Source organism: Pelodiscus sinensis, chromosome 3 (genome assembly GCF_049634645.1).
Source record: "Pelodiscus sinensis isolate JC-2024 chromosome 3, ASM4963464v1, whole genome shotgun sequence".
In the NCBI taxonomy this organism is placed as follows: Eukaryota; Metazoa; Chordata; order Testudines; family Trionychidae; genus Pelodiscus; species Pelodiscus sinensis.
Genome location: NC_134713.1, coordinates 178,561,344 through 178,633,432, shown reverse-complemented (window position 1 = coordinate 178,633,432; position 72,089 = coordinate 178,561,344). Strand labels below are relative to the sequence as shown.

Genomic DNA, 72,089 nt, shown 5'->3' with positions numbered 1-72,089 from the left:
GAGGTAGGCACCGGGCCCAGCTCCATCCAAGCCCCATGTCCCCCTTTCTCAGCCTTCCACCTCCTGCCTCCTCCCCCTCCTGGGTTCTCTTCCCAGTCCCTCCCCAGTTATATTTATCCCCAATTTAAAAATAGAGATTTTATTGTTCCAAATCAAAAAGTCTTGTTTATTTTATCATCATGGCAGGGGGAGAGGGATGAAGGAGGGAAGGGAGGGCAGGAGAAGAGAGGGGTGGGGGAGGAAAGGCACACTGGGGACTGCAGAGGCCCCTTGTGGGGAGGGCTGGGGAAGAGTCTCACAGGTGTCCTTGTCTGAAACTCTCCCTCAGGACCTCTTGATGCACACAGCCCCCTGATGGGCCTGACGGATGGCAGCAGTGCGTGGCTGTTGAAGTCCCTTGTGAGCTATTTGGCCTCTGCCCTCCAACCTGGCAGGAACGTGTCTCCCTTATTTTCACAAATATTGTTGAGGACACTGCAGGCCACCGCCACTTGGGGGACGTTCCACTCGCCAGGGTCCAGGTGGGTGACGAGAGAGCAGAATATCCCTTTCAGACAGCCGAAGGCACCCTCCACAACAATGCGGGCCCTGCTGAGCCTGCCGTTGAAACATTCCTTGCTTTGGTCAAGGTCTCCTGTGCAGGACTTCATCAGCCATAGGAGCAAAGGGTAGGCTGCGTCCCCCGTGATGCACATGGGCGTGACCACATCCCTGATCTGATGGTGCAGTGAGTGGAAAAAAGTAATGGTGTGCATCTTCCCCTGGAGGCTGGAGTTGCAGAATGTGCAGGTGTCATGCGCCTTCCCCGACCACCCGACACTGATGCCGGTGAAGCAGCCTCAGTGGTCCACAAGGGCCTGCAGCACAATTGAAAAGTACTCCTCCTGGTTGATATAATCGGAGGCCCAGTGATCAGGGACCCAGATAGGGATGTGGGTGCTGGCAATGCTCCACGCACACAGTTGGGGAAGGCTATGGTGGCAAAGCCGGTGACAATGGGGTCCATGTCGCCCAGGATGACAACCCTGCTCAGCAGGTTGATGTTGATGGTCCTCACCATCTGTAGAAGGAGACAAATAGAGAATCACAGGGTTGCCAGAACCCTTGTGAGGTCCCCAAACCCAAGCCCCATTCCCCCCCACACCAGGACCAACCCCTATTTTCCCCATCCCCTGATAGGGCTTTGTGAAGGTGGGACTGCAAAACCTTCCAGGGTGGGGAACTTCCACCACCACCACCCTCCGTAGGCAACCCTATTCCAGCAGTTCACCACCCTCTTTGGACAATAGTAAGAAAGTCATACCTGCATGAGCACGGCCCCGACAGTTGATCTCCCCATGCCAAACTGGTTCCTGATGGAGTGGTAGCAGTCTGGCGTGGTGAGCTTCCAAAGTGCAATTGTGATATGCTTCTGGAGGGGGGATGACGGGTCTCACGTGAGTGTTCTGTTGGCTGAGGGCAGGGGTAAGCCACTCACAGAGTTCCAGGAAGGTGGCCATCCGCATGCAGAAATTCTGGAGCCACTGCTAGTCGTCCCACCACTCCATGCCGATCCAATGTCCTGGTGGCAGAAGTGGCAATGCACGGTGTGCAGGGGAAAGTGGGAGCACTGTGCTGCATGAGCAGCACATGGAGAGAGGAGAGGAGGTGCCCTGCAGGGAGCTGTAGGTCCTATTCCTACAGAGTCATGAGGGCAGCCTGCAGTAACTGCACCAGGAGGTGTGGCAGCAGGTCCAAGAGCTGGTGACTGCTTTCCAGCAGGTCTGGCTCCATGACTGGAGTGTTGTGGTGTCTGCAAGGGCAACCAGAGCACTCAGTCAGATGAGTTTGCTGTCCCTCAAGGAAGCAGGCAAAGGGGGAAAGCCTGAGACACTGCTGAACGGGGTGGGGATCCCTTTAAGCATGAACTTCAGATAGCCTTCGGCATCAGTTACAGGAAGTGACTGCTGTCCTGATGCCCTCCCCGTCATACTTCCAGGACAGGGGGGCACTTAAATGCAATTTAGGCTCCAATCAGTGTGGATGCTCTATTTTGAAATAGCTCAGCACTATTTCAATGGGCATTTGTAGTGTGGGCTTGCTATTTCAAAATAAGCATTCTACTCTATTTGAAGAAAGATGAAGGTTATGTTGTGAAGCCTACTTCTCCCTGCACAGAGATGGACCAATACAAGGAGACCCAGACAGGATCTGCACTGCAAATGTATTTGCTGTCATACAATAGCAACAAGTGCTTATTGCCCAAATGGTCAGATGAGTGAACAGTTCAGGATTTTTTGACATCATGGCTTAACATTATATAGTTCCTCCCATTTTAAAATGTCACCAACCAACCTGTCCTAAGGCATGTGAGCGGTTTGTCACCCTGTTCAAAGATCCCCTGTATGTTAAAATCCTTGGGTAGAAGTCTGAAATCCTACCTAGCCACATAAATGCTATGTTTGAGAAGTGACAAGAGCATAACATTTTAAATAACTAGCCATTAATGTCAAAAAAATCAGGGTTTACCATACATTTTTGGCATTAATCTTACAAGTGCCACAGAAGAAGCTTTTTACCAGGTAGTTTTGGGTATATAATTTCTTCCACAAAAAGAACAATTTCTGAATAGTTTAACAGTGGCAAGGTAAGCAAGCATAAAAATATCATCTCTGTAAAATGCATACTAAATGATGGAAATAATAACCGGAATATGTGTAATTTGAGTAACAGCCTGAAAACAATAGGCAAAGTAGTGCAAAAATATGTAAGACTGCAAAGTAGCCAGCCTATGAGATATGTATGGAGAGGGAGGTATGCAGATTTTTGTCATTTTTCAGTTGAGAACACACAGATCTGTGAACACAAATACTTTTAAGTATTTTCTACCTAAAAACCAAAAAACCTGGAACAAATTTTATATTCTAAACAATTCCATCAACCTTCTGCAAGTAAACAAGTAGATTTTATGGATATTTAATATTATAATCTTACTGCTTATCCTAGACAGAAGAGCATGTGTTGTCATATGTGTGAAATACAAACTGTACATGAACGCTGGTGGAATGACTGCTCTTACAAGCTAGGCAGTGGTGTGCATCCATGTATCTTAGATTGGGGCAAAGCCCTGTAATTTTCAAAGTGGAACAATACAATGTTATTTAGCACAGGTGTTTCTGTAATTGTGATAAACATTCAATGGCCCACAAATTCACCCTTCAACCTGTAAAATGTGGCAAGTGGTCTGCAATATAGACAAATGCCTTCAGAGGCTGAATCCAGACAACAAACAGAATTTTAAGCTGCATGAATTTATTGATCTCCTGTGTGAAAAATATTCATTCAAGTAGTGAAATTTCTATTCGGAAAATGAGTTTCCATGAACAGGGAAAGTGATTTCAAATGAAATGATTATATAGTTTTAAATTTCATGCAACATTTACAATGGCCGTACTTTCTTCCCTTTTCCTTATTAGTGCTGATTCGTCAGGGGCTGTCTGTCAAACCCAGAGAAGCTTTCAAACTGAAAGAAGCTTTTTCAATGTGAGTAACCATGAGAAGAAACAGTAACAACTCCAATAGGATCAGGTAGTTCTGCTGATCTCATCTTCTTCAGAGAAGACAGCAAAATACACATGGTCTCCCGCAATGACCCCATGAGTAAGGATCTTCCAAGAAATGGGAAAATAGTCTGCTCCTCTTCTCTTCTCTTCTCTTCTCTTCTCTTCTCTTCTCTTCTCTTCTCTTCTCTTCTCTTATTTTAGTAATGTACATATTTTAAAAATAGGATGTAAATAAACATAAAAGGAACCATACAAATAGTAAGTCTCTTTTATAGAAGGAGCCATATGTGCAAACACCTAACACAATGAACCCACAATCCTGATTCATCTGTCTCAGATTTACTCCAATATTAATATACATAATAATGTCCAATATCTACCCATCTATTATATCTCAAAAGTGTCTGCATCTAGGCATTGGAGCACTGACTTTGCATGGTCAGCTTTAGGGGAGTGCAGATGCAGTGCTGTGAAAGTTGGCATTCTCAGCCTCCAAGAGGTGTCCCACAGTTCCCTGCCGTGACTACTCTGACAAGGACTTTCAACTCTGCTGCTCTCCAGGTGCACAGGAAAAAGCCCAGGAAAAAAACTGAATTTCATTTCCTGTATGGCCAGCCTGGTGAGCAGACCTCAGAGCAGGCAGAACACCCCAGCAACATACCTGACTATGAAGGCCCAAGGTTGCAAATGAGCTCCAGCATAGAGCATGCAGGAGATCCTGGGTGGCATTGCTGTGTGGGGAGAGGAATCAGTTCAGGCAGAATTACAAAGCAGCAAAAGAAACAATGATATCTATGCCAAGATTTCACAGGGCATAGTGGATAAAGGAAACTCCAAGGGCACCCAGCAATGCTGCACGAGAACAAAGGAGCTCAGGCAGGCATACCAGAAGACAAAGGAAGCAAACGGATGGTCTGGATCAGCGCTGCAAACACGTTGCTTCTATGAACAGATGCATGGGATTCAAGGAAGAACACAATCAATTTCCCAAGCCAGTCCATGCATGCCACCCAAGAGATTCCTCTAGCAGCCTCGGGCAGCCTCGTGGAAAACAGTGCGCATAAGGAAAAGGAGGAGACGGAGGATGGTCAGCAGGCAAGTGAAGCATCTGACCTCACTGACAACCAGGGCATTTTTATAAATTTGGAGACAATCCCTGCCTCCTAAACATCTATCTCACTGAGGAGCCCTGATGGCAGGGAGGGCACTTCTGCTGAGTTCACATTTTTAATCATACTACAGCTGGGTTAATGCAATTGAGTGTGATCTGCAACACCCACTATGCCTACACAGAGCGGAGCTCCCCGGAACAATTTGTTAGCATCTCTGGAGACGGAACAGGAATCTCTCTTTTCAGTTGCATCATCCCAGTGTATTGCAGGCTAAAGGTTACACCCTTTATCCAGGGAATTGTGGACAGTGAGTGTGAGGCAGCCATACCGCAGCCTGTTATAGGACAAACCAAATAATTTGAATTATGTGTTGAAGTCAAGGGGGAGACACTGTTTTTTGCAGATCACTGCTGTGATATGTTTATATTGATTTCCATTGCTGAACATTAAAGCAGCTTCAGACTTTTAATGGCAGTTGTGCTGAGCCCCATGTAAAAAGCTGTACCAGTCTACAGTGGAAGAGATAAACATTTGCCTAGGTTCATATCTTGAGAACAGGGCACATACTAAATTGCCAAAATGACACTAGGCTTTGTACTACCAGTAGTGTGAGGCTTCAACCATTGCCATGCTTCAAAGTTTTCCCCCCTTCCTATGAATACAATGTCAGTCTATCTTGGAGTGAGCACAGGGTAACTGATCTTCATCCATCTCTCAAGGCAACTGGATAACTTGGCAATGCAAGAAGCTTTGTCTGCAGGACAGACTTACAGTTGGATTTCATAAGCTTATTAGTGGCTTATAAGTCTTCAGAATCTGTTTCTCAGATCAACTCAGGGATGTCTGAAAAGGGCACCCACAGATTCCACTAACTTTACTTGGAGTTGTCAAGTGCTCAGCACCTCTGAAAGTCAGACATTTTAGGTGTGGCGAATTGTTCACATCCCTTCCCCCCAAAATAAGGCACTTAAAATTAATGGACAATTTTGATAGTTTGAACTTTAAATGTTTTAAATTTTCAACACAGAAGAAGGTTTTAAACATATCTCTCACCTCTACTTCTGAACTATGAGTTTTGTTAATGTTATTTCTACACTCTTTACCATTACACTCCTGTCAAAGCTATCATTAGTAGGATAACAATATATAATCACTGTCTCATTCATAAAGTCTTCCTTTAGTTAAAAGTTATTCAATGAATTGAATATGAAAATCTGTTGAAAACATCTAATGTGTTCAGCCTAGACCAGACCCAAAACTACAAAACCATGCTCACAAAAAATTAGTATTGCTTTTATTTAAAGGAGAAACATAAAAATACCTATTTGAGAAAATGCAGAGCTCTGCCTATATGTGAAAAATATGAAAAGAAAAATGCTCACTTGTGATTTTAAATAATGAATCTTATTGATATTTTTCTGGTTGTGATTTTTTAAAAATAAACATGACAGCATGTTATCCTGTTGAGTTCTGATATTCTTAAATTGTTGAACTGTCCTCTAACAACTACTGATTCCCATTGTCCGGACAATTAAAAGACCAAAATATTGTAATATCATTATCCTGCACAAAGGAAAAGCAAGATGTATATATTGCAGCAAATGTAGAATTTGCTAGAATTAAAAATGAATAAAATAGCATCCTTAGCAAAACTGATCATGCATTTCTTTTTAGATTTAACATGGTTAAATTCAAACAGCAAGCAACTTTATTCTTAATTCATTTCAAACTAGAAACATTCAACATTCAATTTCAACTATCAAATGACCCTTCATAACACTCTTTTTTCAAAATAGATCATTCAGAATTTTCTCAGTAAGTTCCCTGTTAGCATTCCCCATCCCCCGACACCATCACTATTTTCCGGATGTATAAATAGTCTAGAGAGTATGCCCTGAATGAAGGCACCGTTCAGAAAACAACATAATTACAGCCATTTCCAGCAAAGTGAGTGCCAAAAAAGTTACAAATTAATTGAAGGTTAGCACTGAAAATTAAATCCTAGTCAGCTTGAAATCATCTTCCACGCTAGTTTATATAGAATTAAATAGGAAGTTCAGTCTTCCAGTGCTCCATGACTTTAGTGAAGCACTTTAAGGTTCAGCTGAACAAGTGGTGTATAGTATTCTGCCAAGTGAGTGACTACATTCTGCTTTTGGGGGTCTCCTCTGCCTCACAGGTTCTCTAATGTAGAGCCTAACAGTAGCTACATTCCTCTTGGTCTCTCAGGATTCCCCATATAGGTTTGCTCTAGTACTGTCATTACTCTGTGGTCTCCTCAGATTGGGAAAAATGAAGTAAACCACTTCACCAGCCTAAGCCCACCCCTTTGCAACTTTAGTATATACTGTGATGAGTCCTAAAATACTCTCTTTACCTGGCAAAGCTGGTTATCCAGGGTGGGGTAGGTTCTCTTAGGGTATGTCTACACTAGCTCATTAGTTCGAGCTAGGTAGGGTAATGAGGGCAAGCGGAGTTGCAAATGAAGCCCGGGATTTAAATATCCCGGGCTTCATTTGCATGTTCCCGGGCGCCGCCATTTTTAAATCCCCCTTAGTCCGAACTAACTGCCTGCGGCTAGACGCAGCAGTTAAACATTAATTTGAACTAACTCCTTAGTTCAAATTAACTGTTACTGTTACTCATGGAATGAGGAGTAACAGTTAATTTGAACTAAGGAGTTAGTTCAAATTAACATTTAACTGCTGCGTCTAGCCGTGGGCAGTTAGTTTGGACTAAGGGGGATTTAAAAATGGCGGCGCCCGGGAACATACAAATAAAGCCTGGGATATTTAAATCCCGGGCTTCATTTGCAACTCTGGTTGCCCACATTTGCCTATCTAGCTCGAACTAACAAGCTAGTGAAGGCATACCCTTACTGGCTTCATTTACAGAGATTTAACTACTTCTCTACCTGAACAAATGTGGGATCACACCTGGTTGCGCAGAAAGGGCTGTGAGCATAATAGAAAAGGATGTGAAGGTGAACAGAAATAAAATGTAATGTAAAAATACATTACATTTAAAAGCAGACATCATGCAAGGAAGGGTAGATAAGACCTGAGGAACTAAGGCCAGGTCTACATTAGGGGATAGGTTTGAATTAAGATACTCAACTCCAGCTACATTTATTGAGTAGATGGAATTGACGTACCTGAATTCGAACTTTGGCACCATTCCCCACAGCAGGAGGTCAATGGAATATATACTGCTGTCAACTTCCCTTAGTCCTCACAAGGAGGAGGAGTACCAGCATCAATGGGGTGCCCTCAGTATTCGATTTAGCGGGTCCTTAGTAGAGCCACTAAATCGAATTCCAGAAGATTGACCTCCAGAGTCACTCGATATGGGTTTTAATCAAGCTTCAACAGATGTCAGGGACTACCCAGCAGATAATATGTACAATGCAAGCTACATTAAATCATTACCCGGAACTCCACCAGCCCCCTTTTATTTCCATCCAGGTCTCCCAGCCAACCCATGGCTTGGACCTTACCATGCACTGCCCTTGTAGGAGGGTTAAGGTGCATGATGAAAATGGGAGTAAGAGGGCTGGATCCCTGCCATACCAAACAGAGACGTCCTCAAAACTCCTTTCCCCTTTCTGTTCCTTTGTCCGGTACCTTCTTTAAGTCTTTTACCAGGCCATTTATTTGGACCCTCTATACCTTCCCCATGGAGCTGAACATATGCCCATCTTTTGAAATAAGTTGTGACATGTGGCCTACCACCTTTTCTTCATTTCCAAAATGGTTCTCCCTGACCCTTGCTGTGGGGAAGGTGAAGAAACCTCACTCTACCAAAGACAATCTGGAAGTGTAAGAAAAATTTCTTGCCAGCTCCCCTTAAAAAGGGCAGGTCCTAACCCATCGTGATATTCACCTCCTCTAGGGGAGGGAGGGTGAGTGCTGACTTTGCTTGCTACACGTAACGAAGAGACTATCTCCATCCAGTGCTTGTACCTTATACCTCTCAGACCTCACATTCCTGAGGAGGTGAGACAGTGCTGCAAACTGAATGCGGCCTACCTCTTTGAAGCAGTTTCTGACCTCATCTTGCCCACCGCTCTGCAGTCATAAAGCAGAGCTGTCCTTCTCCCATAAGCCCAGACATCCCCTTTCCCACTTAGCTGTGATGCAGTCATTCAGCAAAGCACATGCATGTAGCATGCACTTGCTGAAAAGGAAAGGACTTCGACGTGCTTAAATTCTTCCATGGATTGGGGCCTTGTTGGTTATTTTCATTTATCATGAGAGTGGCCAGCTGGACCTATTCCCCCATAGCCCAGTGCTAATGCAGTCTAACTGTACTCAGCTGGAATTACTTCCCCTGGCAGAACCTGTTCTGTGAAATTTGGTGAGGAAGCATGGCAACCAATAATCGGAAAGTTGCTGTCTTATCTGCTTTGTGAATAAGTAGGTGATAGGGATATTACAATTCAGCTGAACTATTTCTATTGATCCAACTTGCCCTTTTTTGGCCTTTTTAAGACTGAGATTGAAGGTTGTAGCTCAGAGACAAGTGTATGGAATGCTTGAAATGCTGAAAATATTACACACAGTGCCTTCTGACATATTCTCAGCCTTTTTGCTTTCTGCTTTTGATGTTCTTTTTTAGCCATGAAGGGTGTGTAAAGGGCATCTAAAACTTAAGTCAATAGACCCATTATTATGATTGGCTGAAACCCATAAAATGCATCCATCAAGCCATCGAGTTGCATCTTGTGTTAAATTATGGTGATAAATAATCCCATTTTCATGACGTCATTGAGTAATCTATTCAGAAATCTATTCACTGCTGCCATTATGCATCACTCACAATCATGCCAGCTGGTTGAAAAATTCACCACATGACACATCCATGCAAGACTGTGCTTTACTCCACAGAGATAAATATATTCTGCTGTTTTTATGTCATACTGTGAAATAATTGGTTTTTTGGCTCCCAAAATTACCCCAAGCGTGCAGTAATGTTCCTAGTTTACAGCTTTGGGCATTGTAACTCATGTACTTTTAATTGTTTACATCAGAAGTGGATTGAGTCCATTTGTATACAATACTGTTTTATCACTAGTAGGTGTCACATTTTGCCACATTGTTTTGGATCAAAATTAAATCCTATTGATAGGCCTCTAACACAGAGTAACAGTACTCTAATATTTCCTGGAGTTGTATAAGGGATGCATTAAAAATTGTGTTTTGAATTTTGCTCTGATTTTAGACAGCTCATTCTTTTTAAATCATATATTTTAAAATTTTGAATGGCAGTTTACTAAAAACAAAAATAAAATAATCAGGTTGTCTAAAGAGCTAGTTTTAAATTAAGACAAATATCTTTCTTATAAAGATTTAGTTTGTTTTCTTGTCATTGATTATTATGTGTCTATCTTATCTTTCTTTAAAAAACATGATTATTTATTAATCCTATAGTGGGCAATGTAAAGAAGACAGATAAAATGAATAATTAACATAATTCATGGAGCTGACACTGAAAGATTTGGGTCAGGCTTGCTTATTTTTCAGCGCTGGCTGAAGGAAATTAAGGATTGGTTTTGAGGATCACAATAGTGAGGCTTCAGGAATCCATATTGAAGATACAAAAAATAATGAGAGTTTTTTCCTTCTTTTAACATGTATCAAATGGGACAAGTCTGATGTGAGAGATCAGTGCTATACCCAGAAACCAGTTGCCAAATGTTGTTATACTTTATGCTCACACTATCTCCTTTTGTTGTCATTATCAGCAGTGTAACACAAAAACAAAACTACAGAAAGCACACACCACCTCTTCTTACTATAGAATACTCAAAGATCTGCATCACTTAAGGCACAAAAAGCAGCCACATCCCTCCCTCCCCTTCTTTGGTGTTTCCAGCACAACTAAATGTTGAATTAACCCTGAGGGAAGTTGGCTTCAGCTCAAGACATGAACAAAAATCTAACTGATGTAATAATGATTCTTCTTAAAGCTCCTCTGAAGGAGGAATGAACCTACAATCAGACCAAAGAGGGTGTAGGCTCTATCAACTAGACATTTTTCCTAGCTGTATATGAATGCCAAACTTTGTTGTTGTTGCTGTTGAAGCTTCCAGGCACATCTGAAGATGTTCCCACCTTTTAAATAGCCCTTAGTTTTAAAACCATTGAGTGTACTATTTTATATTGATCCGTGCTACAATTTGATGTCTCATGACAAGCGATCTTCCAATTCCAACATTACTGTTTTCTTAAAAAGGAATATCTGAAGGACGCAACAGTTTCTGCCTGCTCCAGAAATCAAGTGTTTAAATTATCTGCTCAGAAAGTGGATAGCACTAAATATAATCATGCCAGGTTCACATTAATGAGAACCGTGGAGTTTTGATTCAATCCCACCTCTTGTGCAGTGTATGCCGACTGCTTAACTGGAAAGACATGATGCCACACAATTAGCAGAGGAAAAGAAGTGACTGCCTCTGGAAACGTATCAAACTTGTTACATACCACATTACCATGAACTATTTAAGCACATTTTGCATATTTTACAACACACCACAAATGCACTTGCCAGCAGTGTCCTGGTTCTTCTCCTTCAGCATGCTCCTATATAGTTCATAAATTATATTGAATTGGTAGAACTAAATTCCTAAATATTTCAATCAAAAGGTTTGAGATAGCAGAATTTATTCTAATCCTAGAACCCATGCAGTCCTCAAAAATCTAAAAAAAAAGTCTAAAGAAGTTTTGGAAAATACAAACCAACAGAACTTTAAAATTCTTTTCAAACTGTGTCCAAAGCTACTACAAGTGGCTAATGTGTAGTATGTGGTGTACCTGGAGCTAGTAATATTTATGGAAATCTTTCTATCCATTGGAAAAAATAAAACCTTCACATGATAAATTGTAAGACAATTTGCAAAACCTTGGGTTTTCCTTGCATAAATACCAACTCAATTGCCCTGTTTAAGACACTGCTGAACACAGCTATCTGTCCTCATGTTAATAGTTTTATTAACTAGAGAAATATATGGGATGGTGGGATGGATAAACTATAGAAGTTCTGATAAAACAAGAATCAATTCATAGCTTTATTTTGACATTTGAAAATTGTCATCTAGTCTTTTCCTAATTTTTTTGAACGTCTTTGGGCTGCAAGCGTAAGGCAAGGACCTCCAGGGCCTGATTTTTCAGAGGTGATGAGCACTTGCAGATTCTATGGATATCAAATAGTATTAAGACTTCTCAGTGCCTCTGAAAACGGGCCATACACTTTAGTATAGTTATACTCTTTTGGACCTTTTCATAATTATATGATCATCAATTACTGAACAGAATAGTCAACTGAATAGGATACTGGATAAGGATTCAAGAGACCTAGGTTCAACTGACTCCAGCACATTCCTGTGTAATCTTGGGCAAGTCACTTAGCTATCCTGTACCTCAGTTCTTTATCTATAAAATGGGGATAGTACTTTTCCACCTCAATGAGACGTTGTGAAAATAAAATCTATTAATGATTGTGAGGAACACAGCCACTCCAAAGATGAGTGCCATAGAAGAGTTTTTATATATTCAAAGTGCTACATAAACATTTACTGAGATTCACCCATCACTAACTACAGACTATATGGAACGTTAAGTAGGGTTACCAACTTTCTAATTGCACAAAACGAAAAACCCAAGGCCCTCCCCCCTTCCCACTCCATACCCCTTCCCTCTGTCACTCACTCTCCACCCAGAGCCAGATTAAGAAAAGAGCTTTAGAGGCTGTCGTCCAGCACCCACTAAAGCCCCTGGGTGCGGGGCCAGCTCTTCCTGGTGGTGGTGGGGAGGGGACAGCCCCACACATTTCCATTCATCACCCCCCCACCCTATCCAAGCTGGAGCTGTCTCACCACAAGCGATGGGAAGCTCTGTCCTCGTGCTGTACTTGCCTGGAGGCTCCACCCCTACAGCTCCCATTGGCTGGGAATCATGGCAGAGGACGGTGCCTGCAGGCAAGTATGGGGCAGCATGGTCTGTGCGGAGTCACTTGTTCCCCACCACCATCGAAAGGGAGCTGCCTCTGCAACAGGTAAGTGCCCCACACTCTGACCCCCTGCCCCTCCCCCCAAATCCCTTCCCACACCCTAACTCCCTCACAGACTCCTTATTCCCACCCCAACCTCCTGCCCTTAGCTTGCTCACATACTCCAAACCCTTTGTGCCCAGCATGGAGCCCCCTTGTGCATCCCAAATGCCTCAGTCAGAACCCATCCTAGAGCCTGCATCTCCCAGTCACAGTTCTCACCCCTTCCCACACTCATCCTCCTGGCTCAACCTGAAGCCCCTTCCCACACACTGAACTCCTTTTTGGTCCCACCCCAGAGCCTATGCGGCCCCACAAAATGTAATAGCCTAGGCTTCCACAAGAGTAAATCTGGACCTATCTCCACCACCTTCATTCACTCTCATTTTCACTGGGCTAGAGCAGGGGATTAGGAAGTGAGGGGGTGAGAGCTTCAGCTGTGGGTACAAGCTTTGGGCTGAGGCAGGGGATTTGGCTGTGGGAGGGGATATGCACTGTGGGCTTGGAGTGCAGATTCTGAGCTAGGACCAGGGCTGAGGAGTTTATGATGCAGAAGGAGACTGCAGTTTAGGGCTGAGGGGTTCAGAACATGGAGGGGGCTCTGGACTGGGGCAGAAGTGCAGGCTATGGTGTGGGACCAGAAATGAAGGATTCAAGGTGCAGGAGGGTGATCTGGGCTGGGACATGGGGGGGGGCGGATTGGAATGAAGGGTGTGTGAGAATACTCTGGCTGGGAGTGTGGACTCTGGTGTGAGCCTGGATATGAGGGGTTTAGGGTGCAGGGGAGACTCTAGGTTGGAGCCAAGGATTTTGGAATGTGGGAGGGGGCTCTGGGTTGGAAGTTCCAAGGTGCAGGAGGACGTTTGGAATGCAGGCTCCAGAGCTTCCATTGGCCATGTCCCTGGACAATGGGAGCTGCAGAGCAGCCCTGTGTCAGGCAAGGAGCTGCTCTAGCCCCTACTGGTTAACCAAAAACCAGTTAACCTTTCACATCTCTAATCAGCATTGCCACCAGAGTCCCTTTTCAATCGGCATTCCAGTCAAAAACTGGACAACTGGCAACCCTAAGCTTAAGTCCAAGATGAATACTTTATTTTTTCACCATATGTACTATATTGTTCTGTAAGATAAAATTTCTTGCCTTAGTCCAGTGTCTTCTTTGAACTGCTCCTGTCAAGGAAGTGAGCAGGATTTAGTCCCATGTCTACTGCCTGTTACATTTGTTAGCTAAATATCTGCATTACCGATTGATAATGTGTTCTTGCTTTTTGAACTGTCTGAAATGCAATGAATTACTGTATTAATTTCTGCTAAGGCTTTGAGGACATCTTTGAAAATGTTTTAAAAGATAGATTAGTGTCTCATCAAGATAGAGATTAACTGAAAGGGCTTTCAAATTTGTCATATGGCATTGTATCTATTAGGTTATTTATTATTTTACAGGTCATGTGTGAGTGATGGATCAAATACACTTTTTAACAGATCTTTTTATACATGAGTGAGTTTTAGTAAATTTAAATACATTGGCCAGCAGATTACACCTTTGCATTTTACCTTTCTAGGACAACCAAGAAATGGTTACTGTTTACAAATACAAGCAATTCCCTGACTGAGACCATTACACAGTATTGCTAGAGAAATCTCATATGGGTGCAAGGCAAAGCTACTTAATATAAGTATTGGGTTTTTGTAATATTTTATAGGGTTTGATTGCATGCATAATTTTTCTTCCAATAAAAGATAACATAAAAACACAATTCTATCCCAGGCCCTCTGTGAAACTACATCTTATTAGCACATGTATGCATGAGCTTCAACAGACACAATGCCATATAAAAGTCTTCAACAGTATATGAACACACTAAAGTTCTCTGTTGATAATATTCAAATGACCCTTTGTTCCCTATCCCCGATATTTCAGGTATAAAACAATTTGGTGGTTTAATTAATCTAAATATGTACATAATTAAGATGACTTAGCTCCCTCCACTATTCCAAAACACTTCAGTCTGCTTCATAATAAGCTTTTGTAACTTTTAACATATTCTACAAAACATTCATTCCATGTACTGCACCAGATTGCCTTCTCCTTTCTTGTAACTAAGTATTAGAGTTTCTTTTCAAGCTTTCCTCCTAAATCCATATATGAATTGGGATAGGGGCAGGAGTAGCAATCATCATAATGCTGTGGCATTTGGACCCTTCTCCTATCCAACAGATAGTAGAAGGGAAGGGAAGGGAAGGGAAGGGAAGGGAAGTGAAAGGGAAGGGAAGAAAACCATCCATGAGGTGGACTGGCTGTTTGGTTTTTTCCCCTTCACACAATGCCTGATTTTATTGGTCACATCAGGTAAACAATGGTAGAGCATACTGACTAAAACACCTGGTTAGAAGAAAAAGTAAGGTGAAGGGCAGTGGCTTGGGGGGGAAAAATGTTAAGGAACTAAGAAGACATGTGCCTTTAACATTGTGCTTCAATGTTTTCTTTTTTCTGTCATAGTATCTATTTAAAGTGTAAATTTCCTGAGCAGGGATTGTCTCTTCATATCATTTGGAAAGCATGAAGCATTTTATGAGTGCAACTGTAATACAAACCATGAAGAAAATATTAATAATCACTATTGTAATTGCTCTCTCACGCCAAATGGTTCATTCCTTGATGAAGTAAAACATTGTAAGTAAAAAGCTTCAAGTTCCTACCATAATCCTTGTGATGGACCCCTATCCGTCTATCTTATTTTGGTGTATGTATCACTCCTTGTGTGTGAAATTAGATACGTGTAGACGGGAATACGTATGATTTTTAAATGTGTCAATGGAAAGCCATCAAGGGTAATTCTACTGCTGGGAGACCTCCATGTCTGGGCAACTATACGCAAATAGCATATCTACTGCTTCTGGTGGTGGGGAAGTGACCTCAGCTTGGTGCCTCCGCTGTGGGAGACCAGCCAAGCTGGCTCAGCAGGACCGAGTGGTAAAAAGCTCCAGGGAGCAGGAAGTAGAGTGCCAGTGGCCATGTCAGCACTCCTGAAAGCCCCCTCCCCAAGGGGTCTTCTGTGACCTCACCCTGTCACAGTGGTGCAGAATTCTGTCCTCCCAAGAAGCAGTACAGACATTGAATCTCTTCAGGTCCAAGGAGTCTCAGTTTAGGGTGCATCTTCCTGCGATACCACTCCACAAATGGGATCAGCCCCCAATGAATTACTTGGGTAAACCCCCTTTAACAATGAAAGGGGGAATGTGCATACTGACTGCTCCCCCGGGTAATAATTGTTTACACAGGGCTTGATAGTAAGTAAAAGTGATTTTATTAAATACAAGCAGTAGGATTTAAGTGGTAATAAGAGAGAACAGGCAGAGCAAAGTAGATTACAAATCAAAACAAAAAATGCTTAGCGAATTCTAACACTAAACTCCTCAGCACAAACATATTACAAACTCACCCTAAGACTGTTTCTGTTCCAGCTGCATCTTCAAACGAGAGTCATCTCCCTTCCACTGGGGTCTCTGGTTCACCCTCCTTGGGTATATCCAGCCAGCCAAAGACAAAAGACTCCTACCTTCCTATTTTTTTTTAAAGAATTCCCCTATTGCATGGGGAGTGACCTGGCTGCTCCCTACCAGCCACTGCTAAGACTTAAGGACAACAGGCTATTTGCATATGACAGCTCAGACATTGAGGCCTCCCAGCAGTAGAATTACCCTTTATGACTTTCCATTTACACATTTATAAATCATACAATATTCCCTACTCCACATGTCTAATTTTATGTAAGTGTGATACATACACCAAAATAAGATAACAGAACCAGCAGATTATGACAAAGATTGATAGCTTGCATGAAATAATTTGCTCAAAGCCCCTTTGAGTTATGTACATGTATGTCCATATGTCCATTTCTCATACTGGTTATGAAAAGTTAATGGAGGCATACTAGTGTAAAAGGTCTATAAGTGAGGTAAAAATCTGCAAGTGGCCCATGCTGAATGTGTTTTTTTTTCTCTTTGGTCTGCTGAGGGAAATAAGCTGCGGACTTTGCTCAGTTAAAGAGGGTGCATACAATTGCTGGACATTTCTATATTAAGAACAGATAAGAAAAGAAGAACAAAACATTTCTACTACCTGAATTTAAAGATACCTTCTCAACACAAAATCCAACAACAAAGAAAGAATGGAATCTCCCACTTTCCTTTCCCATGACCTGGGCCTGGATATAGTTCCTTGTATAGACAGTGGAAAGATGGGAACACATGGCATATAATGTCCAATATCTCTATAACTCCTTGTAAAACCTTATAGAATTATTTGTGTTCTCACCTAGCATCTATTTGCCAACATTCCTTCAAATCCAAACCCTTCACAGGTACTATGCTTAACATACAGGTTATAACACTTTACAATGGTTATGTCTTAGTAGGAGAACACAGTCAGTCGACAAAGATGTGCTTAGAGACTCATGAATACATTCAGTAGTTAGGAAGTGAGGAGCGACAGGAACACAGGAAAATGGATTTAGTGTTTGCACTCATTTCTGGGCATGAAACATTTTTGTCTCATTTAAAGAACAGTGTTTGACTAGTTTGACATGTTGAAGATCCATCTGGAGAGCAGCACCAGATGAGACCATGCTTACCAGCAACAAGAAAATGTTTCCAGTGCATGTTTCCTTGCCAATGGTTTCTAAAAAGTGACAGGATACGTGGGGATCAGCGCATCAGCTGTTTCATTGTGTTCGCTCCACATTCAGATGCTCAATGTGGCACATGCTGATGAACTCGCCCAGTTGCTGAGTAAATCAGAACTTGAGTAGCAATCCAAGGAAAACTTTCACAGGTGGACATGAAAGATAACAATAGAATATTACCACCCTGTAAATAAAGTTCTTGTTACACACGGAGCTTTTAGCCATGCTGTTACATGAGCACTGGAAAGCATTTTGTCTTAGAGAAGCACAGTGACACACAGAGCTTATAAGAACATAAGGGAAGAGCACCCTTATATACACAATGCTTCGGTATGTAAACTACTTGCATACCTAGGATGCATGCACATGGGAATGCAACTATCTGACAATTTCAGACATGGTACTACAATGCAAATGACGCAGTTTCTTGGTTTCCTATATGTTCCTCTTCAGCACTGGAAGTAGTTATTGCATTATTCACATTCCACAGGTAAAATGCGCCATATCCTTTATCTTGTAATATATTTTTAGCTTATAGCCACCACTAGGTTGTCTGATTTTCTTGCAGCATCCACATTATTTTAATTTAGGCTTTCGAAACATTTCCCAGTATAATTAATCAGAAATTTCAACAACAAAAAAAGCCTTTCCCTTCCGCCATGTATATAATTGCTTTATTAAAGAAACATGTATGAGTATAGGTTTAACTACTACCAGCTAAAGAATCTGTGGTGGCAAATTTGAGACTTGGGGCAGAGAAGTGGTATATCCACTATCTATCCCCTCATCATAGTAATAGTTCCCACATGGTATCTTTGTTTCCTGGAATCCTTCTGTCGTTTACTATTGGATCAAACCTCTCAGTTCTTTCTTTTCCTTGACTTTCCTTCAGCCGCAGTGAGCCACTGTCATTCCAGAGTAGATGCCTTTCCAAAGTTCAGTGAGGACTGGTGCTAGTGTGTGAATATGTACATTCATGGAGAGTTCCATCAGGCAATTTAGCAGAGGCTGTTTCCGAATGAGGCAGTTAGCTATAGTGTTAGGCTGGGGAGTGAAGGGAAGAGAGAAAGATTCCTCATCAGTTTTCACAAACTAGCCTGTCTTTTCACCTCTCATTAGTCAGCTTATATATATATCCAGGCCAGAGGATGCCTCCTTCTCCATGTTTAATTGAGAAGGTGTATAAAGTAGCTAGTATCAAGAGACAATAGCTCCTACTACGTGTCTAGCTTCTCTTTGAATAATACTGACTGACACTTATATAGTTACAGGTGTTGTTGCTTTTTCAGTTGTCTTAGGTCAACAGCTGCTCACTGAATTAATGAAAAGCCCCAGCAGATCATAAGGGAGAGGAAGCCCAGGTAACACTTTGTCTCTGGAATGGAGGGTCATATAGAGATTTTTCTGGTTACGGTACATTTTATAGCACATACAAATATATAAGGATGTGACTGGCAGGAAAGTATTTGCTGCTTATGGATTTCAAAGTCTCCTGAAGACAGAAAGATTGATCTTAATAGAAGTGATGGGAGAACAGAAACTATTCCTAAAACAAAGTCAGGATGGAAGATGACCTATCTTCAGTTGTTTGAACTCTGGTGTGGAGGGCTCCTTCAAAAACAATACCAAATTACCAGAGAAATTTGATAAACATTATTGTATTCAAAATATTAGAATATTGATTATTCCATAGTATTTGTGACACACACCTAATGATGCAACTGGTGAAGTGGAAATGGCCTCATGTCCAAATGAGCTTAGTGTTTGGACACAGACTACATGCTGCAACTCACGTGAGTAAGAATAGAATGACATAGTTGGGATAAGCAATGGAAGGGTTAATGAAGATCCAGATCCTCAACTGTTGTAAATCAGCGTAGCTGCATTTGACTTTAATGCATTTTAAACCAGCTGAATACTAAACTTGCACTGTTAAAGGAGTGCAACCTCCACATATAATATAGATGGACAATATAGCTGTATTATTAATTAGATCCTTAGCTACACCTTGATACTCAGATATCTGCTGTCTCCAAGTAGCTCTTCCTCCATTTGCACCTGGAAGGAAGAAGGTAACTGGAGCAGACTGAAAAATGTCAACCCACTTTTATGAAAAATGCAACAGTTGTTTTTGGATTGAAGTGCTATAAAGTAAAAAATTGTTACATACTTTTCATAACTGTTGTTCTTTGAGATGTGTTGCTCATGTCCATTTCAACATATGCATTCCAGTATGTGTGCATGTGCACACCACATGCACGATTGTCGGAAAATTTTCCCTAGTGGTGCCCATCGAGTCAGCTGTATGTTTCCTATAGTGGTGCCTCATGGCCTCATATATATACCCCAGCCGATGTGACACCAGTTGATCCAGTCTAAGCTTGCCTGAGGTGGAATGACTAGCCAAACAAGAGAATCCTGAAAGGTCTGAAACATCGACATCACCCATGCTTGTAGCGGGTGAAGGCAGAGTTAAGCATGATGAAGGACATGGCTGCAAGACACCATGTGACCTGGGAATCTCATGGTTGCTCATTACCAGGGCTTGACAAAGAATACAATCTACTCGCCTATGGCAAGTAAATTTCAGCCGCGCGCCCAGTTCATTCACGGCGCGCGCATGCGGCTCTTGCAGTACGGGGCTGGCGAGCGGTTTTCGCCACCGTTCATCAAGCCCTGCTCATTATGGTGGTCATATTTTGATGAAGCTCAGCAATAATTCCTGCTAACATCTGGAACTGGGCCTCAAGCAGAGAGGTGTTGTTTGAGTAGAATCAAGGAGGGCCCCAATAAACTCAATGCATTGAGTGGGAATGAGGGTGGACTTTGGGTTCTATTGGGAGAATGTGGCCTTGACCAGTTCCATGTGCCTGAGCACCTGGTGCCATGGCCTGCCCTTGATATGCCAATTGTCCAGTTATGGGAAGACTTGCACCCAGCTAAAGCCACGGGAGGAGCCATAGGGCATGCTGCAAATGGTGCCTCAGACCTAAGTATCCATGCCAGAGGCACAACTGTCTATAGCGCCACAGATGTCAGGGTGGAAGAAATAGACAGCGGTGCCAGGGTTAGTCCAGGAGGCAGTGCCACTGGCACCACCAGCAGGGGAATCTGCAACTCAAATGGAGCCAGTGCCATAAACTCAATGAGGTCCCGAGTGGCCTCAAAAGTTCTGGTGTGGGGAGAGAAGGTCCAAGTCCTCTTCTACCATACTGGCTCCAGAAAGACCACTGACACCGGACTCAATGGTCCCAACCAGGGTGCTGGAGTCAATGGTACCTGGGCCAACATGCTTAGCCTAGTCAGGCTGAGCACAGTATGGGCAACCTCCGGGGCATTGCTCAGCCTTCTGGAGGAAGAACGATCCCAATCAGTCCTCTTCTTCTTCTTGAGCCCTGGGGAGTGAGAGAGATGCCACATGGATGAGCCCATCCCATGTAAAGGGGGCCAGTGCTGACAATCCCTCCTTTCAACGTGCCGAGGCCTCCCACACTGAGGCCAGTGAGCTGCACCCCAAGGGAGTGGAAGCCGCATCCTGGGACTGTGGCTGGAGTGCTGATTCCAACAGGAGGAGTTTACCAAACATCATCAGAAATACTTTACTTGAATTTCAGTCCGTATAAACATGGTGAATATTTTCAGTAGTAGACTTCCCAAGAGGAATTCTCAGCTTTGGGATTTGCTCCTTCCTGGTGCATAGTTTAAGGAGGTTAAGGTCTCTCTCCAGGGGTGCTGCAGTCAACCTGATGGGTACTGCTAGGGAAAATCTTCTGACAATTGTGCATGCAGCGCGCATGCACACATATTGGAATGCCCATATTGGAATGTTCTTTTTCAAAAACATTACCAAGAGTACTTTAATATAAAAATATGAAAAATATTGGAAAGAGGTATGGAAATTTGTGCAAAAAATGAAGTTTTTGTATCATGAAATTTTTTTCTGACTAATTTTTCAGAGCAGATTTTGGCCCATGCTTTCATCATCTTAGCTTTGTCCAGCTGTAATGCATTCTCTGGGACTACATATTATAACTACTGGCGGTGTTTTATAAAGCAGAATTCATTGCTGGGGCACATTACATCTGTGATCTTTGTCACTGACAGTCAGCAGGTCTCTGGGTGGAATTCAAAAGATTAGTGGATATAACTAGACAACAAATGATTTGGTATTTTCTTACTGCTGTGACCACCTAATCTCCTGTGCCATACTACCAATATCCATCAGAAATACTTTATGTGAGATTATCTTCATATAAACACAATGCATTTTTGGTAGTAGATTTCCCAAGATGAATTCTCAGCATTGGGATTTCCTTCTTCCTGATACAGATTCCAACTTTCTTAACCTTCGGGCAGCCTGACAAAGGCCTTCTACTTTAATTAGGCATTTCAGGATGAGTGAGCTGAAGTGCACATGGGCTAGGGTGTTGTTTGTCATCTGTGTAGGGGAGCTGTTTTATTATAGTGTCTGCTGATGCACATTAATTTGATAGGATGATCATTATAAAAATATGTAAAGGGGCCCAGAGTGTTGGCTGGGCACCCTTTAAATATTTTATACATCCAAGTAATTATCCATATATTATTTAAATACCAAAACAGGGACTGCCACCTTGCAGGAATAAGACATGATACCTGCCACTCAGAGGAGCATGAAAGGTATCTATTTTTTTGTTTTGTTTATATATTGTTAGTCTCTGTAGCATTTGAGCAACTATCTGAAGAGGCAGATATCACAAATTGCACTGGAAGACCAAAGAGGAAAGTTCTGCCTGAGGGGTAGATCCTACTTCCATTGAAGTGAAGGGGAGTTTTACCACAGTTTTACCACAGAATACAACTGGAATAGGATTGGGCCCTTAGGGCTTGATCCTGCAAGGAGCGGAGCACACTGGCCCTAGTCCAGCAAAGCACTTAAGCACTTGCTTAATTTTAGACATATAGTCTCATTTGGTTCATATGGACTATTCGCGTGATTAATATTAAGCACATACTTAAGTGCTTTCCTGGATTGGGGCCAGAATGCTCATCATTTTGCAGGATCAAGGTCTTCGTACATTTTTATTTACATTTTGATAGCAGAATGGAGTAACAGCATCTTTGTTGAAGCAGTTTAGCTTTTGTGAGTTTCATAGAAGAAATGGGTTGTGTTAGAGGTCACTTGATGTTATCTTGGAATGTTGTTTTACTTGGAAAGTTCCTTTCTCTCTTAATCCATGACCATATATTAAGAGCATTCTTTCCTGAATGGAACTAGTATATTTGGTATATAGAAATGTAGAAATATTGAACAGTTTTACATTCCAGAGAACATAACCAAAAGGTTACATTGCACCATTCACAGACTCACTTTGGTTTCAAAGCATGTTCTCTACCTACAGTCTGGTTTTGCTCTGCAATTAAATGTCTATGGGATGATACTGTGGGGAATAATGACTTTCCTGTCTGTAGTGCCACTGATAGTTTGAGATCAAATCATATGTACTATGCATTAAAGCCATTTAGTGTTCTCATTAACATGACATCCTTTTGTGACCGAATTTAACAAAAGTAGTGGGGTAAAAGGCAGAGAATCTAAACCAGTTGGAAAACATCAATCTCATACACCAGTTACACCATATAACAGAATAACTGACAACTACAGCTAGGGCTTTGATGGGCAGCTAAAGGAGTTGGGCATTCAACTACAATTCCTAACTCTTAGATCCCTATGTTGTCTTATAGGCAAAATGCAGATTCTCTCTGTTTAGTTGGTCACCCATCTAAAAGGGGCTTTTCTGTGGTTTCCACAGTACTCCACAGCATATGTCATCATCACAGAAAAGTCTAGTTATATCATCCAGCAATGCTGTTTTAATGGTGATGGGTGATTATAGAGCCCTATGCAGATACAAAATTGATATCTGCATCTGCATCTGCAAAAATGATCCGCAGATATTTGCAACAGCATCCCGCAGATGTGGGTACCTATCGGTATAAAGTATCCACAAATTTGCTTGGTTCTAGATCCAAAATTTGTATCCTCATCCGCGTCCATATCTGCAAAACTGAGCCATGGATATCCGCAAATTTGCAGGGTTCTAAATATTTGTTCTTCCTAGTAAATGTTCTACTTTCCTCTCAGTTTTCTCTATCCCAACCCACTCTCAGGGCCTTGCCTTACAAGCACTGTTCCCAGAAATATGGACTAGAAAAAATGCCATAGTTCACCAACCTGATCTTGGAATTGGCTGAAGAGGTTATTGCATTTTCCCACCTAGGAGCTGAGAGCATTAACTCTGCAGTACTCCAAACTCTATTGGGAGAGAGAAAACAAGGGAAAATTACCAAGCCAGGATAAACCATTGGCCTTGAAAAACACTCCCAAGGGTGCACCTCAGTGCAGTACATAATGGGTCAGCTCCTCAGCTGATGTAAATCCCAGTAGCTCCACTGTAATAATCAATTTGTAATAAACAAGGATCTGACTCAATGATTCTATAATATCAGAAAGAGCTTTTTAATCACTGTTTTTCTGTAATTGCATTATAGAAATTCCATAGGAAGAAAACATTAAAGAAGCTAATTGATCAAGAAAAAGTCTTTAGGCTAAAACTTGCTAGAGATTTTTAGATAAGCTTTCTGAGGTAGAGAACAAGTCAAGGAATAAAACCCATTGGACATGTCTATCTCAATTATAACACTATGCCTGTGAAGTTTCAGGGTTCTGCAGTACACCATCTACGTGTGCAGTACACCATCTACGTGTGTGTGTGTGTGTGTGTGTGTGTGTGTGTGTGTGTGTGTGTGTGTGTGTGTGTGTGTGTGTGTGAGCACTGTATTTTTAACTCATTTGGGACTTTCTATCATCAACATTATTAATACAAAAGGACTGAAAATACTAGGGGATCTTACAGAGCTAGAAGAAAATCACAAAGATTCATTATGACTACGTCTACACAGTGGAGCTATTTTGGGATATGGGAGGTATCCCGAAATAGCTATTTCACATCTTAAGAGCAAGCCTATTACATCGAAATATAATGGGCTCGCTATTCCGACATCCCTGTAAACCTCATTGCGCAAGGGATAGGGGATGTTTCAGAATAGCACCTTGAAATTTGGCACTGTGTAGAAATAAACTACATGATTTTAATAGCACAAATTGCATAGCTTATTTTGAGATAAGGGTGCTGTGTAGATGCACCTAGGACTCCTCCTATTCCCTTTACAGCTGTCCTTGAAACCACTTTGAGAAAGCTGCTAACTGTCTGTGCCACTGTGTTTATTTACTGGCACCATGGCTAAGGAGCCTTGAAGCTCCCCTTGGCTGCACATGGCAAATCAGAGCCAATGGGAGCCATGAGGCTCCATGTCCGTGTCACTAGTAAATAAACACACTGGCATGACCAGTTATCAACTTTCTCAAAGTGGTTTCGTCGACCGCTTTGAGAACACTGCTTTATTGCAACCACAGAGAATCTCAGGCCCAATACCACTACAGATGAGAAGAACCACTACAGATGAGGAGGCAGGATTTAGGAATCTGCACACCCTTTGTTGAACCCAGATCTACACAGATACCCTGTGTATCTCCACACCACATGGCTTGTGGATACCTTGCTTCAGATATCCACCAGCCATTGACCACATAGGATAGGGCAGGAGTGAGCATACAGTAATTCTGGCTACAAACCAGCTCCATCACAGAATTTCAAGGATTCTTTTGCTCCTGCTCCCATGCTACCTTGCTTCCCCCACTCCACCCTACAGCAGTGTTTCGCACAGGAGTTTGGCACAATTTAGTTCTTTGTCAGTTTTTTTTTGCAGGTGGAAACCTGAGTGCTAAGATAAAGATACATCCCAACAAATCTAATTATCAGAAATAAGAATATGAATGTGAATCTGAGAACCTGTGAGCACCTTACAAATCCTCACAAAACACATGAGCAGTCAGCAGTGTGACTGTCAACTGTAGCTAAACACCAGTGACTACAAGCTCAGTCTGCCCCCATTCACTTCTTGATATTTTCCATTGTTTTTACTGGCTGCTACTCCTTGATTTGCTCATGAGCAGCTAGTGTTCTACCATAATTGATAAATGTAGGCATTTTCCAATCACACCATGTAAATGACCGCCATCCATATTTGAAGAGGTATATATGATGTTTAGCAGAAACCACAACTACTCACCAATAACACGCAGTCATCCTTGCAGAAAAAACAAAGACAAAAATGGCCAAAGATAAGTTCTCTAACCACAACTGTCTTCCAATAGATTAGACACAACATTGTATAAGAAATAAGAATATGGTATTATGGATCCTAGTGTAAGAAGAGATACGCAAAACAGAGTTCAGAATGACAAAAGTGTTTCTTATAATATGCAACATTTTAAAAAAAGTAAATTATAAATCATCAAAGGTCTAATGATAAAATCACGTGTATATTTTTCAAGGCAGATAATAAAGAGTTAATGGTAATTAAAAATAACACGTAACTTCAGTAATTGCTGAATCATTTTCTTTTATTCAGCACTCAGGTTTATAATAGTAGCTTTTTTTAATTTCACAAACACTTTGCTTATTATTAAACATTTGCAAGTAGGTTTACAGGCATAAATTGTGGATTTTTCTTTATACAGCAGTCTATTGTTATGATTTAACCTAAAGAATATGAAATTAAAACTGATTTACTAAATAGGTTAAGGATAGCGTACTTATTTAAGATTTCAACCCTATTTCATGCTTAGACAGGCAGATCTTAATTATACACAAAAGAATACAAATGTTATTAGCATGATAATAATTATTTAGAAGTCGTTGTCTTTTTTAAAAAAATTAAAGCAGTATTGTCATTCGTGCAGCCACATTTTTCAATAGAATGACAGCTACGCTAGTCATAGATATGTTCAAAGAATATATACAATATTCAAAGCTGTGCAGCCGACATGTTATCAGGATAAGCTAGAGTAGGTACTGCCAGAAACACACTGCACACTAATCATTATGTCCTACCCATGGTACTACATGCAAATACAATCCTTTGTGACATTTTGTCAAATATTTTGAGGTTTCTATACTTATCATTTTTTCCCTTTGCGCTCATTAACATACAGCCACCCAGAAACTGTATTCATGTATTGTATGTACAGTTCTTCACAGTGATAATACCATGACAAATTAATGAAAGGAAAATTAAAGATTTAAGTATTTTAAAGTCTAACAGGCAAGTCAAAGGGAAGAAAATTTCAGTTTATATTTGCTACCTAGCTTTCCCAGAACAGCTGGGGAAAAATGCAGTGTTTCATGCTATATTTATGTTGTAAAAGATGTAAACATTACATATAGTATCCAGCATATGACATATTAGATAAATCAATTTAAAGGTCCTGCATTTTCCAAATCTACACTGCAGGTCAATACTTAACTGTCAATGAGCCTATATACTATCAGATTTAGAAAATGTAGAAATGGCTCAGGAATAAACCATTGGCTACCGTACAAACAATGCATTTCTCAACATTGATTTGCCAGAAGTGTTTCTGTTGTCTTATTGCTCTAGGCTGGCATTTTTAATTATTTTTGGAACAAATGGATCATTGATATACAGAGTAGGGCTTCTTGTCAAATTAATAAAATAATAATGAAAGTAGTCATCTCAGACTGCAAAGGGTCAAAATACCTGGGAAGATATATAATAATCTACATGTTTAAACAAACTAAAATGCTTCTCCGTGTTATTTTAAATCTTAAGTGCTATGATATAAAATAGATTGTGTACACAATGACACCTACTGTGACAAAACCGACTATGTTTAATGACCTTTTTAAATCTTAAACCTAGAGTCCATAAAAGCATTGTAATTCAGTTGTAAAACACACTTTAATAATCAAAATGCAGCTGTTAAAATAGCACTGCTCATAATTCTAACTTGAGGCAATTTTTTTTTGTTTTTAATGCAGAAGAGCAGACCACAGTTTAAAATTCCTATGAGGTCACTATTGGCCATTACAGTGTTTTTTTGCAACTTAATAATAGATGTTTTAAAGTTTAAGTGCAGCCTCAGGCACTCATAAGCATTTATTACAAATCGCTGGTTGCCTCCCTTATGCAGAGAGGAATAACATTTACATACAGTAGCATGGATTAATAAGATAAAAAATTTGAAAAAGCCGTCAGTCAGGGAGTGAAACTGGTGCTAATAAAGCCCACTATATTCTTCGGAAATATCAAGCCGTCTGTTCCAATATTTTGCCATTCCCCATGAGGTATACAAATCCAAATCAGATAAGACTCAAGCAATGCCAAAGACATGCTGCTCTGCTCTCCAGTGGCATCCAGCTGAATCTTTTATTTATCTTCAGAGCAATTGTACATTCTAGTGTACTAAAGACTGAAATAAACTGAACATCACTCATCTGAAAGTTTCATAAAATGGGGCCCACTTCTTCCATGTTTGCTAAACCATGATTAGTGACTAAAATGCAGTGCAAAATACATACTGTGGTACGTAGATATAATAGCAGACATGGGACTGCTATAGTAAGGGCTAGTTAAAAAGCCTCAAGTATTGCTGTAGTTTAACATGATGCTCACATGAAACATAACACAGAGGAAATCGCACTGTTTAAGCAAAGGAAATCCAAGTAGCCTTACACTTTTTAGCTTTATATTAAAAAGACAGTTTATAAGCCAGGCTGCCAAAGCCATTAGGCAAGCTAAGTGCAATCCTTGTAAAATAATACACATAATGTGGCATTATGATTAAACGACAAAGGTACTTGTTATAACAAATCACTTTGTAAATCATGGAAACTACAACATAACAAAACTGAACATAAAATCATTTTTGCACCTTGTAAATGCCAATATTTTTCAAAGTTCAACATTTAGAGTAGGAAGGAAGGATGAGGATGTCAGAATTTTTTAAATCAAGATAATTCTCAAAGATAAAATACATTTATTTACATATAATTATTTCTATTACTGCCAGACAGAACAGTGGTGAGAATGGAGGGGAAAAAAAGAGAGAGACTGTTTCCTTCTCATTTTTCTTCAAGAAGTCTGCCATATTAACATTGAATAATTACTAAAAATTGTAATACACTGGTGTAATATTAACTTTTGCCAAATTGCATTAATCAAAAAGTGAGCCCACTGCAATCCTGCAATTAAGTATATAAAAAGGACTGTGCATATTGCATAGCATATTTTCTCAGGATTGTTTTTTATATGGTTGCTTTTTAAACTCCTAGATTTTGCAATTTGTTTTTGTTGCAATGATCCCAAGGAAGAAGGCAAGTAAATGAGTGTAAAATAGTCTATCTGCAGTTGCGCATGGAGAATGCCACAGTAATGGACAAGGAATGAAAGTCACCTCGACGACTCTGCATATATACACAATAAAATAAATCCTGCTTAACCTCTCCAAGAAACTAGACTATTGTTCACCATGCAAAATAGTAAATGTGGCTGCTTAATTACACACAAGCAAACATTCTTATACATAGAGTTGATGCTAGAAAAATGAAGAGCTTCTTGGTATGATGGGTTTCTTTGGAAATTAAAAAAAAAGGTATGCATGACAAATATCATTTCAAGTATACATTAACTGGGCAAATTAGAAACAGCTCATTTGCATAATGTCATAAAACAACTTATAATGCTAATATTAATAAATGCATGTGAAATCTCTTTTACATCCTTTTGTTGCATAAATTTATTTTAGAGGTGGGCAAAGGTTTCTTTCCAGATCAGCATCGTAACTTGTAGAATCATAGGTGCCAAACTAGTATTAATTAGGAACATGCATTTTGTAAGCAGACATGAATTTATTTATTTATTTACTGTAGCTGTGTATGTAAAGTGTAGTTTCTTCCACCAGTCTATCCTAGACTAGCTGTGAATAGTGCCCATTTTGAGATTAGGAGATTAGGTTATTCATCACTTGAGATGCTCCCTGCTGTGCTGCTACTATCAGAGCGCAGCCAAATCAAAACATCTCTGGAAGGCATTTCAGAATAATTGAATGCATCATAATTTCCCTATTAATACATATCTCATATTACAGATTATGCATGAAATGTTCACATTATCTGTTACTTTTTGTTAACGTCTTGCTCCTTGCCAGTAAATTTAATACACAGAGTGAATCAGCATGCCGTGATGAAGGGATAGGTTACTGATAGCTATTTTTTTCAGGATTCAGTAGAAAATTAAAGTAAATCGATCATTTTATAGCCCCACTGGAATGTCTACAAGGGCATGTTGCTAAGCAAATGGTAATTTAAATGTACTGTGTAATTTTTCTAAGCAATTTACTGAAGGCAGATTTTATTTCTCACATACTTAATATCAGATGCTCTTTATCTGTTAGTGCTTGATGTATCAGTTATAGACAAATTACTAATCTATCTTTTAATCAAATGGAGACTGTATAGTGATTTGACAGCTAGTCATATACACACTAACGTGAGTTAATTAATGTGAATTGTAAGAATATTACTGCTATTAATACCAGAAAAGAAAGAACATGTGTTTATTAAATTATATATAGCATGCACCCATGTTCCGAGTGAATCAACATAAATCTTAAAAACATTGCAATACAAGTGTCTATTATATTTCACAATAAATAAGTCATAAATCTAATCTGATGTTAGAATTTGCAAAAAAAGGAACTACTCTTGAGCAACTGAAGATATAGTATACAGCAACTGAAGATATAGTATACAGAGTTATTTAGCAACTGAAGATATAGTATACAGAGTTTTTGGAGCTTTTACTAGTATTTAAAATGAAATTGAAAAATTAAAATCGTGATGGCCTTTATAGTTTAGGGCAATTATCTCCAGTCTAGGTAGAATGCAATAATCATTTTACATATTAAATACACATATACCTTCCTTAAACAAAGAATATTTGACAAATACATAGGATCTGATCTTCCAGCCCTAACTCAGGCAAAATTCCAATGAACTTCAGAGAGAATTTTTGCCTAATCACAGAAGTATTGAGCCCACAACAGTACTTTTATTTTACCAATTAAGCCAAGTATATGAATGTTTTAAAAAACAAACGAGGACACATCATTCTTTTTAAGACCGAAAATGTATTTCAATGACAGCCTTCATTTTTATAAAATTCGTAGAAACCTCCATTTATCCTAAAATAAATGTAGGATCCTCCTACTGCTGATGCACAAAATGTATTATTGTCATTAATGAAAAAGTTAATGGGCCATTTTCTTATATATCAATTTACATTTTACAATTTGAGTATACAAATGATATGTACAGCAGAGAGCTGATTATTTTTGCTCAAGGAAATAGTTTTAATGTGTTTTATGGACATCAAATGTTGTGAATAATGATGCATCCACAGAATGCAAATAGGAGGACAGTTCCTATGCTGTGATCAACAGTGCTTGGATAAAAGGTCTGCAGTGACAATAATGTTCTATGGAGAGTATGAACAGTAAAAAATGGGAAACAAGGAGGATATTATGATATTCAAATTGTACATCAGCAGATAGACCTGCAATTGTTACTAATATTATTAGTTCATAAACACAATACAATGATAATTTACTCTGAGAGCACACTTATTTTTAGTTTCTTACAACAAATGAATCACTTAAAGTGTTTTTTTGGTTTTGGTTTTGGTGGGGTTTTTTGGTTAGCAGGTCCTCAGGTATGATTTTTTTTTGTTTTGTTTTAACAAAATGTATGTATCTATTGCATCTTCTGTACTGCATGTCTTCAGTAAAGATTTATTAGTTGTATCTTACAGCTCTAAGGGACTATTTATCTTCAAGATAAAATTCATTGAGATGGGAGGGTCCAAAGGAAACTCTCTGTGTCACATTCGCCCTGAGGTACCCATCAGAGAGGGATAGAGAGAGTGGCCTTAGTGCAGTGATCATACTAGGCCACACTTGCTGAAGAAGGCTCTGCACTGACCTTACTAGGCTTTCACAAAGGGGACAGTTACTGTCTCTGTGGTGGAAATGGTCTTTACTATAGAAATCTACAATTACACTAAACCAAGTGCAGAGTCACTCCACAAAAGAGCAAGGAGATGACATCAGCCCATTAAGAGTGCGTCTACACAACAGGGCTTAACTGAAGCTAAGCTATGCAAATTGACACAGCACTTATTTTGAAACAGAGCACTCTTCCTCTGACTTCCCTTACTCTTCGTACAATGAGGGTTACAGGAATCAGAGTAAGAAGTCCTCTAGCTTGCCAGTATTTTTACATTATTTCAAAATAACTGCCTGCTGTGTAGACACAGACTAAGTTATCTCGAAATAATGTTAGTTATTTCGAAACAATATTGCTGTGTAGACATACCCTAACTATGCTAAGATCTGCATGTAGATTTTATCTCCCTGTAGCCACATCGGCTTCTTCATGTAAAGCCTGATTATTGGAGCTTCATGTAGGGACAAATAAAATGCTTCCTGGCTATACACATACTCTCTCTCTCTCTCTCTCTCTCTCTCTCTCTCTCACACACACACACACACACACACACACACACACACGGTGGAAAAAGATAGCCTTATGTTAGCACTATGCAATAATGTTTCTATGAGCAGAATCCAAACCACTGCAAGCACCTAGTTCAGTTTTACTATAGCGATTTACCCTAATGGAACAATATATTATCACACTCATTGCAAGACCACCAGAATATCTCGTCAGTAGTCGCTGTACTAAAAGTAGTTATTTTCTCTGGAAATGAATGTTTATCCAAGAGTAATGCATGTTAAAATGCAGCATGCTTTTTGCCAAATCTTGCGGTGGCACAGTAATTATCTTACCAGCACTTCTTGTGTCATTTCAAACTTCATCAAGGTATAGCATTAAGGTTACAGAGACATATGTAAATCCATCTTAACCCAGGCAAAAGAACAAAGTGGCCCAAAAGATATTCGATTCATAAAAATAAAAAATATTAAGCACAGATGTGGTTCGCTTTTTGCTACAATTCTTGGATGCAGCTGCTTCCATAACCACTGACAATGTCAGCCACATGAGAAAGAATATCTAACTAATGGCAGCTGTAAAAAAGGCATTATTTTTAAAAAGTAGAAAGCATAATGGGCACTGTCAACATAGCTAAATCAGCATGATGATCCTCTATAGGTTCAAACGTTGCCAAAAGATGTCTATAGTCAGCATCTTAAAGGCTACATAATAGTGAGTGTAAAGAACAGTGCCAAAATATTTCTTCTTGTCTCCCTAAGCCACTGGATGTTGCACCTGAGCACAGTTATAAGGAAAACAAAATATAGAGTCATTTGAATGTTCACTGCCTGTGTGCCAGGATTAAAATCAAGGTGACAACAAGAGCTGTACGAGATTTGAAATACAGTATATAAACATGAACTGAGTTTGGAAAGCCTCCAGGAAAGCTACAGCATGTATGCTCTTAAGATAACTTCAAGCAGAGCTTCTCTACTTTCCAAAATGTGGTTTTAAGGACAGTAGAAACTCCTGATCTTAGACTAGATATCAGAGGGCTGGATTCACTACTCGGTTACCCCAGTTTTATGTTGATGTGATTCCACTGACAGCTTACTGATGCAACAGAAGTGGAGCCCGGATCAGTGCCACTGAAACATTTCTCCTCAAAACTGAAATGGCCCTAAATCTTTTCTCAGGTATACAAGCATTGCACTTTTTTTACACTGTTCACTTCTGTTTTGCACTGCTATATGGGAGGAGATATTAAAGCCCAATACCTCAATCTTGGTCTATAGTAAGTTAATTACAGAGCTCACCATTAAAAAAACAACAACAGTATTTGTCAACTTTACCTCACAGTCTCCAGTTATTTCCTCTTTTCAGGATTACTGACCACTGAGTGACTAAAGTTTTAAAGTAGCTCAATTCTGTTGACATCAAAGGTGTTACACCAGGACTTTAGACAGACAGTGGCGAATCAGACTGTTCACAGAAAAAGGCTTGACTATCAGGACACCTATTGACAATGATATTTCCTTTACTCTGTGTTGTTGATGTACCAAACTTCTGTGTTTGATTTTTGTTCGTCTTTGTAATAGCTTGAGGCTGGGAAGCTTTTAGCCATCCTTTCAAAAGACCACGTTGCAAAGCTATCATCATATCAAATACCAATTTAACGCCTCTATCAAGTTTCCTAAATAAGTATTTCTTCCATTAAGAGCTTCTAGACAGAGTTTGATGGCCAGTTTCTACAGCAAGAAAACAACCCATAGGTTCTGCTAGAAAAGGGATGAGGGAAGCAGACTCCTTTGAGCCAGAGAAGTTCATTGTAACATAATCCTTTGAGCCTAATCACACATTAGGATCTCTTACCTGGAAACATAATCTGAAGATTCTACATCAGGTATCAAGATTTTATCAGAGTTGCTCTTCCTACAGCACTAATACAATACTGAAAATGGAAGAAAAGAAAAGCATGCATTTTACAATCAAATGAAAAATAGAAAGAATGGCAACATCATATAAAAGTAGCCCAAATCAATAAAGAGAGCAGATATGTCTCCTTTATGTATGGCAGGAACAAACTTCGAGTGTGTGTGTGTGTGTGTGTGTGTGTGTTCAATTCTAAAGTAAATTAGCAAACCATCCTAAAATATAAAGAATATTTTAAAGGATATTGACTACATTTGTAAAAATACAAAACCCCCTCCAGAACATTCACTGAAAAATTCAGATCAATAGCAACATTCACTATATTTTTTAAGGAACTTGTACTAATGTGCATCTTCACTGAATGATACTGATAATTCTCTTCTTACCCTTCTCCTTTTATCAAACACATTGTGATCCTGCTCCTACCATGTCAAAAAGACAGAGGAAACTGAAGAAACAAAGCACATAAAGAAATTGCCTCTTCCAAGCAAAAGAACCCTCTAGATTTAACTTTAAAAGTTATCATTGCTAGGGAACCAAATTCTGCTCTTGGACACAGGTTCATAGATTCCACTGATGTCAGACAAGTGGAATTTGGCCATTACTATGTGTACATATATGTGTGTAATTCAGTTGAAATCAACAGGTCTTAAGGATGTGCTTAACTTTAACCAAGTGGTTAACTATTTTGATAAATAAGAATGGACTCAATGTTATGGTTAGCATAATCAAAAAGTAAATGCTTTCTTCAGTCAAGGTCTAGATTAGATTTCCAAACACAAATAGCATGCATTTGTTTTCATGTAGCTCTGTTTACTTTTTGTTCACTGTTAACATGTTTATTTCCTAGCTAAAGTTACAAGTCCAATAATATAGAAAGTGTGATTTGCATGTCCGCACACCAGTGAAAATAGTTTCAGTGCATGTAAAGAGGGCCTTTTTATATGGATCCCATCACTTTTTTTGCAGACACAAATAATATTTTTGTATGCTCTTTATTTCACTGAACAAGCCAAATGTATACAGTTGCAAAATAAATGCGAAGTAGAAATGCTGGCTTGAGAGAAATTTATGGTGAAGAGCTTCGTTATTAAAAAATAAGCAAGCATGTATTAATTTAAGAATTAACAGTACAGTGTTGTAAATTTCTAAATTTAATCAGCCTTTTTATTCTAATTTTGAGTATTAAGCATGAACAACTTGATTTAAGCATATATCTGCACGTGCTAATCAAAATCCCCAGAGATAACTGATTGATTGATCAGTACTCTGAGAAATAAATGATGGGCATTCAGTTATGCTACATCTCAGGATACTGTATGAATCACGATTAGAATCCTATGTTGAAATTCAACCTATGCTGAAGTCAATGATTTATTTATCATTGACACCAGTGGTTTCTAATACTTGGTCCTTTACCTAATCCAGTACCTCCCAAATAAGTCACTTGACTCAGAGTCCCTACCTATAGAATGGAGATAACCAATTTACTAATAACTTATTTATGTAATTGCTGCTGTGGGTATCCTTTTACAGGTTTTGTTTATTGTAAAACTAATTTACCCCATTTTGAAGGACTAGAAATAAAGCCTCAGAAAGTTTAAATGTCTTATAAAAAACTGAGCATAATCCTTGTTCTGACTCTGGATTGTTGTGATTTCTCTGTGACTTTTCTTCCCTATCTGTAACGTTATTTGCAGACTGTATTTAGTAGGCTAAGTACTCATATAAGTGAAAACTATAACAAAACCAGTGTGTAGTAGATGGAGGAACAAGATGTCCTGGTTTTGTGAGTAACTCTAGAATAAGCTTTCAGCTAGGCCTGGTCTACACTATATGGGAAGGTCAACGTAGGATACACAACTCCAGCTATGTAATTATGTAGCTGGAGTCAATGTATCTTAAATCATATTCCATGCCCTCCAGACAGCGGGTGGCCAACGAGAGCAAATACTCCCATTGTCTTCTGTTCTTCATGAGGAGTAAGAGGAGTACTGGTATCGATGGGGGCACCCTTTGTGTTCAATCTAGTGGGTCTATACCACCCTCACTAAACAGAACCCTGGAAGATTGACCACAGCAGCATCCATCTTCCATGTAGTGTAGAGGATGGGAGGAGAGAGGTATGTAAATGTTTACAGAGCTAAATGCATTTTGACAAATTTTGTAAAATTACTTCACTTTAGCAGAATTTCACTAAAACACCACCAGGTGATTTTTTTGAAGGAGGGAAAAAACAAACAATACAAAATATCATTAAGAATATTTTGGCCAATTCTACTCATCAGTCCTCAGATCAACTTCCACTACATAGAAGAGGAACATATAGGGAAAGGCAAGCACAGGAAAGCAAAGTCAAGGGAATTAAGGACACCATTTTAATTGGGCTGGGAGAAGAAGAGTAAGAGAGGATGACATGGCCTTCAACTCTTTGCTTATGAGAGCCATCATTCTCCCTGCCTCAGATGTAAGTTTGATGCAACTGCCTCAGAATTTCCGAATTTCAGTTATCATGCAAAAAACCACTGACGAGCTAGTTTAAGCAGTATACAAAACCGGAGGAGTATGTATCAACAGAGCCATAATAATTTGAGCCACATAGTATTGACACCAGGGCCTGAAAAAAATGTCTTCATTAGGCTGTGCACTTTCTCTCCCTTCTGATCTCCTAAGTAAAGAATGCCCAGCACTGCAGATGGATCAGCACTGGCATCCACACAGCTATACATATGTGCAACATAGAAGTTTCTGCATGTACTTGCCAACTAGCCAGCAGATTTCTGGATGTTTATTTCACTCAAGAAGAGTTGTCAACTGGTTCTGTTACTAAGAATCTCCCATTACATGTTCAATTACCAGTGTCAGTCTTGTTCAAATTCTATACCCAAATTCCAAGATAATTTGCAATGGAGTACAGGTGATATCATTTGCTGTTTATCCTGTACATCCTTTAGAAAACCCTTGACCTTGGTCTTCCTTTTTCAGGAGGAGGAAGGGAAAGTGAGCCTTCTGCTGCTCTCAATGATACCTGAGAAGTTCTTGCTTTAGCTCTTCCTAGAATGCAGTACCTACATGCCAACAGTCAGTTTGAGGTCTTCCATAGCTTACTTAATAACAGCTGACTCTATTTATATCTGGAAATAATGGTATATAGGAGAGGACAGGTTATCTTCTACACTTTCAGGGTAGACAAGTACCATAGCTCTTTCAAATGGACAATATACTCATAATACGGAAATATACCTATCTCATAGAGCTGGAAGGAACCTTGAAAGGTCATTGAGTCCAGACCCCTGCTTTGACAGCAGGACCAAGTACCATTCCTGACAGATTTGCTCCATCCCTAAATGGCCCCCTCGTGACTTGAGCTCACAACCCTGGGCTTAGCAGGTAAATGCTCAAACCACTGACTCATCTCTCCCCCTTACCATGAAGTTATTCCTCCATCATGCCATGGAGATTCACTCTCACCATTAATCCATTCAATGTTACATTTACCCTTTTAGAGGCATACGCCTTTTCTATAATGTATCTATTCTTATTTAGTGTTTATGATAGATATAAGTTTTTGGCTCTTATGACTGGAGGAACTTCTATGGCTACAGCCCTCTTGATCAGTGGACACCCAAAGTTCTATATGACTTGAATCTCTTAGACAAATTTCTTCTCCTTAAATAGTTTGGCAGAAGAAGAGAAAGAACCATCAAACCACCATTAGTAGCACACAACAAACCAGTTCCATTATGGGTATTTGCTATTATTACCATGTTCCTTCACTGAGCAACAGGCTGTAACCACTGAGTCAAAATCACATGTAGCACAACTCTAATACCTTCCATGTAGAAATGTCAGGAATAAATCTGACCCCGCACATGGACAGAAAAAAGCTTTATGTGAAGATGAAATTCTATAGGGCCTATTCAATGATTTCTCTACAATATTGCTCTACACCCAGAGATCAGCCATCTGTACCACATTGGGCAGACCTGCAACTTCTTTAAATTACTGTAGCTTGATTCACTTAGTGAAGTTTTGATGATTTACACAAATTGACTCCACTGCATGTCATGGAAGAGAAGTATGGAGGGGAACATGTGAGTAGGCCTGGCACAGCCGATTCTGTTACACAAGATGTTGTGGCTAGAATTCATCGGGGAGGGGGCGTTTATGTATTCTGGTTTCTACTGGAGTGAGCAGAGTAAATATTCCACTGATGCACAGAATCCAAGAGATACTTGACAGAACAAAAGAAAAATGTGTCTTTAGCCAATATTTGGTGCTTTAGCTTCAAGATTATTAATTGTCTGTGTTGCATCTAGAGGCATCAATTGAGATTGTGCTTAAAATCATCCTTGCCCCCAAACAGGGACAAGACAGATAAAATGTAGGAGAAAGATGTTAGTATTAGTCCTACTATATTGACACAGCAAGATTAAATGACGCATGATCAAAGTTACACAGAAAGTCTGTGGCGTTGGGAACTAAACCCCAGTCCTAGTCTAGTGCCTTAGTCACCAGACCATCCCTACCTTGCCACAAAATGACAGTGGAGGACACTTTTAGATCTAGTTCTCATTTGCTATGTGACCACTACACTGTCAGCAATGTATAAACCAGCTACACAATTGACACTGGCAGAAGCATGTGAAGAAGTTTGGTGTCTGCATAAGGTGAACACCTTACTCTTCAGCTGAAATCATTACTGCTCTGTAGAGAGGCCATTGCATTAGTTTTAGCTTTAGTTTCAGGTCAGCTATACAGATGACCCATAGGACCAGGGAGATTCATTTCTGAAGTGCTGTCTCGTGTCATTCCTTTTCTCTTTAGTGAGTTTACAATTTTCATTTTATGTCAAGCCAACACCAAGCCTTGAACAGACTAATGGTTCATGGCAGTGGATTAGGGAGATAAGATTTCTCCAAGATCTAGAACAGAAAAAAGAAAATGTGCAAAAAAAATGAAATGACAAGCTGGTATCTTGTTAACTTAGCTCAGATAATTAGTTGTGATGAGTAAAAATAAAACCTGTGTGAAAGGCAGAACTTTAACCACAAAACATTGCTTCTTTACTTTGAGCAGCAACGAGGGCCAAAGCCAGCTACAAGATAAGCAGAGGCAACTATGTGTTGCACTTAATAGAGTTTCACCTAGACCAGAGTTTACTTATTTAGATGGGGCTGATTGGTTATACAATATTTTTCAGAAACAGAATGGAGTTATAATAATGCTTGAGATTACGATCAATTTTGCCCACCTGAAACAATGGTGAATACTTACCAGAGACACTTATTTTAAAAAGGCCAAATTCACTATCATGCAAATCCACACTGGCAAACCATTTCTTACAAAAAAAAAAAAAAAAAAAAAAACCTTTTTCTGCAGAAATTGGCCATTTTTACTCTTCATTTTCTTCATTCCAGGAATATGTGCCAATCATTTGGATCCTGCCAACTCTTGTTTATTAATTGAGCTAACTACTGAGAAATTCTACCAGAGTTCAATAATCTTTTATGACTAAATAATTAGTGTAAAAAAGAGACAGATTTAACTGTTTCTATTGAAACCAGAAAGCTGGGTGCTTTAATATAATGTAATTGTAATTTATATGAAGTATGGGGTAGCTGTAAATACTGTAAAGTACTACTCCGTAGTATACTTGCAGGAAATTTGCATTTTCATTGTTATTTAATTTTATATTATTGTTAGCTATTCATGAGATGAATATCATTTTTACACTTAATCTGTAAAATGTTCAATGCAGATGGTTATGTAAAGTTTTGAGAAGATGACGGATTAGAGAATAGATCTCCTGTTGTGAGACCTTGGGCCTGATCTTCCTCTGGTTTACACTGATGTAAATTAAAAGTAACCTTTCTGAAAACAGTTACAGGTGGAGTTGCAGGTGTAAATGAGACAAGGATATGTACATCTTAGATTTAAAATCCAAATTGAGTTTAGTATATTTCTATTTACATTTTTAAAACTGGGAATGAATGTGATCATCTGAAGGGAACACAATTCAAGACTGTTAATCATACCTACAGGGATTTTAAAAATCAGCTGAATCTATTGAGAAAGTTCCCTTATCAGTCAGCCAAAGGAGGAACAGGTCAAGTTTAGCTGTACTATTTACTGTCTCTGTAAATTAATAATTATTCATCTCACAAAATAATATACCAATCTGCAAGTAATGGAAAAACCAATACAGCCAATATTCTGAACTCTTTTAAAAAAATGGATACATTCTAAGTTTACTATATATTAGCTCTCACTTTATCAAATAAAAATTGGTCAACAAAAACTGGAAAGAAAGAAAGAAAGAAAGAAAGAAAGAAAGAAAGAAAGAAAGAAAGAAAGAAAGAAAGAAAGAAAGAAAGAAAGAAAGAAAGAAAGAAAGAAAGAAAGAAAGAAAGAAAGAAAGAAAGAAAGAAAGAAAGAAAGAAAGAAAGCTCAGTTTCCTGATGCAAGTGAACAATGTGTTAAGTAGCACAGACTAGGCAAATTCACACATGGGAACACTTGAATCAGAACCTGAGTATAAGCCTTATTTGAAAATGTTACTTCTAAGGCAGTTCAATGGCTTCACAGACTAATAGGTTAACTTGGGGAGCCGACTGTACTCAAGAGACTTCTGATGGAATCCCATTGTGATTCGTCAGGTAGGGAATCATAACCTTGGAAGCAGTGAATTTCTAGGCCTTGGCTTGCCAAGCAGGGAGGTAACTCTTTGGAGGAACTCTCTCTCATAAGGAAGAAAACAATCCACCAGGAGAACTCCAAGTAACCTTGCAACATTAAAACTAAAAAAAAACTATGCTCTGAAGTAAGGAAGCCTGCAGCTGCAATGCATCTTCCCTACCAATAATGAATCTGAAAGAGAACAAGAGAGTAGCTTCCTAAAAAAAAAAAAAAAAGAAAAAAAGAGCAATAGCAAAGTTGCTAGAAGGCAAATTTCTGAGTTGCATAGGATTTTTGATGCACAGCTCGGGTTGATCACAGAATAAGAATGCGTGGCTAAACCGTCAGTTTGAAAATGTAGGGACTTGTGTTACAAGATAAATATTCACTGCAATATTTAAAAAGATCCTGTGAATAACATTCATCTCTTATATTTAGAAGACTGCTTAATGATGATCATAAAATTACACAAATGGATGAGATAAAAGCAGCAGTCAGATAAGAAGGAGTCAATGAGGATTCCAGCCGCAACTATTACTTTCCAACAAACATGACATGAGGCCTTTTCTCCTGCATTGTCCTCTCCTGCTTCAGAATTCTTCAAGGACTTCAGTTGTGTCCCATCCCATAAAATGTCAAAAGGTCCAACTTCATTTGTAAAGAAGAGTATGGGTGGGGGAGAGGAAATGTCATAAAAGACTTTCTCAATCAGGCTGCTCTCAGCTCAGAGCCTCACCTTTCTCCTTTAGATGTCCTCTTTCTTCCACATATTGATCTGAGGAAGTGGGTCTGGCCCACGAAAGCTCATCACCTAATAAACCATCTTGTTAGTCTTTAAAGTGCTACAAAGTTCTTTCTTTGGGGGTTGTTTGAACTTGACCCCAAGCTGTCTCCTTGTCCCACTGGCCACATTTTCTTTTCAAAGAACTACTGTCATGAGTGCTTACAGCTTACTCCTGTGTGGGAAACAAAAGCCTTTGAAACGGACTCTATTCTGCAGCACAGTCAGGATAATGAATGTTTAAAAAAAGCTCAGCTCTTGACGGGTATACAGCAGATAGTTATTTCAAAATAACTTAGTCCACATCTACACTGCAGGAAGTTATTTCGAAATTATGTCAAAATACTGTCAAGTTAGAGGACTTCATACTCCAACTCCTGTAACCCTCATTGTACAAGGAGTAAGGGAAGTCAGGGGAAGAGTGCTTGAATTCGAAATAAGTGCTGTGTAGACGCTCCCAATTTTGAAACAAGCTACACAATTTACATAGCTCAATTTGCGTTGCTTATTTCGAGTTAAGCCTTGCTGTGTGGATGCTCCACAGCAGTGCAGTGGGAACTGTGTTAATTTCAAAGGCCCCACACAAGACAGGGGCACTGGATATCTGAAGGGGAAGGGCCCAGGGCTGCAAGCAGCTTGAAAGTGCATTTCCTTAGCTCTGCAACATACCATGACTTTTGTTAAAGATGAAACTGTATTGCTGGGATTTTTTCATAGGGTGCAGCAGCCCATGAAAGACTCAGGACCTGGGTAGGCCTAGAATGTAGCCCATAGTGGGGTAAATAAATAAATAATAATAGAAAAAAAAACAATAATTATGTTTAAAAGTAGGCTATTTATCATTTGGTGCCTCCTCATTTCATCTAATTTCCCAGTGATTTCCCCTGTAATAGCTTTCTTTTTCTAACCTCTTCTCTGCAACCATCTTTGTTGAAGGCTGTCAGGTTTACATCCTAATCTGAATATAGTAAAGATAGAGAAAATGTGTATGTTCTTTGTCAAGGAGTTCCCCCATCCTGCCACGGAGTGCTTTGTTTTTGGTGGTGCTCTCAGTTTTGGATGTAGAGGAGGTGGTTCCTAAAATGACCATGCTTCAGAGTATGTCTACGCTACAGAATTTTGTCTTAAAAATGGCCGTTTTTCTGACAAAACTTGGATTACATCCATGCTGCAATTGCGTTCTTTTGAAAGTAAATCTAAAGAACAGAGGGTGTTTTCTGACAGCGGTAATCCTCTTTCTACAAGGAAGAACACCTTTTCCAAAAGAGCTTGTTCAGAAAAAGGCGTGTGTGGACAGGGAGGAGGGTTTTCTTTCGAAAGAAGAGGCCTCCAGGAAATAACACAGGTGACCTGGTGGACATTCCGTCCATTCTAATCACAACTCTATAGTTCCTGTCTCCTGCCAGTTCTCAAACCCTGGACAAGCCTTGTGGCAGGAAGTCGTCCTGGGAGCAACACCCTGACTGCTGCGCGGCTCTCCCTGCCACAGGCCTTGACACCCATGGTGGAGCCACAACCCCCCCGAGGTCCTCCTGGCCCTCACAGAAAGCAGCCCCAGGGGTCCCAGGATCCACCCATGGGGACCAAGAGGCGAGCACCCTCTCATTAGAGTGCAATGCTCACACTAACCTTTTTCATTTCAAAGGAGAACCACTATGTAAAGAAAGAGGTTCAATGTGAAGCCCACAGCTGCCCACAGCCAAAGTAAGATGCTGTTTGAGACAACAGAGGTGACAAAGCCATGTTCACTAGGGCCAACTCTTTGGTGAGGAAAGACCTGTCGACAGTAGCAGATGGAATGACTTTCAAAGGCTGCATCAGGGAGACTCTCAAAAATGAGCCAAAGTCTGCACACTCATTTGAAGATCTGGTGATGGGTCATTTCAAACGTTTTACTCTTCCTTTATTCATCTGCTTATTAATCCCAGGCACAAAGACATCTCAGTGATAAGAAAGACCACATCAATGAAGAGGCAGACATAATACTGGAGGTAATACTGAAACTAGTGACACAGTCCAATGAATGATCTCATATATAGTATATGTTGAAAAAGGTAAGTGAAAACATTGAACCATGTGGGACTCATAAGTAAGGGGCCTATGACTGAAATTCATGCTTGGGCATGTGGACAATATATAGCTTAAATCGCTTACGTGTGCCTTCAGAAGAACGTAGGCCTTCTGCTAGACCTCTCCATGGGAACAAATTTCCCTTGAAGATGAAGCAGCTGCCTACCATGAGTTTCTGAGGTCCAGATAAATACCGATTAATTTGTTTTCGCTACATTTTCCAAACATAATGTAAGTAAACAAATAAACTGCAGTGATTTAACAAACCAAAGACCTACGCCCCCACATACACCAAATTAAAAAAAAAAGCTTACTTTGATATCACTTTAAAATGGGCTCTCTCAATACACTTTTGTCAGTAATGCTAATTATAATTTTCAGCGGAAATGGACTGTATTTTTGATTTAAAAAATCATTTTATATTTAAATGTGTTTTATGAAAACTGGTAATAAAAACAAATAATATATTGTTAATTATCAACATACTGACTAATTCCACTAATGCTGAATAGCATTTGTAGAAATGATGGATTATCTAAAAATATAATTTTTACTAGCTCTTCTATGTCATTTGTTAGGCTTTTAGTAATAAGTATGTCTGATAAAATATAAAAAAATATTTAGAAAATGAACCATAATTTTAATATAATTTTAATTAATGGGAGTGCAATTGCAGTGGTTTAAATTACATTCCCAGTGGTAAAAAAGCCTTTCAAACCTAATTTGTAAGCCAAGATGGTGGCTTTAATGACTGGCAGCAAAGTTTCTTCAACAGATTTCATGGGGCATGATCCAAAGATAATAGGTTTTCAGCCCAATGACAATCCAATTACAATGCCAATCAAAGCCAACTTCATGCACTCTAATTATCAGATTTAGCTGTCAGTTCAAATACAAACATAACACTTTTATTTAAATAAAAATTTAATTTAGAAAAAAAGACTTCATGTGATTTATTGAGACTACTAGAGCAATCTAACTTATTTCTCCAGTAATATAATAAAATCAGTCTTGTATTAAAAATGTGAAAACTTTTCTCTCTCCTGTATATTCTATGCTGTATTATTCCAGAGTTAATTTAAGCACAAAAAAAAAAAAAAGAGAGAGAGAGAGAGAGAGATAACATAACATGGCAGCAGATATTTGCAGACTAGCAGTAGGTTAAATAGAGTAGCAAGGTTTCAATGATACAAAACTCCAAGTGAATAAATGACAAAACCTAATTAGTTTTTACCAGTAATCACAAGAAGCTATGTTCAGACCACAACTGATTTATATAGCTCTAAAATTTATCTGTATTACATAGACACAGAGAAATAGGGTTAGAGAGTGAAAAATAAACACCAAATCCCTTTGTTCAAGTAATTGTGATGTTCAAAAAACACAGGTAGCCACAACTGAAAGGACCCGATGGTACACCCTTAGTGTTGCTCCCTGTCACAAGGTTATCATTATTTATTAATTAGCAATACCGTAAAAACCTTATACAGGAAAGATAAAGCTTCTCTTTAAGGTTCTTGGAAGAGTTTATAATCTTAGCGGACATCTATAAGCTGCAGTACTTTTATATATTGTAGCATTGTCAGATGTTAATTATGTTTACAGGATTTATCAGTTTGATCTATACTTCCTATAATGACAGACATTTTATAACAGTATATAGAAAATCATATTCTACAAAATAAATAAAAATAAACAACAGGTCACTTTATCGTCCCTTGAAGCAGTGTAACTAACACTGCAGAGTGTCACTGCTAGTGTTGCAGGACACCTGTCCCTAGACAAGCGATTTTCAAACTAAGGTGAGGACTCCAAAGTGGGTTGAGACCCTATTTTAAGGTAGAAGAGGGTCACAGTGCAATGAATTTGAGAACCGCTACCCTAGCTGTTTGGTAGTGAGCTGCGTGTAACAAGCACTTCAACTGACAGGTCCCTGGAAGGTAATTTCACTGTCTGCCAGTAAACACTGACCAAAGAAGGGATGTAAAATCCCATTTAATTGGTTAAGTGGGGGGAGTGGGTGTGGCTTACCGGTTAATCAGCTAACCTTTTAAACTTTCACATCTCTAGACCAAAACTGTCCCACAAGGCTTATCTCCTCCCCCCAGAAGTTGGGTTATGGTATGGAATTTACAACTGAGTTGGAAGGCAAGGCTAGTAGCATAGGTGAAGCAGGATGAAGCTGTTATCTAGTGAGGAAAGGGCCATACTAACTAATTCATCAGTGCAGGCTCATTAAAGCTACTGGGTACCCTAATCCAGAAGGAATAGCAGCTGTCACAGGACAATAGGAGACTGAAAACAATCCCAACCTTCTCTGCCAGAAGCTGTGTAACTGATTAGGGAAAAGTAGGACCCCAGGCTATGTCTATACTCGCGGCTTCTTGCGCAAGTAATATGCAAATTAGGCTAAGCCAAGCCTCATTTGCATATCTAATGAGCCACCATTTTTTTCAGAAGAGGCTCTTGCGCAAGAAGGAGCGTCTACACTGCCTCTTCTTGCACAAGAAAAACCCTCTTGTGCAACGCTGTTCTTCCTGAAAAGTAATAGTGTAACGGCGTTGCACAAGAGGGTTTTTCTTGCACAAGAAGGGGCAGTGTAGACACTCCTTCTTGCGCAAGAGCCTCTTCTGAAAAAAATGGTGGCTCATAAGGTATGCAAATGAGGCTTGGCGATATTCCATGCTTAGCCTCAATTGCATATTACTTGCGCAAGAAGCCGCAAGTGTAGACATAGCCCAAGAGTACTGGGTTTGGCTGTGATATTCCATAACATGAAGCTGTACAGTGGATTCCCTTATCTTACCCTTGTCAGTAAAACATCTAGTACATGTGGGCATTAGCACTATTTCCAGGTTCCTGCTTTGCTGTTAGTGAATAAGGCTGTTTCCTGGCCTGTGCATAAAGGGAGGCAATAGCTTTCTTTGGTGGCCCTTTGTGAAACCAATATTAGGTGGGAGAGTGGCTATCTAGAGCTCCCAGAGGCCCAGCAAAATAGGAAGATATTACCTGGCCCAGAGCAGTGAAGGAGGGTTATCATTTATGAAACATAAAGAAATGAGGTTTTGAGGGCCTGGAAAAAAAGGGACGAGAAGGGTATCTGAGCTATCATCAGGCCAAGTCACCCTTTTCAGTTCCTAGTCCATTTGAACCCTAAACCCATCCTGATTTCAATTTTGAGCTCAAGAAAAAACTGTCAGCCCTTGTATTTGACCAACAATCCAAATTACTTTAGAGCTCAACCAACAAATGGAAGATTACATCAGTAATATTGTATTTTGATACCCTCCTGGGGCCAAGAAACAACATCACCTTCTCCTGGCTGGGGTAAATCTGCATGGCTCCATTATGTTAATGGAGTTATAGACACATAATCCTGCTGAAGATCCGGCTTATAAACTTGTGTCACATTTTCGATCCATGGATTAAATAGCGGTATCCAGCTGCTTTTTAAAAAACATTATTTTACAATGTCAAAAGGAAAGTTTTACTGTGCAAGTGAATCTACCTTTGATAAAAATGTCATATTTTATTTAAAACATGGATGTTTTCTAGACAACAGCTAGAAAAGAAAAATGGTTCCTGGGATACAGTATATTCATAAGAACAGAAAGAAAGTTGGGCAAGTGCATAACACCACAAAGCATAATGTTTCTGAAAATTATTGAACTAACCATTATTAAGAGTCATGCAAATATCTGAACTACAAAATCTTATTCATACATTATCTCCAGTAAGAACTTTGAGTTTGCTAGACTGATGAAACAAATGATTCCAATAGATGTATTATGCCATTCAAATGGAGCTTACATATTTTATTTTCTGAAGCTAAACAAATGCTCATCAACGACTTCATGGAATACTTCATCAGTATTTCACCACTTTGCACTTGGTGGCAAGATTAGTTTGTTATGTATGATACAGTCATTGATCAAATATGCACTAAAGTATTTATTTGCTTAGCTCAGATTGTGAACTATGATATATCTGTGGTAGGGTGCAGTCACAGAAGTCTCCGGTGTGCTGATCATACCATTGACACACACACCTGCTTGCTCTCTGAGGCTCCCCACCACCCCGTCCTGCTAGGCCAGATTCTCAGTCCTCCCTCAGACAAGGCACAGATTTGGGGTAACTGCTCTATCCACACAAAGCAATGCAGGCACTGAACCATTTCAGTTCAGTGATGATTCAGTTCTGGGGCACAGCACAGGAAATCAACCCCCAAATGTAGACCAAAACCCCCCAAATAAATCTGTCTTTCTCTGTGTAAAAGTTTTACACAGTGAAATCTCATCAAAAAGTCTCCTTTATCAACGAAAGGGAGATATGCACAATGACTATTCCCCCCTACCCCAGGCACCAATTATTTACACTGGGCCTGATAGTAAACAAAAGTGTTTTTTTTATAAAGTACAGGTTGGACCTTCCTGGTTCAGCACTCTCGGAAACTGACTGGTCCCGGACGAGAGATTTATCCAGACCAGGGTAGGTTATTTCAGGTCCTCCTGCTGACACCCTTCTCACCCAGGCTTCCTGGCTCCCCCTGCAGCCTATCTGAGCCATGTGCCAGCTCCCCCAGTCAGCTGTGCTGCGCACAAGCTCCCTGACTCCCCGCATACCCCACAGCCCAGCTAAGCCACACACTGGCTCCCTGCCCGCCCTCGCAGTCCAGCTGAGCCTCATGCCAGCTCCCCAGCCCTCACCCACATGCAGCAGGCTTGGACTTTTTGATCCTGGCACATCCGTGGTCATGCTGGACCATGGATGTTGCCGGAACAGAGAATCCCGGATTTTAGAGGTATAACCTGTACAAACAGTAGGAGTTATGTGATTGCAAGTGAAAACAGACAGATCAAAGTAAGTTAAAATGAATAGAAAATGCAGAGCTGGTTCTAATCCACTAAAATTTATTGCAAGCAGATTCCTATTTGAGGCATAATCTTCAAACTCTTTTAACCTGAGTTCGGTCACCAACTCTCTTTGTATCATTTCAGAATTTCCCAGGCCAGCCAAAGGGGTGATAGATTCTCCACTGTGGGGGGGAATCTTTTGTTTTACATCCTCCATTTTCTGTGGAAAATTACCAGGTTCAAAAATGGACCCCAATAGCAGGTAGCATGGTGGTCACATTTTCCTAGGACCAACCACCTTCTGGATTTAAAAGGCAAACAAGGCTATTTACAAGTTGTTAAGTTGATCACCAAGTTGTTATGGCTTCGGTGAGGTAGGTGCACCGATAATGATTCTCATTAGCACATTAAAAACTATAAACAGTCTCATACTTCATATTTCTAACTTCACATACAAGAATTATTCATGTTATCAAAAAGGATATACATATCCAGCAGCTTGTAACATTAAAATTGATAGGTTACATGAGGTATTTTGTCCAAAGCATCTTTGAGTTATGAATATGTATATTCATAAGCCAATTTTCATGAAGCATTGGTGGGGAGAACAGACACAATACCCTACTCCTAAGGGCACATAATAATTAGCTACTGTTGTCCATGCTTATAACTTTCCTGTTACTTAATGCAAACTTCAAAATTACATAGTTCCCAGTAGTTGCTGAGATATTTTGTGCACTCCAAATATTAGTCTTTAAAACTCACAGGTTGCTAAATTCTTTTAAAATCTGTAAGAATCGGTTTTCATCTCTGACTTTTTAGATGTTTGAACTGCAATGTAAAAAATGCCATTGAGCACTCTGCATACCTTTAAAAGGGAAGTATATTTTCCTGCCATTTCAAGGTAATGCTTTGTTGTAGCGAATACAAGGTTGTCTATAAACAGCATGGTTGTATGGTGCTACCATCAGTTATTGCAATAGTAAAATTTATCCCTATTCAATTTCAATATGGATCCAATTCGTCCACTTACTCTCAGGTTCGCAGAATCTGGCTATAAGTTGCTAAAAATAATGAAGAAGTTGAGCCCTGGAAAAGTCTACAATAGGTAGAAACTGTTGCTAGATCTAGACAAGGGTACACTGACAAGACTATGCCCTATTTCACTTCATTAAGAAAATGGGAGTGAGGGTGAGAGGTGCAGAGTGAATAAAAGTGTGCATGCATAAGAGAAACAGCTCAGCAAATATGCTTCTAAAATTAGGTAGATCCTTAGTTCTGTGCTATCTTGCTTGCCCTTCAGGACAAGCAGAGACAATGGAGGTAAACTATCCTTGTTCTAGTAAGTTGTTCTCTATGAAATGCTCAGAGCCATGAATTACTGAGATGGGTTACAACATGGTTACATATTCTGGTTATTTACATCCTTTTCACCAATGCTTTTATCACTGCAGGTGCTTTATGAAGATTGTTTTCTATTTACGATCTCTTTTTACCCAGTTCTTTTTACTAATAAACAACTGAAAAGAGACCAAGGAAAGAGAATATAAGAATTGCCACACTAGGTCAAACCAATGGTCCATCTAGCCCAGTAATCTGTCTTCTGACAGCAGTCAGTGCCAGATGCTTCAGACGGAGTAAATTAACAGGGTAATTTGAATGATCCATTTCCTGTCATCCAATACCAGATTCTAGCTGTCAGAGGTTTAAGATACCTAGGGCATAGAGTTGCATCCCCAATCCCTTTTGCTAATAGCCACTGGTGGACTTATCTAATTCTTTTTTGGACCAAGTTTTACTTTTGTCCTTCCCAACATTTCCTGGCAATGGAGTTTGACTTTGCACTGTATAAAGTACTTCCTTATGTTTGTTTAAAACCTGCTGCCTAGTAATTTTACTAGGTAGCCCCTTGTTTGTGTCGCTTGCAAAACTCTTCCTTATACACTTCCTTCACATCATTTGTGATTTCATAGGCTTCTCTCATATGCCAACTGAGATGCCTCCTTTCCAAGCTTTGGAAAGAAAAGAGAGATTGTAGAAGAGAGCTATGTTTTGCTATCTATGAGGAGTAGAAAGGCAATAAGTCATTAGTCCAGAAAGACAGATCAAAGGAACAGAAAGAACTTTTTTCAAGTTTCTTTGCTGATGTCTTGTGCTTTGTATCTAGGAACTTAAACCACTCACTTAGCATTATGAGATTACAATGATGGGAAAACATACATCACCTCTGTCATATCTCTCTGGCTCAATGAACACACACTAATTCCAATTCATCCCTAAAGTAATTCCATTGACATTATCAGAGTTGCAATAGGGATGAATTTAGTCCAGTAGGCCAACTTGTGATCAGGTTCCTCTATGTTATATGGTAACTTTCTGCATTTTGGAACAGTGCTAGTTTTAAAAGATACGCAATTGATTTAATTACATAGTTGTTTAGAGATACCACATGCAAACAATATGACCAGGTGAGTGTTAGCTGCTCCCAGATAAAAATGTGTAGTTTTCTAAATTGAATTTTACTGATGCTTAATTTGGACATCTGTGTACACCAATTCACAGCAGTTGCCCTGACCAACTAGAGCAAAGGTGATGAAACTATGGCCCATGGCTTGCCTTGATCAGGTCCATGATCAGGGGATGTGGGGGGAGAGAGGAGAGTGGTGCCGTGGCTGGTGTGCCAGCGCTGGCTCCCTGCTGAGGTGGAGGGAGTTCCAAGCCTCATGGGCCCCCAGGCTCTGCCCAGCATGGGGGAGGAAGTGGCTGTGTGAGGCAAGTAAGTGCCTCCTGCAGATCCAGAGCCATGCAAAGGCACCCATGCCCTTCCCAGGAAACTGCACAAGGTAGACACACCAATCCCTTGCCCCTCCTGCCTAGACTCCACCCACTGCCCACTCCCTGGCAGCACCCTTCTGCAGACTGAAACCCTTGGTCACACTCCAGCGCCCTGGGAGCTAGAAGAGTTAATCTGGCCCTGGAGGGCTTGAGACTTCGTGCCTTCAACCCCTCCTTCTCCCCCCACCATGGGGCTGGAACTTGAGGGGAGTGAAAGGAGTGTCTTTTTTTTCCTGCTTCTCAGTTGGGGAACTTCTGTGAGAGTGTTATTTTTCTCCTTTTCACTTGGGGGCCAAGTCAGTGAGGACTGCTTTTTTGTTTGTTTTTTGCCCCTCACTTGTGTGTGGCCTCCCAACTGTGGCTCTCACCCAAAAAGGTTCCCCACCCCTGAACTGGAGGCCTCCTTCATCCCCTGCTTAATTGCAATGTGAGCTTTGTGAGTAAATCAAATCTTTTAGTGTCTTTGAAAGTCTCACCTAGGATGCTGTGCTTCAAAGAGGAGTCAGTCTCCTGTACTGTCAACAAAAGAAAAGATGGTATAGATTCATTACAAGTCTGTTCCTTCAGTAAAACAGAGCTTTCGCCTTAATAAGCCATGGTAGTGTAACACATTGTAAAAAGAGTACCAATAGCAAAAATTATTAAACATTTATCTCTCCCCTGAGTGAACATCTGGCATGTATCAGAATGCTGCCTTGGGGGCTTAGTACCAAAACCTTTAAGGTTTTATGTGACAATGCCTAGAGAGGGCAATAATACAGCATATTCTACATAGGTTTTTTTTAATGCTGGCCTCTTGAAAATATCAAGAGCAGAGGTTGAACCACACATCTCACTTTCTAAGTGAAATGTTAGCTCTTATTTTTGACAAAAGAAAAAAAATCAGCTCTATTTTTCATTAACTAGGAAGAAATTTAAAACAAATGCAATGGGAAAAATCATAGAAAACATGACAACATTTCAGATAGCTTGTGGATGCTGGGTTGCATTTATACCTAATATCAAAGAATAGCAGCTACAGTGAAGCAGTATCCTGCCATTATAACTTTCAGCCTTTTTAATCCTCTTTTTTCTCTATGTCTTTGCAAATCCGCAGGTGGCTACAAATGAAAGCCATCCAAGAAGTCTGAGCCTGTGAAGTCCCAGATGCCTGCCTCCACCTGGGCCAGTCTTTTCATAAATTCACTCACTTGTTATGTATTTATATATTTAGCATATCTATCTATCTATCTATCTATGCCGATATTGCCCAGAAATAGTAGATGGATCAGACAATGATTTACTTGCAAAATTAGATTACTTTTGAGGAGACAAGAAGGTGCTGAGCCAAGAATTAGTAATTTCAGATGATGGTCATGATCTTTGTGTAACTTAGAATATTAAAATAAAAATGAATAAAATAAAACACTTGGGAATTGGTAATTCAAGGGTCTGATTTCTATTTATTCCTCATAAGAGCACAGTGCACAGCATTTGTTCCCTGAAATCTGTCAACTACAAAAGTTTGAAGACATGCTAAAATGTAATAACCTACGGTATATGGTACAATAATTGAGAGTAAATTAACACTACTTGGAGCAAAATATAATCATCTCTGCTGAAATTTGTCCAGAACACCAAGCCTAACACTCCAAGTCTTATAAAAGATGCCATGGGCTCTTCAAAGAGTACAGGTGTTCAGGGATTAGTATTCTGTTTCACATAAAGGACAGCATGCCTTCAACTGCATAATACTGCTCACCCAACTTGGGGTATTGATTTCATACTGAGTCAGAAGGACGTGTGCCATCTACTAAATTACTAACATTACTTAAGACCAAATTCTAGAAGAGAAAAACAAAGACTATGTATTTTCATAAAGACTTAGTACTGCCTTTTCATTTGAATTTCACCAGTAATCAAACACTGGTCCATGGACAGCTAATCGAGAGGGGTTTCTTCCTTGCTTAGAATCATAGAATCATAGAACTGAAAGAGACCTCAGAAGGTCATCAAGTCCAGCCCCCTGCTCTAGGCAGGACCAATTCCAACTAAATCAACCCAGCCAGGGCTTTGTGAAGCCGAGACTTAAACACCTCTAGGGATGGAGACTCCACTACTTCCCTAGGTCACCCATTCCGGTGCTTCACCACCCTCCTAGTGAAATAGTTTTTCCTAATATCCAACCTGGACCTCTCCCACCACAACTTGAGACCATTGCTCCTTGTTCTGCCATCTGTCACTACTGAGAACAGCCTCTCTCCAGCCTCTTTGGAACCTCCCTCTAGGAAGTTGAAGGCTGCTATCAAATCCCCCCTCACTCTTGGCTTCTGCAGACTAAACAGACCCAAGTCCCTCAGCCTCTCCTCATAAGTCATATGCTCCAGCCCCCTAATCATTTTGGTTGCCCTTCGCTGGACCCTCTCCAATGCGTCCACATCCTTTTTGTAGTGGGGGGCCCAGAACTGGACACAATACTCCAGATGCGGCCTCACCAAAGCCAAATAAAGAGGAATGATGACATCTCTGGATCTGCTGGCAATGCTCCTCTTAATGCAACCTAATATGCCATTAGCCTTCTTGACTACAAGGGCACACTGTTGACTCATATCTAGCTTCTTATCCACTGTAACCCCTAGGTCCTTTTTTGCAGAATTACTACTTAACCGATTGGTCCCCAGCTTGTAACTATGCTTGGGATTCTTCCGTCCCAAGTGCAGGACTCTACATTTGTCCTTGTTGAACCTCATCAGATTTCTTGCGGCCCAGTCCTCCAATTTGTCTAAGTCATTCTGTACCCTATGTCTGCCCTTAAGCGTATCTACCTCTCCCCCCAGCTTAGTGTCATCCGCAAACTTGCTGAGGGTGCAATCCATCCCCTCATCCAGATCATTAATAAAGATATTGAACAAAACCGGTCCTAGAACCGAACCTTGGGGCACTCCGCTAGAAACCGACCGCCATCCTGACATCGAGCCATTGATCACTACCTGCTGGGCCCAGCCTTTTAGCCATCTTTCTATCCATCTTACCGTCCATTTATCCAATCCACAATCCCTTAACTTGCTGGCAAGAATATTGTGGGAGACCGTATCAAAAGCCTTGCTAAAGTCAAGGTATATAACATCCACTGACTTCCCCATGTCCACCGAGCCAGTTACCTCATCATAGAAGCTAATCAGATTGGTCAGGCACAACTTGCCCTTTGTGAATCCATGCTGACTATTCCTAATCACTTTCCTCTCATCCAAGTGCCTCAATATGGATTCCTTAAGGATCCCTTCCATGATTTTTCCAGGAACAGAGGTGAGAGTGACCGGCTTATAGTTCCCTGGATCATCCTTCTTCCCTTTTTTGAAGATGGGCACTATATTTGCCTTTTTCCAGTCATCCGGGATTTCTCCCGATCTCCACGATTTTTCAAAGATAATAGCCAAAGGCTCCACAATGACATTTGCCAACTCCCTCAGTACCCTCGGATGCACTAAGTCCCCCCCCCCCCCAGTAACCTAAAAAGGAGAGGGAAGAAAACAAGACCTATCCAAAGGGACCAAAGGGAGCAACTGAAATGGAGTCCCCAGAACCAGCAGGAGTCATTTGGCAGCACAGGTGCCAGAAGCTGCCAGTAGAATGGGTGTGTCACAGGAGTCAAGGAGAGAAAGATCAAGCAGCTGATCAACACAACTAGGGGAATGAGTAGCCAGATAGCACACACAGAGGAAAAAGAAGACCAGATGGCAGTGAAGCATACATTGGAGAGTACAATGGAGAAAGGGGGACAGCATGCGAAGGCAAGAGTGAATAAAAAACAAAAACAAAACACTTTTTTTTGCAGAAAGGAGAATATACTTAGAGATCATGATGAATAAATATTTCCCTAAATTTGTTTTCAGAGTAATGTTTTACTCAGAAATTGAAAAGGTTTAATATCACTACCCTCCACCAAAAAAAGAGATAAACAATGTCCTAGAGAAACAAAGCTTGGGGAAAAGCCCATTTTCTCCCCAGAAATTTAGAATAGAATAGAATAGAATAGAATAGAATAGAATAGAATAGAATAGAATAGAGGAAATAAGGTTGGGGTTTGTGGTGTATGATTACATCAAGCCTTCTTTATACAGACAGGAAAAAGATTTATGTACTGCGGAGAAGGAATGTGTGTAGAGTGAATGATATTGGAAAGCCACAGAGAAAAACCTGATAGGGAAGATTAAAGTGCAAGCCCTCATATGGGTCGAATGTTGGGTCAGGGTACAAATGTGAGGGGAGAATGCAAAGTGGTTCTATTGCGGCTCTCTTTAGCATCACAACTGATGGTAAAACTGTATCTGCCTCACTTGCTCAAATGACGATTTCCTCTCATCCTTAAATTAAATAAATATACAGCATCAGATACCAGTTGATAAAACACAAATTTATAACATGTTGATAAATTAATAAATAAGAAAATTAGCAAGAGTATGTTCCATGATCATAGGATCACCATAACCAATTACCCAAATCTTTTCATGCATCACAGAAGCATTAGTGCTGTACCAAAATCCTACAGTGCTTAAATACTGTGCTTTTTAAGAGCAGCTCTAAGTTATCAATATTGTGTTTTTATGAAGTAAAACAAATAAATGGAGGCACTCTCCATTTATTTCGCCTAACTGCTCTGCGTGTATATGCTTGTGAGTTTGTATTCTGAATAAATCTTTGATTTTCTTTTATAAAAGATCAGGAACAATCTATCCACAGATCCTCAAATATAGGGTTATGAAATGGTTTACTGTGGGAGACACTGCAAACATATCAGACTAAGGAGTTATAGGGTATATTTACACTGCATGGCTATTTCAGGATATCAGAAGTATCCCAAAATAGCTAGCCTGTGTCTACACAATCCGCCTGCTATTTTGAAATATTTTTCAGAATAACAGGTGCGCTATTTCACCATCTCAGTAAACCTCGCTGCACAAGGGTTAAGGGATGGGTCTAAATAGGGCGTTATTTTGAAATTTGACACTACCTACTGTAGATGCACCAAATTTCAAAATAATCTATTTCAAAATACACTCAAAATAAAGTATGTCTACACTGCACGGCTATTTCGAAATAAACTATTCTGGGATAGTTATTCCAAAATATCTGATTTTAAAATAGCACATCTACACTGCAAGGAAGCCTCAACATTAGTCCAAGGCAGGCTTCCCTAATGTACATGTTCTGTCTCAATTTAGAGCCCCTGGAGAAATTGAGGAGGAATAACTTAGAATGGCCCTGGTGAGGGGCTATTTCAAAATGGCAGCCGCATAACATCTACACATGCCTTCTTTTGAAATAGCTATTTCATAATAGGAATTTTTGCTTGTAGAATGAGGTTTACAGATTTTGGAATAAGTCATTCGTTATTTCAAAATTATTTCAAAATAACGGAATGGCTGTGTAGACGCTCGCATAGCTATTTCAAAATAACACTAGTTATCTTGAAATAACAGTGCAAGGTAGACGCACCCTAAGATATGCAATTTGTGTAGTGCAAATTGCATATCTTATTTCAAGTTTAGGGTGCTGTGTAGAGGCACCCATACAGTGCAATTAAGGCAGTGAAGTACTTCCAGAAACTGTTCATGTGTAGCACAGAGTACTGTACTTGCATGTAGATAAATTCAACCAAAATTAATCCTAATCTTAGACTGTTTGTGTAAAGAAGAGGAGGAGCGGGAAGAGTAGAGGACCTTGGAGAGCAAAAAGACACTGCATTGCCTCCACCCCTTTATAGAATAAGAAACAATACCACAGACTAAGGATGTTAACAGGTAACTGGTTAATCAGTACCTGGAGGAGCCCCCCACTCCCACTTGTAGCCCCCCACAGGGCTAAGAGCCATTAGCCCCATCTGGTGCTTCTGGCCCCTCAAAGGACTGCCATCTCCTAGCCCTGTGCAGAGCCAGAAGCAGCTTGGCTGGAGCAGCCCCTACCTGAGGTGGGCAGGTGGAGGGCTGCTCCAGCCTAACACCAACAAGCAGGGAGGCCCCTCTAGCCCTGTAGGGTTGGACCAGCCCTTCACCCAACTCCTGCAGTCTACCCCCATTGAATCAGTTAACTGGTTCAACTTAACATTTAACTGGATAACTAATTAAACCGGAATTTTACATCCCTACACCAGACAGGAAATGGTGTCCAATGCATTATGAAAGTTTTCAGGTTGTAAAGATGGACTATCCTCTTTAGACTGGGGGCATGATTTTGAGAATCAGAATTAACTAAACGTGGGAATCTTATTTTGAAATCTGCGAGGAAACTGAAAGTGATGTACAGTCAGCATATACATTATGGATTGTGTTTAACATCTTAGGCAAAGGATACTGTCTCTAACAGGGCTTTATTAAATAATAGTAGAATATGCTGTCCACGCAAAATAGGAACTCGTGGTCTGGTATGACATTCGAACCCACCTCTTTCTAGTCCATAGACAAGAATGTTGCCATTGACATTGTAGCCGAAGTTTAAAAGGATGTGTGTATCCTGAACTGAAATGATGACACCAAAAAGAAATAAAGGTTGCATATGTTCACTAAATCATTTGCCTCATACTCTATAGCCCTCCTTTTTGTTTGCAGCTGAATAGCTCACTTAAAAATTCTAATAACTCCCTCACTGATCTGGTCTTGAATGATTTGACTGAACATATCTTTTAATATCTAACGCACTGCGATTTTGTTCCACATGTTGTGCAATAGCTGATTCTATCCTATCCTCACAAAACATATTAAGCTTAATAAATATATTTATGAGAATTACTTTGTATAGTCCTTATGCAATCAGCCATGCTGTGTATGATAGCCCAAGACGATGAAAACCCATTGACTTTTTGTAGCAAATTAGTCTACCACCTAATCGGTGAACCCTGCTAAGCTTTTGAATTATGACGAGAACCAGCAGCTCAGTTAGAACACTCAAATGAATTATATCAATTCATAAACTTGTTCATGTCCAGATTTCATTAGCCACACATTAACAGCATTTTATGTTTATTACTGCTCTGACATAATCTATAAATAACTGAAATGCTAATCATAGTGTTCTGCCGGGCATCATCATTTAATCATAAAGAGATACATTATTATAAACTATAATAGATAATAACAAGTCTGGGTCAATGGCCGCATATTAAAAGATCACAATTATATCCTATAAGGGTATGTACCTCATACATTTGGTGACACAAAGGTCCATATCTAATCACTTGCAAATGTTTCCCCTCTGACATACTTACAGCACAAGGTGACACAATTAAGAAAATATGCTTGTAAAACAGGGCAATCTTTGAGCATCAGAGTAAACAGAGAACAATTAATAGTGTGTGGGGGGGGGGGGCGGGACATTATAGCATTTGCCAATGGCAATTCCATTAACTCTTCATCTCTAGGATTTTTTTTTATAAAGGAATTCAAGTTCATAATATTGGAGAAAAACATGCGGTATGTAGAAATACAGATGTATTACTGCAGAAGCTACTAATTATTACTTAATTATGTTATCTATTAGATTAAAACATAGAAAAAAGATTACATTTGCATACTGCCTTTTAAAATCCTATTATTGTTTCATTGGATTCTTCATACAATTTTACCTCGTACAAAAAGTACTGAACTAAAGTATACTCTGTACTTCCCTTTTTACGGACAACTGATTGTCTTCTTTTGAGGCCCATTTTATTGTTATTGTTCCTGTCCACAGAGTACGTCATTACAGCATTTTGACTAACACAAAACAGAGAGACAATTTAGATTAGGTATTTAGAGTATCAGGATAATTGGATCAGTACCTTGCATACCCCATATTAGCTCCTGGTTTTTACTGAAGTAGAATATCCTGGCAAAACATCAGCTACTAAACAAATAATTTCAGTAACAGATTTATCAGCTAAAATAGTTTAAAATAGGAGATGAGTCTGACCCAAGGATCAAGAATTAATTGCAGATTATTAGAATAAAGTATTTTATACTGAGAATTAGCCACTTATTTAAAGCCTTAGTTGAATAGGAAGCAGAGATGTAGTTTGTCATTGCAAGCACTTGCACCTCATAGCTCAGGGTGAACTGAGGAAGATAAAGAAAGGAATGTAAAACACTATGGAAACCAACCTCTGGAGACTTAATATTCTGATCAGCTCACCTCCGAACATCTGGCTCTTAAATGTTCAAGCGCAAAAACAAGAGAGCTAATGAAAGCAGTACATATTATCTCTCCCATCAATGTACCTCACAAACACCTGCTAAAATTAAAACAAATTGAATCTTGATTGCTGATTAAGTACCCCTTCTTTAGCTAGATATTCTGTCATTATTTGCCCTGGCACACAATGTATAAACTGATGAAAAGCTAGTAGTGGGCTGCAGCAGCAAAGGTTGATAAAAGGCAACTGAGAAGTATGTGCATATAAATTGCAGCAGATTAACTTTGGGTACAAGTAACCCTGCAACAGTTACTTTTAGACTCCCCCAAACACCTCTTTTCTTGGGCAAAATTAAAATGATAAAGTTCTATTTAAAATGGAAAGGCAAATAAGTTCATAATTACTCCTAAGTTTTTCCAGAGATGTTCATATCAAATTGACAGATATATAGCAGTTACTTGTTGCCCAGCTACTGAGCTGAAAAATACCTTTCAACAGTATTATTGCACCTTGTATTTTTAAGATATTATCATATATTTGTGAAGACTTTGAAGTATGTGTAGGTATATGCTTGTGAAAGAGAAAATAAACCCTGTTACAGAATGCATGACCTTTACTTATCTCAAATAAATGCTTAGGTGCTGGACATAAAAAGGTTATACAGTTTATTGCCAATAAACTAACAGATTATTCAACTCACACATTTCATTTAGGATAAAATTATCTCTTAGAATTTTCACCATACTTACATAAATACACTCCTACATGAACAAAGATGACAGATGTGTGGCTAATCTACCATATTAGCGTCATTTGAGAAGTTGTGGTTTTGTTCAAACTTTATTAGCTAAACTTGAATTGATCCCGGTAAAAAAATCAACTCAATATTTAACCTAGCTTAAGTATGTTTCCAGATCCTATCATAAACTCTTAAGCATTACTGTATTGCAACATATTTATGTAAATTTCATGTAAAAATTGAAATAATTAACTTTTGACACAGTACTTTAATTATCAAAAAAAGGAAAAAAAATCAGCCCTATGACAATATATAAATCCTTCTTAACAATATTATCTACAAAACTTGGTTTTTGACTGACAATAAGGTTGTAACAAACACATATGTTTGGCATATGCATTTCATTAATCCTGATTATATTATGAACCAAAAATTAGCATCATAATGATGGGTTACCCACAGATCTAGAACAGGACATTTAAACAAAAGAAAAAAATGTCCTGAATCACTTACTATTGCTTGACTTCTTTTTCTTATTGCATTCTAAATTATTTAAATATACTATTAGACATCATATTGGGGAAAAAACAGATGTTTTCTAATTATGAACTGATTTTACAGTACGATGGTGTCACATATTTAAATTACAAATACACATTTTTAGCATTCCAGCTGTGCTTTACAAGAGTTTAATTTGCTTCTTCTGATATGTCACGTTGCACCTGCCTTTTAAAACTCCTATAAATGTAAAACATTAGTCAGACACAATTATTAAGACATGCTGACAAATTCTAAAGATTTTGAACATCTTATAGAAGATGAAATTTATATAAAGATTCAATAATGAACCCGCTAAATGTGTATTTAAGATAACATTTACAAATATTTTAGAGTATCAAATGAAACTGATGGCTTGTGTGTATGTGCATATATAGCATATAGAATTACATTTTATTTACACAGCTCCTTCCATACACAAAGTATTTTAAAGTACCTTTCTAAATGAGGTTAAATACTGATAAGGCAGTAACTTGGTAAGAAGCCAACTACAGCAGCCATTTTGGACTTAACAATGACACCCACACAGATATGGGCACTGACTGGTAAGGAAAGAAATATTGGCCAAAACACAGGGTTATCCATATTACTTTGAAAACATTCTTTGAGATGTTTGGCTTTTGGTTTGCCAGCATGGAGGATACACAGAAAAGACATCAGATTAATGTCTCATCTGAAATACATTAGTTCTATTGGTATTGGTATTAGCACTGGTTGGGAAGTAGAACTTGAAATTCCTATTTTATTGCACAGAGAGTATTCCCTAGTTGAGCTATAGCAAATATAGCAAAGAGAGAGAGAAAGAGAGAGAGAGAGAGAGAGAGAGAGAGAGTGTGTGTGTGTGTGTAAATCATTTTACAGGCAGATACAGAATCTCAAAACTAATTCAGAGGAAGCAATCAATAGCTAAATAAGAACAGGTAGACCTTCATGAAATTAATATTTGTGACGATGCTACTAAAATATTACAGCTGGTATATTTCTATGAATAAAAGAGCAGGAGGCTAGATTTTAAACTTTGAAGTAATTAGCTTGTGATTCACAGAAACATGTGGCCTGATACAGTGGGAGTAGGAAGTACTTATTCTAGAGCTATTTATTGTCTTGTACACTCCCTAGAAATAACAATGATTGCTTTAGATTTGTATGTGGGTATAAAAAGAGATACAGAGTGAATAATTCATGAAGATAATGTAATATTGTAGGGGCACCGTTTCATCCTGGGTTTTCCAAAAATAATGAAAGACAAAACTTTTGAGGCAAGGGCCTTTGTTTTGATTACAAAAAGATATTTTGAACCATGCTTTAGATAAAATATTTATGCCTTCCCAAACCTTTTCACCCAGCTATGTAAATTAACAAAAAACAAAACTCACCTATACTTATTAAAGGTCCAATCCTACTCCTATTAAACACATGGAAGCCTTTGCATTGACATCAAGGAGGCCCTCAAAAGACAAAGTAAAATTGAGAGCTTGTTTTGAACTAGATCCTTATTACTGTCAGAGATCTGCTAACATAAGGGGAAATACTGCCATTCCTTCCCCAGCAGTCATTGTGATTACAGGTCATAGGACATAGCACAGTGATCCACTTCCCCTCTGTGCCAGACAACTGTGCTCTGCAAGAGCTCCCTTTGCTCCAGAAAAGAGATTCATTGGGTGGACTGGAAAGAAATGGAGTCCAGTGATAGATCAATCAGCAACTTGTCTCCATAGGCAGTAGCTACTACAGAATGTTTCCACAACTAGTCCTCTAGTCCTCAGGGACTGGGGGAGGGCATGGATTCCATCTATGATAACCTCTGCAATATTCTACAACATGGAGTTCAGGTATCAGCTGTGGGCTGGGCTTAGGATGGGCAAATCTTTGGGGTAGATGGTTAAGGGGAAGTGAGGATGCTAAAAACATTCTGGTGATCTTTTTTATACTGGAAATTTAATAAAGTAATATTGTAAATCTTTCCAAATGGTGGCAATTCGCCAGGGTTAGCCCCGGTGGGCCACTGCCGCTATATTTACCTGCACCTCTGCAGATACGGCCAATTGTGGCTCCCATTGGCCAGGAAAAGGATGACCCCTGGCCAAAGGAATTTGTGATCCCCTGTAAATATGGTAGTATGGGGGGGTCCACCAGGAGCTAATCCTGGCAGACTGGACCCAGTCTGTGGACCAGTATTTGCCCACCCCTGTTTTAACAGCAGGGTAGAAACATTTCTTAAATCCTAGAATTTCCATGTACTTCAATGTTCACAAGCTAATTCAGAATAAATGCAAGGGTATTTTGGATGATGAGCTCATCAGCTAACTCTCTTGACATATTTTAGCTCTTTGGCTATATTGTACTGAAGCTTTTTCTTCGCAGATCCAGTTTGCATCACAAAACAAAGTGATTCTTCATAAAGATACAGTTCAAAGATCCCAACCTGAGTTCTGTTGTGTACTACTTCTTTCAGTGTTGCACCATTCACCACAGTAGTTGTTTTTGCCTCAGACTGCATGCCGTTCAGAAGGCAACCAGCATAACTGAAGCACTTTGGCACAGGTGAAAGGTTGTTCTACACATACAGTGATTTCAACCCAGTTGTTAAGGAAATTATTTTTCGCTTCCCAGTATGAAGTCTGCTGCACTACTAGAAGGAATTCTGCTCAGATCTCCAATCCACATGTCAGAAATGCAAACACAAGGACATTACTGTTTGAGTTTTCATACTACTTCTGTGCAGTGCAAAAATATTCAAAATGAAAATGTGCTTGAGCAGGTTAAGAATGTGTAAGCAAGAAAAATTCTATTTAGAAAGAGAGGTGAAATATCCATGGTACCACCAGAGACATTAAGAGAGATTAGAACATCACTGTAAACTAAACTACTCCTTAGCTAAAAAATATATCAATAATAATACCAATAATATCAACTAAAGGAAAAAATTCTGAAATAAAGAAAATATATTTTTAACTCCTTGGGCAGGTCTACACTAGGAAATTATTTTAAACTAACTTATTTCAAAATAATAACTCCCAAAACAACTATTTCAAAATAGTGTGTCAACACTACAGGGAACCCTGAAAATGAGTCTGAGGCAGGCTCCCTTAATATGGATGCACTAACTCAACCTACAGCCCCAGTAATTGCTGGGGAGTAATTACTTTGAATGACTCTGGGGAGTAGTTATTTCGAAATAGCAGCAGTGGAACACACACACTACAGCTATTTCAAAATAAGCAGGATTTATTGTTTCAGAATAACCAGCCCCGTATTTCGAAATAACATGCTTGTTAGTGTGACACTCTGCTTGTTATTTCAAAATAAGGGGAGTTATTTTGAAATAACTCCCTAGTGTAGACTGGTACCTTGAAAGCTCCTGGATATCAAATAATATGATACCATTGGATACATCTCTCATTGTTTTACTGCAATATATAGCACATATAATGCTGTTCTTACTCTGTGGCTTATCAGACAATTATTAGATCACATTCTACTCTCTGATGCACCAACTTAAATTCAAAGCAACTTCAGTGACTCGTGCCTCATTCTCATTCTCATGTGGCTCGAGTTATTCTAGATTTGGCCTCTGGTAAACACAATTTTTCACTAACCCACATTTGGCCTTCATACATATGTATAAAAACTCTGAGCAGCCCAAAAAATAACGGGAACAGTTTGTAAACTGAGTAAAAGGATCAGGCATTTTGTCAATGGAAATTTTGATGCTGCGCTAAAGTATACATTTTAGAAGTGAGAGAGTAAACGTGCCACTCAAAGCAGACATTATGATCATGAAGAAACTTTGGGGATTTGCTTCTCAAAATATCTCAACCATATAAATAAATTTGTGCAAAAGGCTTTTGTATTTTGCAAAAAGAAAAGCGAAAGATCACCTCATTTCACTATTTTTTTGAGACAAAGATTAACTACATAAGAACATAAGAACATAAGAACGGCCGTACTGGGTCAGACCAAAGGTCCATCTAGCCCAGTATCCTGTCTACCGACAGTGGCCAGCACCAGGTACCCCAGAGAGGGTTGACCGAAGACAATAATCAAGCACTTTGTCTCCTGCCATCCCTCTCCAGCCTCTGACAAACAGAGGCCAAGGACACCATTTTATCCCCTGGCTAATAGCCTTTTATGGACCTAACCTACATGAATTTATCCAGCTTCTCTTTAAACTCTATTATAGTCCTAGCCTTCACTGCCTACTCTGACAAGGAGTTCCACAGGTTGACAACACGCTGTGTGAAGAAGAACTTCCTTTTATTAGTTTTAAACCTGCTACCCATTAATTTCATTTGGTGTCCTCTAGTTCTTCTATTATGGGAACTAATAAATAACTTTTCTTTATCAGCCCTCTCCACACCACTCATGATTTTATAGACCTCTATCATATCCCCCCTCAGTCTCCTCTTTTCTAAACTGAAAAGTCCCAGTCTCTTTAGCCTCTCCTCATATGGGACCCGTTCCAAACCCCTAATCATTTTAGTTGCCCTTTTCTGAACCCTTTCCAAGGCCAAAATATCTTTTTTGAGGTGAGGAGACCACATCTGTACACAGTATTCAAGATGTGGGCGTACCATAGTTTTATACAGAGGCAGTAAGATGTTCTGGGTCTTATTTTCTATCCCTTTCCTAATAATTCTTAGCATCCTATTTGCCTTTTTGACCACCACTGCACACTGCGTGGAAGTTTTCAGAGAACTGTCCACGATAACTCCAAGATCTCTTTCCTGATTTCTCGTAGCCAAATTAGCCCCCATCATACTGTACGTATAGTTGGGGTTATTTTTCCCGATGTGCATTACTTTACACTTATCCACATTAAATTTCATTTGCCATTTTGTTGCCCAATCACTCAGTTTGGTGAGATCTTCTTGGAGTCCCTCACAGTCTGCTTCTGTCTTGAGTATCCTAAACAGTTTGGTATCATCTGCAAACTTTACTACGTCACTGCTTACCCCTTTCTCCAGATCATTTATGAATAAGTTGAAAAGGATTGGTCCCAGGACTGACCCTTGGGGTACACCACTAGTTACCCCTCTCATATCTGAAAATTTACCATTTATTCCTACCCTTTGTTTCCTGTCTTTTAGCCAGTTCTCAATCCAAGAAAGGACCTTCCCTCTTATCCCATGGCCATGTAATTTACACAAGAGCCTTTGGTGAGGGACCTTGTCAAAGGCTTTCTGAAAATCCAAGTATACTATATCTACTGGCTCCTCCTTGTCCGCATGTTTGTTAACCCCTTCAAAGAACTCTAATAGATTAGTAAGACAGGATTTCCCTTTACAGAAACCATGTTGACTTTTGTCCAACAAATTATGTTCTTCTATATGATTCACAATTTTATTCTTTACTATTGTTTCGACTAATTTGCCCGGTACTGAAGTTAGATTTACCGGTCTGTAATTGCCAGGCTCGCCTCTGGAGCCCTTTTTAAATATTGGTGTCACGTTGGCTACCTTCCAGTCATTAGGTACGGAAGCCGATTTAAAGGATAGGTTACAAACCACAGATAATAGCTCAGCAATTTCCCATTTAAGTTCTTTTAGAACCCTTGGATGAATGCCATCTGGTCCCGGAGAGATTTGTTAACATTAAGTTTTTCTATTTGTTCCAAAACCTCCTCTAATGACACTTCAATCCGGGACAGTTCCTCAGATTCATCACCCACAAAGGATGGTGCAGATTCAGGAATCTCCCCAACATCCTCAGCCGTGACGACTGAAGCAAAGAAATCATTTAGTTTCTCCGCAATGGCTTTATCGTCCTTGATTGCTCCTTTTATAGCTCGATCATCTAGGGGACCCACAGGCTTTTTAGCAGGCTTCCTGCTTCTAATGTACTTAAAAAACATTTTGTTATTTCTTTTTGAGTTTTTGGCTAGCTGTTCCTCAAAATCTTTTTTTGCTTTTCTTATTACATGTTTACACTTGATTTGACAGTGTTTATGTTCCTTTCTATTTATCTCACTAGGATTGGACTTCCACTTCTTAAAAGATACCTTTTTGTCCTTCACTGCTTCTTTTACATGGTGGTTAAGCCACGGTGACTCTTTTTTAGGTCTCTTGCTATGTTTTTTAATTTGGGGTATACATTTAAGTTGGGCCTCTATTATGGTGTCTTTAAAAAGTTTCCATGCAGCTTTCAGGGATTTGGCTCTAGTCACTGTGCCTTTTAATTTCTGTTTAACAAACCTCCTCATTTTTGTGTAATTCCCCTTTTTGAAATTAAATGCCAGGGTGCTGGACTGCTGAGGTGTTCTTCCCACCACAGGAATGTTGAATGTTATTATATTATGGTCACTATTCCCAAGCGGTCCTGTAACGGTTATATCCTGGACCTGATCCTGCACTCCACTCAGGACTAAATCGAGGATTGCCTCTCCCCTTGTGGGTTCCTGCACTAGCTGCTCCAAGAAGCAGTCATTTAAGCCATTGAGAAATTTTATCTCTGCTTCTCTTCCTGAGGTGACATGTATCCAGTCAATATGGGGGTAATTAAAATCCCCCATTATTATAGAGTTCTCTATTTTGGTAGCCTCTCTAATCTCCCTCAGCATTTCTAAGTCAGTATCGCTGTCCTGGTCAGGTGGTCGGTAATATATCCCTACTGCTAATTTCTTATTATTGGAGCATGGAATTTCTATCCATAGCGATTCTAAGAAACATGTTGATTCACGTAATATTTTTATTTCATTTGATTCTACATTATCTTTCACATACAGTGCCACTCCGCCACCCACCCGGCCTGCTCTATCCTTTCTATATATTTTATATCCCGGTATGATTGTGTCCCACAGATTTTCCTCATTCCACCAGGTTTCAGTGATGCCTATTATGTCTATCTCCTCATTTAATACGAGGTACTCTAGTTCACCCATCTTATTAGTCAGACTCCTAGCATTTGTGTACAAGCACTTTAAAAATTTGCCACTGGTTATTTGTCTGCCCTTCCTTGATGCATTGGATTCCTTTCTATGCGGTTGTTTGTCAGCTCTGGCCAATGGTTTGCCCTCTCCCCTCCTCTCTTTATGACTACAGCTTAGAGAATCTCTATCAACGGATTCACCTCTAAGAGAAGTCTCTCTCCGATTTACGTGCATCTCCGCACCAATCGGCTTTCCCCCATCTCTTAGTTTAAAAACTGCTCTACGGCCTTATTAACTTGGTGATTTTAAATAATTATGTCAAATGACTATATCTTTTTTTCAAATTTTGCTCATTTTATTGATCTTACTTTTTTCAAGGAATAACAATTTGAATGAAAACAAATTAAAAGGCTAAAAAAATCATTTTTCAAGTTTTTTATGTATAATATGGGGTACTGTAAGCTGGAAAGTTGCTGGATTGAAAGAACATACATACAATATTGCCCTGCAGTACCTGTTTGCATTACCGTATTTTCCGGCGTATAAGACGACTTTTGATGTTAAAAAACATCCCCCCAAAATCGGGGGTCATCTAATACGCCGGGTATGCGGCTTTGCAAAGCCTCGGGGGAAGCCAGTGGCGGGGCATCCCAGGCGCGCCTGAGCTGCCCCGCCGCCGGAGCCCCTCCGCGGCTTTGCAAAGCCTCGGGGGAAGCCGGCGGCGGGGCAGCCCAGGCGCGCCGGAGCTGTCCCGCTGCCGGGGCGTCCTCAGAGACTTTGATCCCGGTGTCCCTGGTCTGCTGGAGACGGTTCCCAGCAGACCAGAGGCACCGGGAGCAAAGCCAAAGCGGCAGCTTTGCTCCCGGTGCCTCTGGTCTGCTGGGGACCGTCTCCAGCAGACCAGGGACACCGAGAGCAAAGGAGGCGGAGGGGCGCTGGGGTATAAGACAAAACCCTATCTTTTAACTAAAAAATTAGGGGGTCGTCTTATCCGCCCAGTCGCCTTATACGCCGGAAAATACGGTACATTCCTCTTATTGGTTACCAGTAATGATGAACAGGATATTTAGAATTGGATTTTTTTTCTTATAGTGTATTCATAGCTTACACCAGGATTCCAGTCCTTCAGTAGCGCAGAAGGAAGATGAGGACAAACCATTAGTGCACAAACTACAATCAGAAGTTTAGCCGAAGAAAATTAGGAGACCAATTCAGTAAAGAACAGTTAAATTTAGACCATGTGAAAGAGATTCACAGGCACTCTGCGGGCTACTGGTAAGAGGATTCAGGTGCTGGATTCTATCCCGGAAAAAGACATTTGTTCATGAAAAGCCAGATCCACAATTAATGTATGTATACTGACACTGACTTTAACGGAGTTATGCAGATTTACACCAGTAGAGGTTCTGGCCCCACATGTCTTGAAAACACACTACAGTAATCTGTTAGAAATATTCACCCACTAAAACTCTGTGGAGAGGTCTGAAACAAGGTAAAATGGCATTTTATTACAAAGACAGAAGAGAGTGCATCATGGCAGGAAAACAAGTAAAACAAAAGTAAATAGAGTATTTAAAACATGATGATCACTGTAAAAGTACAGGGGAAGAGTGTTACAGGAAACAGCTTTGGAAATTCTAGGACAGAAGACTAAAAAAATATCCTAGAATTTCTAAACCATAGGTAAATATTAATCAATTACTTATTATTTCATTAAATTGGAGATGAAAAGGACCAATTCTTAACTCTCAGTGTTTGCCTCCTGGGGTCCTAGATATCTTTTCCCATCAAATTAAAAGGTGGGGGAGATAAATAAACATTAGAAATTAAAATTGTCTAGGTATATGAAGGAGAAAGGAAAGAAAGAGGAAAATAATGTTTCACAATTATTACTTGAGCTAAGAGAAACAAAATTACTTGATCATAAATTCAGGATAATCTTGTTTTCTTTATGAGTTTCCATTTTATTAATGAAGGGAAGGTAACACCTTAGTGTACCCAGATGAATTAAAATGCCTATTTGAAGAAGCAATCCTCCATAGGGGTCTTTAATAGAATCTGTGAACAATTCTGGAGTCAGATAATTTAGCTATAATAGCTAACCTCTTTAGATACACAGACCAACCTGGACAGAAGGAAAGAGAATGCTGATAGTATATTTACCATGCCCAGCTAGGAAGCTTCGCTTTTAAACAGTCTGATTTTTAGAAAAAAAAATAGGTATGGGGGAAGGGAAAAGAGGACAAAGACAGAATTAATATACTGCTTTAATGTATTTTATTTGCAAAAATCAGTAGACATACAGTAATTTGTATGGAACAGAAGTAGATTTTAAATACTGCTGATCCTCTCTATTCCAGAACTCTCTGGTCCAGAAACATCCATCATCCAGAATGATTTTAGTTAGCCAGAGGTCCACTTATCAAGGGTGTGGCCAATTTTCCCCTATCCTATAAAATTTGTTCACAGCCACCAGTCTCGGCTCTCAGTGTTCTGTGCTGTTATTTAGCTCCAATTTACCCCTAAATGTCTTCTAAGAGCCCAGTAAGCAGTGGAAGTGTTGATGATGCTACTCAACAATATTGATCTCATGTGCTTCGGCAAAGTCTCTGGTTCAGCACCAGTCAGGTCCCAAGCGTACCAGACTAGAGAGGTTCAATCTATACCTGCAGCTAGCCTTTAAGAAAAACTTCTCCTGGCCACCACAAATTCTCAGGAGCAGATCCTCAGCTGGGAGACCATCATAGCTACACTCAACTCAAGCAGCTCTATTATGTTCAACCCCACCTATGGATCTGTCCCCAGTGCTCTAAGCATAAATCCTATTCAACTCCAATCTATCAACTTCTGGTCAAACACCTTTTTTGTCCATTTTATCCTGGCCATGTGGTCTCTTCCTGAGCCAGGTGAAGACTTGCCAAACAATACTCTGTGTTTACAGTATGGTACAGTGGAATCCCTTTGACAGCTTTTGTGCCTTATTATTTAAGGAAATTCTGCTCTTAAATGTAATTGCTCAATAACTCAGCAGAATCAAAGATATCAGAAAAATTATTTCGATGTGTTTCTTAGCTACCCCAGTTATTGTGTGGATGCTCTCTTCCATATGATGCACTGCCTTTTATTAGTTTTTAAGGTGCCACAGGACTCCTCATTGTTTTTAAAGCTACAGATTAACATGGCACCCCTCTGACACTATAGAAATGTATGTATGAAATAGAAACATATATTTTTAAATGAGGAGTTCTGTGGCACCTTAAAGACTAACAGATTTATTTGGGCATCAGCTTTCATAAGTAAAAACCACTTTGTCAGATACGGTTAATGAATAACAAGTATTCAAACATACTAAAACAACTTAGGAATTTTTAAGGCTTAAGTTGTTTTCCAATTTTTAAAAAAACAAACCCAGCCCCCTATTTTTTCTGTTAATTTTTTTATCTAGTGGCATTTTAGCCTGGTATAAACACTGATGAGGAATAGAGGGAGGAAACAGGTAGATTGAATGCATTAAATTGTCCTAAAATTCAGCAGAATTTGTAGGGTTAATGTAATATAACACATTAATACAACGTGAGTTGGTAGATACTGATACAGATTCACTCCCTCTCAGGAGTATCCTCTTTTTTGAAAGTTCAAATATGGTAACCCTAGATTAGAAACATAAGGAACCTGTTCCTTACTGAGCCAGCACCAATGATTCCTTAGCCCCTTACTAAAGCTCAATAATCAGTTTATGAATCGTTGAGTTCTACCATTATGAAAAACAGGACAGAGAATCAATAAATAATGACCTCTGATGAAGCCGATGCACTGTACTTCTATTTAAAGAATAGCCGTGGAAAGAATCAGTAGACAAGCCAGTTGGGAATCAAATAGGTAAGGATTACAAGTTTTTAGTGGATATTTGATCTTATTTTCAGTATTCAATTTTTTTCTAAATATCAAGACTATGATTAAAATTTTGATCTGCAAATGGACAAATCTCAAAATTAGATTTTTAAAAAACATTTTAAAGTAAGAAAATGGTTTCTGTTGGAAGAAACAATGAAAATATACTTCAGACAAAAAGTAAAGTCACAGTTCAAATTCTCAGAAGAAATCCTTATCAGCTCAATAACCATGTACATGTTCTCAAAAATCAGTATATTATAAAAAACCAGAACATCAATTGCATTCAAAAAAACCTAAACATCAGTCCATTCAAAAATACTTTCTATTCTAAGACTCTTTAAGCTTTGTTTTGTAACTACAATAACTGAAACAATGTTTTGATTGATATTACTTAAATCTATTTTGCTGAAGCTAAATTTGATAGTTAATAATCTTTTGACCACAAATAATGAATTTAATTAATTTTTCTAGTACTCAAAATCATGCAGAAGCTATACACAATCTCTCAACCTGTATACTTTTTTTTCTCTGAATTGAAGCTCTGTTTGCTTCTGGTTTTAAGTTTAAACTTGGAGGTTTGCTTCTGTGAATTGGGTTATTTGGGAAATAAAAAGCCTTCAGCTACCTCCAGCATGTATTTCAAAACTGAATTTGAAAAATTTAACCTCTCTAGGGTCTTAACAAAGGAAAATGCTACTCTGGGGAAGAGATGATTGATCTGAGAAGCTCCAATGTACCATATGTTCTAATGATGAAAAGGATGTTCAACGGGTATGAACCTTTCAAACGAAGGTTCCTACTCATCTTTACTAGGTGTGGTTGATGAAGCATCTTTGCCTCTTGGTGTGGCAAAGGGCACCTCAGAATAATACAGTATCTCTTCAGAGAACAAACTGA

At 39.4% G+C, this 72,089-nt stretch overlaps 1 long non-coding RNA gene across 1 annotated transcript; it reads left to right on the top strand.

Moving 5' to 3' along the window:
* The first annotated feature begins 15,780 nt into the window (after window positions 1-15,780).
* On the top strand, window positions 15,781-52,390 carry LOC112545637 (uncharacterized). Its single transcript, XR_003089167.2, has 3 exons — window positions 15,781-15,909; window positions 18,675-18,746; window positions 52,087-52,390. It is a non-coding gene; the product is annotated as an uncharacterized LOC112545637 (long non-coding RNA).
* The last annotated feature ends 19,699 nt before the right edge of the window (window positions 52,391-72,089 follow it).